The 72,089-nt window shown below is 36.0% G+C and overlaps 1 protein-coding gene across 1 annotated transcript; it reads left to right on the forward strand.

The window, feature by feature from the left end:
* The first annotated feature begins 677 nt into the window (after positions 1–677).
* On the forward strand, positions 678–57,293 carry TBC1D8B (TBC1 domain family member 8B). The gene is made up of 21 exons (XM_059157831.1): positions 678–973; positions 17,071–17,181; positions 19,774–19,892; positions 20,404–20,629; positions 21,512–21,752; positions 24,457–24,664; positions 25,573–25,740; positions 31,855–32,004; positions 32,574–32,724; positions 33,187–33,401; positions 41,400–41,517; positions 42,463–42,748; positions 43,715–43,844; positions 44,560–44,658; positions 47,553–47,621; positions 47,789–48,029; positions 48,780–48,845; positions 50,469–50,552; positions 51,806–51,862; positions 53,228–53,325; positions 54,865–57,293. The coding sequence occupies exons 1-21, from the start codon at positions 844–846 to the stop codon at positions 55,258–55,260; spliced, it is 3,363 nt and encodes a 1,120-aa protein (XP_059013814.1). The 5' UTR covers positions 678–843; the 3' UTR covers positions 55,261–57,293.
* The last annotated feature ends 14,796 nt before the right edge of the window (positions 57,294–72,089 follow it).

The following is a 72,089-nucleotide window of genomic DNA, read 5'->3' on the forward strand; positions in this document are numbered from 1 at the left end:
AACAGGGGTGGCAATGGGGAGAGGGAGGCGCCCATGACGTTAAGAAAATCCTGCGCATTCTGGAGACTTTATGGTCCTCCTGTATGCCCAGAAAGAACTTAATCTAAGATTTTGAATTAGACAAGGAGTTGTATCAGACGCTACTCACTGCGTGACCTTGGGTAAGTCACCTCACCCGTCTGTGCTCTTGTTTATTTATGTACGAAGTGGGAAATAATATCCACTTAGCAAGAATTCTGTGAGAATTACGTGAGATAATGTATATGAAATCGCTTTAGTGCAAAGTAAGAACTCATTAAATGTCAGCGCTGCAACTGCTGCTTCCCGGAATGGGCCGTTAATGACTCCAAAATTCCAGAAATTTCGTTTTCTACAGTTTACCACCCTCGGCTGTAAACGCATGGGAAGAAACAACACATTCATACCTGGGGCTCACTTACTTGAATAAAAACCTCTTTAAACGATAGGCAAAATGCACTTAAGCGGTGGCGGGACGCTCTTTGAAAGCACCCCCAAGCCCGTTCTCATCGCTGTGGATTGTGGGAAATGTAGTCCTCAGCTCTCATTGTTTGAGCACAGAAAAGCGAGTAGAAAACTACAACTCCCAGGAGGCAAAGAAGCGGGACTATTTCCCAGTCGGGCGGTAGAGCTGTAGGAGGGAATTGGCAATCTCTCTGCCTACGTGGGAGAGAAGGGAGGGGTGGGGGAAGTGGAAAACCTGAACCCAAGCCGCTGCTGCCTGAGGAAGATTTGGTGGGAGGAGAAGTAGAGGGAAATACACGGGCAGAGGGTAAGGTGAGGAGGGCATCTGGGTCGCTGCTGCCGGGCGGCACAAAGTTCGCGATGTGGTTGAAGCCTGAGGAAGTGCTCCTGAAAAATGCGCTGAAGCTGTGGCTGATGGAAAGATCCAACGACTACTTTGTGCTGCAGCGGCGTCGGGGCTACGGTGAGGAAGGAGGAGGGGGTCTCACAGGTAAGCTGCGGCCGCCCCCACCCACCCCGGGGCCGTGCTCGCTGGTACTTAAAAGGCGGTGAGGGAAAACTGTTACTCGTCGCCACCCGCCGCCCGATTTTATACCCCGGGCGGAGGGGCTGGGGTTCTCCTCCCGCCACCACCTTTCCGCCGCTCTCCCTGAGTCCTGACAGTGCCTCACCGGGCGAGCCACTGCTCTTTGGGTGGGAGGAGGAGAGGTTGGAGGGGTCCTTTTTGAGGCGGAAGAACAATCAGAGGCGGAGAAGAGGATTTTAAGCAAAGTACCTGCCCGGTCTCTTCCCACGGGGGAGGGGGCTAATGACGAGTGTTAGTCCTCGACAGGTAGCATTGAGGCTGGTGACAGGGGCCAGTTCGCAGTTGTGGACTTAACTTTTTATACAGAATTCCCTATCAATAATCACCGTCCTGGGGAGTGCGGGTGTGTGTGGTGTGCGTGTGTGTGTGGGCGGGGAGGATGGTGAGGAGAAAGGGAGGAGCCCCAGTCACATCCTGAGGGATGGGCTTCAAATGAGAGATTAAGAAGGGGGGTGGTGAGCGGGTCGGAGTGGCGAGGGGCGAGGGATAGGTCTCAGAATTGCTGACCTCTCCAAATTTAGCATCTTTTACTTTGTCACCCCGTTTTCAGTCCTTGGGATCTTATTTCAGAGTAACCTCCGTAATTCGTTTCCCTCTCGGGGGTTTGGAGCTGCCCTTTCTTTCAAAGCCACGACCGTAAGCAAACCGGTGAAACAAATGGAAGTTTAACTCTGGCCGCCTAAAATCCACCCTGCCTTCAGTGATTTGATTTGCAAATCCAGAACTGTCCCTTGGTCAAGTGTTGAAAGCCTCAGAGAATTTTATTTTGAGACCTTCCGTCTGGGGCGGAGGTATTCAAACTTTTGGACATGGGCGAACGCAGAGCTCTTTTTGGTGACAATTTGTAGTTTGGTATTGTGGCCTTGAAGTGGTGGGCCAGACTTCGTTTAGGCAGCGTGATGTTGCGGGAAGAGGGAAGAATACAGAAATCTGCATTTTAGTCCGTCCTCATGTCTTGTTGAATGGCATTCGACAAATTCTTTAATTTATTCAACCATAAACGCCTGCTGTGTGCCACATGGAATGCTACTGTACAAAGACAATTAGGATTCACTTCCCCGCCTTTGAATTCATTGCTCATTATCTGGATAAGGGGGGAGAGGGTCGGGTTAGAGGCAAGTAACCAGTAAACCAGGCAAATTATAATTATAACCAGTAACTAGTAAACAGGCAAATTATAATTAGAACCAAATAACTGAAAGGTTGTGTAAAGATTTATGGAGGAGATGGCATAGCTTTTCCTCTTCTGTGAAATGATGTCTACTTCAACAGAATTGAAAGGATGAAATGAAAGGTAATAGGTGCCAAATCAATATATATTGTTAAGATATTGATAACTGTGTGCTGTTCTTTCCTTTTCAAGGTGAGGTGGAGAGAATTCTGGGGTTCTACAGGATTTTTTTTTTTTTATTTTGCAAGATCTCTTCAACTCATCCAACTTCTAAAAAGACCCCCTTGAAAATATGGCAACAAAAATTGCCTTGTTAAACTTCAGGCTTTGTCATTTTCTGATTTTTTTTTTTTTAATTACAAGTGTTATTTTGCAGAGGATCCTTTCCATTTAATAGATGGATATATTTTCCAGATTAACAGTTGAAAATCAATCTTGATAAATACCAAGTGACGCAATTTACCCTCTTCAGTCCATGGAGAACAGATCAGAGTATATTTAAAATAGATCTTAATAGCCCTGTGTTACAGCACAATATTTTGGTTCCCCATTTTATTTGACCAGAATTTTTATGGTGCTCTTGTTCACATTACCAGAGAAGTATATTTCACTTCATACAACTGTGTTCCTGAAAAATAATAGGTAAATCAGATTCATGAGAATCAGATCAGTGTAATGTAGTATGAAATAGTTTTTCACTTGTTGCAAATTTCCTTTAAATAATCATTCCTTGTTTTCTGTTTTTAGTTTTTCATTTGACATATTTTCTTAAAACATGGGCCAGTTGCACCAGTTTCTCTATTCCACCCACTCCCATGTACTCTTCAAATGCATATCTGTAGGATAAGAGATTTGTCTGCAGAAATAAACCAAGATTTCTATCACACGTGTATGTTGAGAATAGCCATAACCCCTAATGTGGTCAGTGTGTCTGTCTGCTTGATTGTTTTACCTGTGGTATTTTCAAAATGCTTGAAATTTCCACATAAGTGCTGCCACTATATTCCATGTAAAGTAAGCAAAATGGGTCAGAAAGGAGCAGAGGTGTTTTTAAGGTTTGTTTGGTTCTTTTTGTTCCAGAGGAAAAGTGTATGCTGATTTTCATAACTGCTCAATTACTGTATTCTTACTTAAAATTGTGAAGCCAAGAGCTTTGCTATGCTTTACTGCAAATCCACATTTGGATTAGCTCTCACAGGAGTTTGACTGGGTGCCAGCATAAGCTTGCCTTTGTCTGTTTTGTTTGCTGAAATTCAAAGTTATGTCCTGCCCCTTTAAATGATTCCTTTATATGTTCTGTTTAATGGAGATAATAACCATCTAGAAATGTTAATAGTTATACTTTCTTTAAGATTTTATTTCATTGTTATGTGATAATTGGCAATAATCACCAGCAATGTAATGACTTGAGCTATGACTTGGTGAAGTTAGTTGACTCTTTTTTTTCTAATAATGGAATTGGAGCAGCAGAGAACTCTAGGGTGGTTATAACAGGAGACTGATATGTAAGTTAGAACTCCAAGGTCCTTTTCTAAATTTCTGAAACATCTCTAATGAATATCTGGTAGATTACTTATTTGGCTAATTTATCTTACTTAATTGTTCTGGTTCACAACAGGGTAGGATATCTTGTGGAAATTTTTGTTATACATAAAACTTATTTTATAGATAAAGTAATTTTCTTACATCTAGAGAAGTAATTCACCCATCTGGATTTTTGCAGGTATCTTACATTATCCTTTGATCCTCCTGGATGATAAGGGTAATGACTTTGCTGTGGCATCTAAATTTAGCACCTGGCTTTATGTAATTGAAAATAATGTATGCATATTTGGATTGTTAAGCAGAAATCAACAATTTGCTCTGCTTGGTAGATTGGAACTACTACATGAGTGGAATTATGAGGCTGCATTCTAATGTATGGGAATTAGGAAGACCTGACAATCAGGAAGCTTTAATTTAGATTATTTGTTGAGACTATTCTTGAATATTCCATATCTGAAAAGTGTAAGCAGGTTCTTATGTGTTAGATTGATAATCTCCCTCAGTAGATCTTGTTTGGGGATTGTAGAACAAAACTAAAAAGTAAAATTTATTAAAATTGAGAAGTTTTAGACATTCTGTTTTCTTATCTCCTCTTTCATCTTGGCACCATTACTTTGGAATTAAATCAGATGTAAAAACTAGAACAAAGTAACATTTTAAATGAGCTTTCCATTTCAAAATGTTTTATGATATTTATATAAGCTTAACAAATCACCATATAAATGATTCATCATAATTATACACACACATAATAATAAGGTAGCCTTTTAAAGAATTTCTTAATGACCATCTGTCAAAAATATAAGGCTTTCTCTCTTTTTCCCCACTCCCAGCTCAAGGAGCCCATCTCTGAGAATGTTCTCACTTTTTCTTAGCAAACTATGCCTGCATTCCATGTTCACAAAGGAGCTATCTGATAAAATTTTTGGCTTCCCAGGTGCTTTATTATTGGGATGAGAGTACGCAAATGGTGGCCATGATATCACATTTTAGATAAGGAAATATCAACCCCCCCCACACACTGTAAATTAATAAATATTATTTTGACTTATTGAAGAGAAAATCCCATAGGGCAAACCTCAGGAGGACAAATCACACCGTGTGCTTCCTTCCTTTACTCCCTCCCTAGAACATTTTGATGCACATGAAATCAAGTAAAAAATTACAGTTGACCCTTGAACAATGTGGAGGTTAGACATGACAGGCCTCCCCACCCCCACCCTGCCATGTGCAGTCACAAATCCACGTATAAATTTTGACTCCTAAAATTTAACTACTCATACCCTACCATTGACGGGAAGTCTTACCAATAACATAAATAGTAAATTTACCTATATTTTGCATATTGTATATTGTATTCTTCCAATAAAGTAAACTAGAGAAAAGAGAGTGTTATTAAATCATAAGAAAGAATAAATACATTTGTATCATTGCACTGTATGTATGGGTAAAAATCTACGTATAAGTGGGCCTGCACAGTTCAAACCCATGTTATTCAAGGGTCAAGTGTACTTTATTATTTTCTTTTCATGTGTACTTTAAAGATGGCTAAAATTAACAACATAGGAAGGAACAGATGTTGTCGAGGATGTGGAGAAAGGGGAACACTTTTATGCTATTGGTGGAAATGCAAACTGGTGCAGCCATTCTGGAAAACAGTATGGAGGTTCCTCAAAAAGTTAAAAATAGAGCTACCCTACAATCCAGCAATTGCACTACTAGGTATTTACCCAAAAAATACAAAAATACTGATTCAGAGGGGCACATGCACGCTGATGTTTATAGCAGCATTATCAACAATAGCCAAATTATAGAAAGAGCCCAAATGTCCACCATCAACTGATGAGTAGATGAAGAACTTGTGGTGTGTGTGTGTGTGTGTGTAAAATGGAATATTACTCAGCTATAAAAATAATGAGATTTTGCCATTGCAGTGATGTGGATGGAGCTAGAGAGTATTATGCTAAGCAAAATAAAGTCAGCCCAAGTAAGACAAATACTGTATGATTTCACTCATATGTGGAATTTAAGAAACAAAACAGATGAACATAGGGGAAAAAAAAGAGAGAGGCAAACCAAGAAACAGACTCTTAATTATAGAGAACAAACTAAGGGTTGCTGGAGGGGAGGTGGGCAGGGGGGTGGGTTAAATGGCTGATGGCTATTAATGAGGGCACTTGTTGTGATAAGCACTAGATGTTATATGTAAGTAATGAATCACTGAATTCTATACCTGAAACTAATATTGCACTGTATCTTAACTAGCTGAAATTTAAATAAAAACTTGAAACTACAAAAATAAAAAGTAATAAAGATCTCTTTTTAAAAAAATATTTAATTCGAGGGTATGTGCTATGGTGAGTGCTGTGAAGTGTGTAAACCTGGTGATTCACAGACCTGTACCCCTGGGGATAAAAATATGTTTATTAAAAATTTTTTTAATTAAATTAAATTAAAAAAATAATAATAAAAATATTTAATTCCAGTATAATTAACATACAGTGTGATATTAGTTTTAGGTGTACAATAGAGTGATTCAACAATTTTATACATTATTCAGTGCTCATCACAGTAAGTGTACTCTTAATTCCCCTTATCTGTTTCACACATCCCCCACCCACCTCCCCTCTGGCATTCACCAGTTCTGTGTATTTGAGTCTTGTTTTTTGTTCACCTCTATTAATTTATTCATTTGTTTTGTTTCTTAAATTCCACATTTGAGTGAAATTTATATAGTATTTGTCTTTATCTGACTTCACTTAACATCATACCCTCTAGATCCATCTGTGTGGTTTTGAGTGAGAACTTCATTGGTGGTCTTACCATGCGAAAGATGATCATTGTTACCACTTTTTCTTGGTAGTAGTGGAAGGATTATTGATTGCATAACTATAAGCCTCAGGAGTTTTTTTAGTTACCTGTTGATAACACCGTTTGTTCTCTCTTCCTTTCCCCTCCCTTGCTTGTTGCTGAGGTCTTTCTATAAGCATACAAGAAAACACTACTTACCTTCATTTAGAATCTTCAATCTTCAATCCTCAAAAGTTAAATTAAAATAATAAAGATGATGTGCATTATGTAAAGAGGGGCTTTTTTGGCTAAGATATTGGAAATTTATAATGTAAGTAGGAAACTGGTATTTGCTAGCAAGTGGCTTTCATTCTAATGAAAAAAAAAAGACTAAAAATTATGACATTGACCAACTTTCATTTTTCCAAACCCCCTGCAAAGCTGACCTTTCTCATTTAAAGAGATCTTTAAAAGTAACTTTTTACTTGATTTCACATGGATCAAAATGTTCCAGGGAGGGAACAGAGCATGGTGTACTTTGCCCTCCCAGGGGTTACCTATGGGATTCTTTTTGTAATAAGTCAGCTACAAGCCAACATCCATAAATACATCAATACACCACTGAGTTCATTGACTGCACTTGCCTCATTAACCCTACTACCTTTGTTTTCCCTTATTCTTTAATATTTTTATGTCTCTATTGACCTGTAATTGTTTTATAAAGGCTTTGTTTCCTCATCTGTAAAATGGGAACAAAACTTGTCTTCCCTACCTTACAGCACTGTTCTGAGAGTCAAATGAGTTTTAAAACTTGTGAGCAACTATATAAACATCTGATATTCATTTATCCACTAATGGAGTGCCATTTTCTGTAGGGCCAAAGGAGCATCTATATTTATATTATTTTCCCTGTATTTACTTTTACCATGTTGTATACAGAAATTGATTTGGAGTACTAACATTGAATATGTTCAATCTGCAACGATTCCACTATGAAAGTAAAACACTGATAGTTATTCAATAATTTTGGTATAATAGTGATTATGCATTTATTATTTATAACCGGAATGATATACATGTAGTAGAATAAAATATCACAGCAACATTTCATTTTGATCTATGATTGGCCAAAACGTGGAAGTTCTCCAACAGTACTTCTACAGATAAAAGCACCACTTGTCTTACTGAGTGATATTGAAGAATACATATAACTTGAGTCACATTAGTTATAGTTTTCAAAACATACTTGAATAGAAATGATTCAGCTGGTGAAAACCCATGCTTCTCGTGGACAGTTGCAGTTGTGGAAGGACTATGGATGTAAAGTAAGCTGCCCAAAACTAATAATAAATAAATAAAATTAAATAAATAAATAATAAATAAATAAATAAAAACCAATAATAAAATAAATGGCAGTATAATGTTTACCCTGTTGGAGTACAACTATGACATGTATTTTATATTACATTTACCTTAGAAAATCTGCCCAGTTTTCCACCTTTTGCTGCTGCTATATAAGCACAAAAGATAAGAGTAAATTCCATAGGTGGTTGTAGAGGATACATTCATTTAACAAATACTTACCAAGTGCTTTCTAAAAACAAGCACTGTTTTAGGTGCTCGAGATAATAGCAAGTGAGCAAAACAAAATCCTTATTCTCATGGGGCTAACATTCTAGTTGAGGGAGGCAAATAAACAATACATGGCTGGTGGTAATAAGCCATATGAAGAAATATAAAATAAGCTATAGTGATAGGGGAGGAGGTTGGTATTTTAGATGAATTTGGTCTAGGAAGACCTCTTCAAGATGACCTAATAGCAGAGACCAGAGGGACTAGAGCATATGAAGCCAAGTGGATACTTGGAGGCAGAGTGAATATATATAATTCTTTCTAGGAATTTTGCTGTGAAGAGAAACAGAAAAATGGAGTAGTAGCTAGTTACTGTCCTGAGTATTGGGTATACAAATATAGTGAATAAAACAGAAATTCTCCCTTCACAGAATTCATAATTTAGTGGGACAGATAATAACCAAGTAAACCAGCAAATACGTAATTACTAGGGTAGTCAGTAATGATATCTGCCTGATTTTGGTGACTTAAAGTCATGAATGAGGGTTATTTGAAACCCCCAACACAATTTTCCAAGGCCAGTTCTGGTGTGAAGTATGCTTATCAGATGTCCTGTTAAATAATACAAGGATTCCTAAAAGCAGTGATTAATAACAATAGGTGGTATTCTGGTGGCAGTATTCCAACCTGACATCTGAAAAGCATTTTGTCAAAAAGCAGTTTCTGTTTGTTTTTGAATTAAATCAGCCAAATATGGAAACTAATAAAATCTGGGATGTGGTATGATAGAGAGAAATGAGAACACTCTAAGCAGGACAAATTATATGATAGCATAAAAGCAAAAAAAAAAAGAAAGAAAATGGCAGTCATTGGGAACACAGCAAATATTCCAGATTGATTTATTTGTGGATAGAAATATAAGACTCAAGAAATAATGCCCTGAGCAACTAGAAAAGGTTGTTAAAAGGAATGCCCTCATCTACAGAATAGGAAAACCTGAGATAGAGAATTAAAGGTACTTGAGAATTAAACCTTTGTTGTTTTTTTGTCCCCACTGTTCTTTCAACTCCAGTCTAGATGGTCTTGTTTTTTTTTTCCTCCCTTGCTCCAGTGTAAAGAAGTGAAGTTTTAAAACGATCACATTTGTTGATTTTTTTTAATCATTGTATTAATTGTCCTCTCATTTTATACTAACCAAGATTAGGGTCAGCTTTAGATCCTCTAAGTAATGTTTATTTAAAGTGCTGTATCATTTGTATATCTAGTTTTCAAGTAAATGTCTTTAAAAGAATGCAGGGAGAGGGAAAACAAGACAAAGAAGAGTTATTTTTATTAACTGTTTTCCAAAGCTCTTAGTGTAAAGTTGGCAGCTTTGAAAATGCCAACTGTGGCTATTGGATTATTCTAAAATAAGCATTCACAGTCCTGTTTTAAGGGCTTAGTTCTGGTAGCAAAAGCAGTAGAACGAACTATACCCATAACCTCCACTGAGAACACTAATTTCTCTTCTTGGAATGTATTTTCTACTAAGTGTGTTGGCAGTTTACTAATTAGTTTGTTCATTAACATTTAATGAAGTTGAGATTATAAAAAATTCAGTAAAGGTATAGTTGTTTGACTTTGAAAACATGGCAATTTATGACAAGATATAGAATCCACTATAAAGTTCTAGCAGTCATTTCTATGGCCAAGATTTATAATCACACGTTTTACGTAGAATTGAAATAAAATCTTGGTAGTAATTTAGAAGTTCATTTAAATGACTCTTCTGCAACTAGAGCAGTGTTGCCTTACACAGTGCCCTCAATCTAGTTTGCAAGCAGAAAGAGACACTTGTCAAACTGAAGTGTCTGAAATTAGTACATAGATAATGAGAACCATCTTCAAGCTGTGGCTGTTTTAACAGTCTCTCCAACACTCATCTCTTGGGATCCTACCTGTTTGTCATTATCATTGACGTAATACAAAAAAGAAATGTTTGGGGCACCTGGGTGGCTCATTTGGTCCAGTGGCTGGCTCTTGATTTGAGCTCAGGTCATGATCTTGGGGTCCTGGGATTTAGCCTCCGTGTCCCCCAAAACGCTCAGTGGAGAGTCTGCTTCAGGATTCTCTCTCTGTCCGCCCCTCCCCCCACTTGCTATCTCTTTCTCTTTCTCTCTCTCCCCCAAAATAAACAAAGAAATCTTTTAAAAAATTTTATGCACAACTAATGAATCATTGAACACTATCCCCAAAACTAAGGATAGACTATATGTTGGCTAACTGAACATAATAAAAAAAATAAACAATCTAAACAATTAAAAAATTTTTATCAAGTTTGCAAATGTCTAAAACTTAAAAGGGATAGGGTGCCTGGGTGGCTCAGTCATTAAGCATCTGCCTTTAGCTCAGGTCATGATCCCCTGCTCTGCAGGAAACCTGCTTCTCACTCTCCCACTCCTCCTGCTTGTGTTCTGTCTTTTGCTGTGTCTCTTTCTGTCAAATAAATAAATAAGATCTTTTAAAAGAATTGAAAATGACAATTAACACCATAGATCAGTTATCTCAACACTGACTGCATCTTATATTCTACTGAGAGCCTTTTAAAACAAACTAAGTGACCCCAGGAGGGATAAATGACAGAAGATAGATGAAATGTTCATAATTATTGAAGTTAGGTGATGGGCACAAATAAGTGTCAATATATTATTTCCTCTATTTTTTTTTTACATTTGAAAAATTTAATAATATAGAGCTAAGGGAAAAAAACAGAACACCCAGACCATATCCCAAATAAATTAAATTAGAATGTCTGGGCTTTAGTAGTTTTGAAACTTGAGCTTGAATAGTTTCAAAAATTCCAAATGATTCAAATTTGAAGTTTCAGTTGAGAATCACTGTCATAGAAAATAAAATCAAGATTCAGAAATACCTGGGCAAGTTAGAATGCTCAGTTGACATCAGTGGGATAAAATTCAACATGGGTAAGTGTAAACTGCATTTAGGTGGGTTTTTTTTGTTTGTTTGTTTTTGTTTTTTTGGTTTTTTTTGAAATCAACTGTACAGGACAGAGAATACCTGGGTTGGTACTTGTATTTGTGAAATAGATTGAAGTATATTAGTCAATAACAGGTTTAATATAATGTGATGTAATGGCTTATCACATGTAATGTGATATAATGGCTTAAAAAGGTAGTATGATCTTAGACTACATTAATAGAAACTTGGAGCCCACAATATAAAAAACCTGCCTTTATTCAGACCATATCTGACATTCAGATTTGAATGCCACATTTTATAAGAGACTTTGACAAATAGGTATGTTAAGAGAATGATAGAAGAAAAATCTCACATACCAGACAATCTCATACAACAAACAAATGAAAAAAACTAGGAATATTTTAAGTTAGGAGAAGAGAAGAATAAGCAAGGAAGATAGAATAATTATAAAATAATCATAATATTTGAAGACCCATTGTGTTCAATAGAGAGTATGTTTTGCATGGTCCCAAATGCTACCCAGGAAATAGCATTTTATTTATTCTAAGAAAAACTTTCTTTTTTCTTATTTAAAAAATGTGTAAAAAGTAGCTTTATTTTTTTATCTTAAAGATAAAAAATGTTCATTGTAAAAGTTTGCAACAATGTGTATAGGTATTAAAAAATAATGATCACCCATCATCCCTCTGCCTAGAGATAACCACTATAACTAGGATCACCTACCTTATTTGTGGGGCCCAGTGCAAAATGAAAATTCAGAAATCTTTGTTCAAAAATTGAGAATTTCAAGACATAGACAGCAGAGAATTAAACTAAGCAGGGGCCTTTCTGAGCATGGAGCCCTTTGGACAGGTCACAAGCCCATGAAGCTAGCCTTGACTATAACATTTGGATATATAAATCCTTTCATATTTTAGAAAGGACTTTCCAATTTTTTATTGTGTTTAGTTAGCCAGCATATAGTACACCATAAGTTTTTGATGTAGTGTTTAGGGACTTTCCAATTAATAGAAAATCCCACCAAAGCAATAGTCTACCTAGGGAAAAGTAAACTTTCTGGAGTTCTAAAGGAATAAGCCAGGCTTTTTAATCAGAGATACTATAGAATATGCTAGAGATTGGACTACATGACCTGTTAGGGTATTTTTCAGCTCAGTTGTGCTTTATCTCTATATAGCTAAAAAGAATTGGTTCATGAGCAATAATCATTACCTGCAAATAGCCTATTTTTAAAAAATGGTGGAACCTTGCTTTTTTGTGATCTTCCTATGCCATTCAATAAACAGTATTGTGATGGTGTATATCCTTAAGAGGCTTGGTGTTATTTGTATGGCTGGATGCTACCAAAAACTCCATAGACATTACCAGGCTCTAGAGCATTGGTACCTTACTCAATGTAGACATTCAAAGGATGATTTGAACTTCTTTATAATTTTTAATCTCTTGTTCTGTCATAATAATGACAGTGTCTATTCTCTTCTCAATTTACTATAGCTACAGAAACTCCCATGTATAAGCTGATTGATGACCTTGGATGCCCAGGCTGTCAGATAATAAACCTCTATGTACGTAGAAAAGCAACCCAAAGTTAACTGCTTATTTTCTTGTACTTTTACAACCCAGACATTGGCACATATTAATTCCTGATTGACTTGCAAGGACTTGATGATGATTATAGCTTAATGAGCTAGAAGAGTTCCCCAAATGACTGGAAATATATTCTAGCACTAGGTTCCAAATTATTTGTCGAATAGCATTAAACTAACTGGCTGATTTAATGTACTTACAAAAACTGAACAATTTCCTTTCTACATAGTGTAAGGCACTTATAATCTTGTGAACACATTTCTGCTGCTGGTGGTGGGAGAAAATGACCTTTCTTGTCAGTGATTTTGACTACGTTGTCCCCAGTCTCACAACTTTCTAGCATAGAACTAATTGTTATTATTACATTACTCAGGAATGATTATCCATGGCCTCTCCTTTCTTTTCTGCCTCCTCACACATCCACTCTCCCACCATTATTTTTCCAGCTGAGGCATACTTTTTTTTTAACCATTTTGCTCTTTCTCCTGTTCTAATACTATTTTTCTAGTGTATGTAAGTAAGGCAATAGAATTTAAGCTAGTTTTACTTAAAATGTGGTAAGGCCAGTGGTGCCTGGGTGGCTCAGTTAAGTGTCTGCTTTTAGCATAGGTCATGATCTCAGATCTCAGAGTCTTGAAATCAAGTCTCACCTGGGGCTCCCTGCTCAGCAGGGAATCTGCTTCTCCCGCTCTCTCTGACTCTCCCCCTGCTTGTGCTCTCTCTCTCTCTCTTGCAAAAATAAATAAATGAAATCTTAAAATAAAATGTGGTAAAGGCAAAATAAGTGATTTTCCTTATAAATTTGAAAAAATTTTTTGAAATTTTTAGAATTTAAATTCTTGGGAGGCAATTCCAGCAGCTAAAACAATGCTGTTTAATAAGTGCTTTTTTAAAAAAGATTTTTATTTATATATTTGACAGACAGAGACCACAAGTAAGCAGAGAGGCAGGCAGAGAGAGGAGGGGAAGCAGGCTTCCTGACCAGCAGAGAGCCCGACGCGGGGCTCGATCCCAGGACCCTGGGATCATGACCTGAGCTGAAGGCAGAGGCTTTAACCCACTGAGCCACCCAGGTGCCCCTAATAAGTGCTTTAAAAAAAAAATTAATTAACATAATGTATTATTAGCCCCAGGGGTACAGGTCTGTGAACCGCCAGGTTTACACACTTCACAGCACTCACCATAACACATACTTTCCCCAATGTCCATAACCCCACCACCCTCTCCCTACCCCACTACCCCCAGCAACCCTCAGTTTATTTTGTGAGATTAAGAGTCTCTTATGGTTTGTCTCTCTTCTGATCCCATCTTGTTTCATTTATTCTTTTCCTACCCCCCAAACCCCCACGTTGCATCTCAACTTCCTCATATCAGGGAGATCATATGATAGTTGTCTTTCTCTGATTGACTTATTTTGCTAAACACAATACCCTCTAGTTCCATCCACATCATCACAAATGGCAATATTTCATTTCTTTTGATGGCTGCATAGTATTCCATTGTGTGTGTGTGTGTATATATATATATATATATATATATATATACACATACCACTTCTTTATCCATTCATCTGTAGATGGACATCAGGTTCTTTCCATAGTTTGGCTATTGTGGACATTGCTGCTATAGACATTCAGGTGCACGTGCCCCTTCAGATCACTGCATTTGTATCTTTAGGGTAAATACCCAGTAGTGCAATTGCTGTGTCATAGGGTAGTTCTATTTTCAACTTTTTGAGGAACCTCCATGCTGTTTTCCAGAGTGGCTGCAGCAGCTTGCATTCCCACCAACAGTGTAGGAGGTTTCCCCTTTCTCTGCATCCTTGCCAGCATCTGTCATTTCCTGACTTGCTAATTTTAGCCATTCTGACTGGTGTGAGGTGGTATCTCATCGTGGTTTTGATTTGTATTTCCCTGATGTCGAGTGATGGGGAGCCCTTTTTCATGTGTCTGTTGGCCATCTGGATGTCTTCTTTGCAAAAATGTCTGTTCTTGTCCTCTGCCCATTTCTTGATTGGATTATTTGTTCTTTGGGTGTTAAGTTTGATAATAAGTGCTTTTATTTAAAGTTATAATTCCTTTATTTTGACAATGTTGTCAAGTTTTTATATGTATATTTATATACACAGACATTTATACACTTGATTTTGAGGAGAGTTACCTTTTTTGGTTCTTCTTTCTATTCTTTTATCTTTCTTCTGAATATTTTCCCTTTCTGGTCTTCAAACTGAGAACAGTCTCCTTTTTTTTTTGCATTTCCTGAATAATTTCAATCACATTGCTCTGAAGAGGCTATCTGCAATGTTTAGCTTCTACTTTTCTTTCTTTATCCTTCATCTTTTAGCCAAATCCAATTTCTCACAGTCTCTTTTTCATGCTGAAAGTGATAGAATTATTTTTTTCTTTTTTCTCTAAACCCTCCAGGAATTCCATGATTATTAGATGAAATATAATCACCTCCTCTGTCTCTCCTCCTCATTCCCATTCTCTCTTCCCCAGCACCTACTCTTTAATAATGTTGTCTGGATTTTCTTATTTCTGTTTCTTAAATTCTTCCACTCATACCAGAACATTTTTCATATCAGATCACTTTTTTTCTCTGTAATCTGTACATGTTGCCATTGCCAAAATCTTGATACTTTACTCCACTATCAAAACCCTCTGTCAGGGGTGCCTGGTGGCTCAGTGGGTTAAAGCCTCTGCCTTTGGCTCAGGTCATGATCCCAGGATCCTGGGATTGAGGGAGCCTGCTTCCCTCCCTCTCTCTCTGCCTGCCTCTCTGCCTACCTGTGATCTCTGTCTGTCAAATAAATAAGTAAAATCTTTTAAAAAAAATCCATGAAACTCTCTGTCAGATTGCTAATTGATATTAGGCTGCATTTGTGACCCCTGATTTTATTTTTTACTGATTTCTTACATTTACACTCTTAACCTTTCCTTTCATCTGAGCCAGATTTCTCTTTGTATCTCTATTCTACCACCTAATGTTCTAATTTACCACCTCCCTCAATGCTCATTATAACTTTCTACCACACATCTGCCAACCTACCTATATTCTCATTCAAAGCTTGCTTGTAATCTTAATTCCTTTTAAGTGAGTAAAGATAGGAATAGGAAAGTAGCCAAAAGCCTATTTTGTAATTGGTTTAAATTTTTTCTCAAATCTCTATGCTAAATTAAAGAGAAATGCCTTATAAAACAACACCAACACTCAATCAATCAAGGGAAGGTAGTTTTATATATTTCAGTCATCCCATTGAAATTTTGCTCCTGTTGTGCCTAGCAACATGTTGAAAGGTAGATGGAGTACACACCCAGAAGTAGGAGACATGATTATTGTCCTCCGAGAACTAATAATCTAGATAAGGAGTCTAGATTCATATACGTGAAACATTTAGAAATAGTTTCAATAACTAGCCTAATAATCAAAATGCTAGGTTGTATGGTATAGATTTTAAGTGTTCAAAGTAATCAGGAAAAAGAGAAGGTATTATTGCTTGGGATTGCCACAAAAGATTTTATGTGGGAAGTAGGTCTTGAGGAAAATGTAGAATTTGGGTTATGGACTGAACTAGAAGACTTACATTAGCATGCATAGGTAAAAAGAAAATTGCTTAGCAAAGACTCTTAACAAAGAAATTAAATTAGTTGATTATTAAAGCACCAAACTTTTTTCTAGGGAAGAGTAGGAGATATAATCCGATGATGCATTGGAACTAATTGATCAAAAGCCTTGAATTCTGAATTGAGGAATTGAGAATTGTTAAAAAGAAAATCCCCTTCTTATACATTTTAGTTAGTCAAGGTTTTACCTTGTTTGAATACCCAAGATTTTCTTATATAATTATAGTATTTGTTAACAATGAGTGCTTTACTATATGGTAAACATTTTTCTAATTTTCATATGTAATAATAGCTCATTTCCTCTTTACAACAACCCTTTGTGGTAAGGTCTATTTTAACCCCCTGTATTACAAATGAAGATGAAGAAAAAGTAAGTACAGCTGGTTCGATTTGGCACAGGTGACAGAGCCAGTATTCAAACCCAGGAAATCTCTGGTACAAGAATCTACATTCTTTTCTGCTATATATACAACCTTATAAAGGATATATATAAGTGCTGTAAATATACAGTGATATTCATACAATTGAACCTGACTTTTTTTTTTAATTGAAAGATAATTTTCTCAAGGATTACTCATATTGGTCTGAAGATATTTTTTCTTTAAGAAAATCTTTATAAGGAAAACTCTGGGCTAGAAATTTTTAAAAAGATTAATCCATGAGTTTTTAGATGAAGTGATACTGGCTTTATGTTTTGTAAAATCTTTATTTTAGCGGTCTCTTTATTACAACAGGACTCCTAGTTGGGACTCTTGATTCAGTTTTAGATTCTACTGCTAAAGTTGCTCCATTTCGCATCCTACACCAGACACCAGATTCTCAAGTTTACCTGTCAATTGCATGTGGTGAGTACAATTTTTAAAATGTATAATCCAAACAAATAAGCATACTAAGAAATTGAATATTTACATGTATTTATACTCCCCAGTTTTGATTTAGAAAGGAGTTAAATATGTAACTCTACATTAAGAGAATAGCCAGATATCTAATTGTTCAGGAAAGAAGGATTACAGATTATTACAATTTTTTTTTTAAAAAATCCATTAGTGTGAGGGACCTGAAGCATGTATTCCAGCAAATTTTGGTCAGCACTACTGCTATAGGATTCCTTTCTTCAACTTACATCTGCTTCACCCAACCGCTGAGAAGATGAGAAATCCTCACATTTCATCTGTAATAACTCAGATTAGGAGAATCAAGCCCAAAACTAAAGATTGTCCCCTAAGAAAGTATAAGTCTGAAAAATTGAAACATTTTTAGTTACACATCTACTTTCTCACACAAGGCATTATATCCTTGAAATAAAAGAGATGTTTTACTGGTAATGCTACATTCTCATTTATGCTGATGTACTTCAGATCTACATTTATATACATAGTAGAAAGAAAATGAATTAGGATGTTCTTCCTAATAAAACAACTCAAAATTTTTTTAAAAACCCACAATGACAGTTTATTTCTCTTATGATGCCATTATAATGTTGGTTTAAATTAAAATCCTGGATTTCTGGCCTTTTTCATGTTGAAAGACTGCATTTTTCTCTTTCTTTCATCTCCCCCTCTCTTCTCAAGTAGATAGATACGCTTTAAAAAAAAAAGCATGTAAATTCCTGGATAGTTCATATGTGTGAACATACAGCATACCATGAATTTTTAAAGATGGGGCTTATCTTTTGCATCTCCCTATATATTTATTTAAGCATTGCCAGTGAGTGTTTTCTTTTGGCTTTCTTAAATTGAATGTCATTTAAACTAAATGAAGACCATGGGGCACCTGGGTGGCTCAGTGGGTTAAAGCCTCTGCCTTCTACTCAGGTCATGATTCCAGGGTCCTGGGATCGAGCCCCACATCGGGCTCTCTGCTCAGCGGGGAACCTGTTTCCCTTCCTCTCTCTCTGCTTGCCTCTCTGCCTACTTGTGATCTCCATCTGTCAAATAAAAAATAAACAAACAAAAACCTTTAAACTAAATGAAGATGACATTATGCCTGCTGACATTATGAGACATTTGTAACCTCATCTAAATCTGGTTGGTAGAAATTATTCAGGGAAAAATATCCATTCTACTTTAAAGAAGAAGGACTATTACATAACTTATTCACCCAATATAACATGATGCAGAAATACAATAATTACCAACTTGAAGAAATATAATAATTACCAACTTCCTTATACCTAAAGAACCAAAATAAAGGCTTAAAATTTTCCCATGACTTTTATTTGTGATTCATTAAAGATAGTTATTAGACTTGGTATTGTGACATTAGTAACATGAATACAGTTTCTAACTGGAGTATAAAAAATAGGCAGTTCTGCAGTTTCAGTTAATGTATCACTTCCATGTATCATAAAACATACCAAGGAGCCAAGATGTTCCTTTTGAATGAGATTTTTATAATCCACAGTGCTGGGGAGATTTTAAAGGTATCTTATTAAAGGATATCTTTTTTTTCTCTCTCTTTTTTAAAGATTTTATTAATTTATTTGACAGAGAAAGAGATCGCAAGTAGGCAGAGAGGCAGGCAGAGAGAGAGAGAGATGGGGAAGCAGGCTCCCTGCTGAGCAGAGAGCTGGATGTGGGGCTCGATTCCAGGATCCTGAGATCATGACCTGAGCCGAAGGCAGAGGTTTAACCCACTGAGCCACTTAGGTGCCCCTTATTAAAGGATATCTTAAAGGTAAAAAGATCTTAAAGATCTTTTATAATCTACAATGCTGGGGAGATCTTAAATGCCTTAAGATCTTAAACATGTTATGTTGTTTAAGCCAAAACAACCCAGAGCTAACTGTAATATTTGACCCTTGACAAGCTACCTACCTAACACTGATCTGGCAGTCACGTGGATTTACTTGCTATAGGGTTTCTAACCTCTTTGATGAAACTTCTTTAGGTTAACTAGGGCTTTTAATGAAAAGGGTGACTGAACAAAAGCTTCACCTTCTAAGATAAGTAGAGTTGCCACAGTTGAAATCCATATTTTTTACACAGTGTACATAGTATTGTGATGTGGATGCTGTTTGCAGTCACACAGATTATAGGGACAATACTGACTGTACTTTTTGAAGGCTATGGATTAAATTATTTATTTATGTTCTGGCAAACTGTATATTCTCTTAAAAAGTATTGGTTGCTGTAGGCACCAGTTACTGGCATCTTGTTTTCAGAATTTTATATCTTTTCTCATGAGTTTTGTTTACCTTTTTCCCCTTTCATTAAATATTTAAGTCTTTTGTTTATAATAAAAAATAGTATTTATCCCTACATATACAGATGAAGAGGAGAATAAATGTAATTAATATATTTATTCTTTTATGATCATCATTTCTGAAAACAAGCAAATATAATTTTATTTCTTTTTAAACTGAACTTGTAAATATCAAGAGCAGTTTTGTTGTGGAGTTTCCCTTGAATCTTTTATTCTCTTTCATTATTAATCAGGAGCCAACAGAGAGGAAATAACCAAACATTGGGATTGGTTGGAACAAAATATCATGAAGACCTTATCTGTGTTTGATTCAAATGAAGATATTACTAATTTTGTACAAGGAAAGATAAGAGTAAGTGATGGATATATTTTGTAGGTGGAATACAAAAATCTTTGAACCTCTTATTTTAGGATCAAAGGCCATGTGGGAAAGGTCATTGTTTTACTGACACCTTTCAGGATTGGCAGAAATACACATAGGAATGTCAGAATCAGTGCTAAAGGAAATTACAAAGTCAGTAATTAGTTTTTGGTGCCCTTGTGAGTGCTCTTAGGGATATTTTCATTTCAGTATTTCTTGAATTTGGAGTTTGGATGAATCCTTCACTCAAAAAATATTTCGCAGGTTCAATCCTGAGTTTTGGCACCAAAAAAAAAAAGAAATTAGCACCCATATTTGTAGTAGCTCCTTGTGAGGCATTAGAAAAAAAACAATTACCTAATTAAAGAAAATTTTCTCACCTCTGTCCTAAGAGAAGCGTTTACATACACAGTTGTATTTAGTGAACTTTTTAAATACATAAAATGTGTTTTTATTAGTAAGTAATAATTAATTTTTTAAAAAAATATTTTACCTCCTTTAGGGATTGATTGCTGAAGAGGGAAAACATTCTTTTGCAAAAGAAGATGATCCTGAGAAATTTCGAGAAGCCCTTTTGAAATTTGAAAAATGTTTTGGTTTACCAGAGCAGGAGAAGTTAGTGACCTATTACTCATGCAGTTATTGGAAAGGACGGGTTCCTTGTCAGGGTTGGCTCTATCTTAGCACCAACTTTCTGAGCTTCTATTCTTTTCTGTTGGGATCAGAAAGTAAGTGGTTTCTGTTGCTTATCATGACTTTGAATTTGCTGACTGACCTGTCAACTCTGTAGTATTGTTAGATTGTATATAAAGCAATAGGATTGATATTAAGAGTAATTAAACTGTACATTAAAAAGTTCACTTCATCTAGAGAAAGAATCCTTAACATAGGAGCTACTGAAAGTATATATAGAATGCCTTGCATATTGTGAGAAGTGAATGAATATTAAATAATGATGGTGACCTGGCATATAGTTCCTTTCTTTGTCTTGTTCTAAACTCTCGACTCTCTGCAATTCATGTTTTAATCCTTGTTTTAGAAATACAGTATAAGATAGTAACCATAGTATCTAATGGCCCACCGTTGTAAAGAAGAATCAGACAGTAATGTTAAGAGCATACATATAGCTTTTACAACAGTGATTATGCAAATATGTAAAGTAACAGATTCAAATATAAAATCAGAATAATTGGGGCGCCTGGGTGGCTCAGTGGGTTAAACCGCTGCCTTCAGCTCAGGTCATGATCTCAGGGTCCTGAGATCAAGTCCCGCATCGGGCTCTCTACTCAGCAGGGAGCCTGCTTCCCTCTCTCTCTCTTTCTGCCTGCCTCTCCGTCTACTTGTGATTTCTCTCTGTCAAATAAATAAATAAATAAAATCTTTAAAAAAAAATCAGAATAATTTTTTAAAAAATTGTATCTGTTCCTAGAATCATCAACTATTGTTATGTTCATGTTTATGCTTCAGAATTTTAACTAACCTTGAAGTCTAAAGTATTTTAGTTGTTCATAGCATTTTTCAAGTGGTTAACTATTTTAAAAGACCTGATTGATAAACATTAATCAATATTGAAAAACTTAATCATATCTGCTTATAATTCTTTTTTGCAGTAAAACTCATTATCTCCTGGGATGCAGTCTCAAAACTTGAAAAGACTTCAAATGTTATACTAACAGAGAGTATTCATGTGTGTTCCCAAGGGGAGAATCACTACTTTTCAATGTTTTTGCATATTAATGAAACATACCTTCTTATGGAACAGCTGGCAAACTATGCTATAAAGAGACTTTTTGATAAGGAAACTTTTGCTAATGACCCAATCCTTGATGATCCTCTACAAATCACCAAGAGGTATTCAAAGCTTGATTAACACTTTTTAAGTATTGTTTTACCAAAGAATCATAACATTGATTATCATTAAAAGTTAACTGTTCTATGTTATATGATAATCTTTCTTTGGACTTAATCATTGATGTGTGGGGTATTTATTTAGTTTAAACATATGCATTTCACAAATAGTATTCCCTCCATAAAGTTTAATCTTATGAAGTGGTAGAAGTTAGGATTGAAAATTATTTATCAAAATCCCAATAGGATTTGCCCTGGAGTGCTTTTAGAAATATAGAGATTTTTATATGCATGGTTAGTATACATTTCTCTATGAGTAGTCTGAACAGTTTCAGATCTGATATTGTAAAATGTATTGTTTACTTTTAAACATAATTCATAGACAGCATCATTTTTTTTAAAGATTTTATTTATGTATGGGGAGAAGGGGCAGGGAGAGGGACAAGCAGGCTCCATACTGAGTGCAGAGCCTGACTTGGGGCTTACTCTCCCAACCCTGAGATCATGACCTGAGCTAAAATCGAGAGTTGGCCACTTAACCAACTGAGCCACCCAGGTGCCCCTAGACCGCATAATTTTTTATGAAGAGGCAAGTTAGTGGAGTCAGTGGAGCATGGGCTTTATAATAAGAGTATAACAACACTTGGACAAGTCATTATCTCTCAGGACCTAAGTATCCTCATGAATCATTTCTACCTCACAGAGCACTTATGAGGAATGAACAATGTAATATGTGAGAACACTTTGTAAAATATAAAACACTAGATAAATGTTAATCATTATTAATGCCTGCATGAGAAGTATCTCTGATAGCTTTTTGCCACTATATTTGGTTTGCTGAAACTGACCAGAGCCCTTTCATACTGCTCAACACTCAGAACAGTTGACTGAAATAAGCATGCCGAAGGAGAGGGAGAGAAGAGAGGATCTAGAAATAGCTAGTGAATACAGATTCTTCTGGCAAGGAGCATGAGGCTATAGACTGTATGAGAAACTAAGAGGAACCCAAGTTGCAGTCCTATGGATAGACCAGAACAAGTGACCTAGAGGGTTGTGTGATTACTACATAACCCTAACTGGATATAGTTGTTCTATTTGCCTATTTCTAACCATTTTCTAAAATATGTATATATAAGGACTTCTTTGTGAGTGTGTCTGCTTTTCTGGAAAATAGATCAGCAAGGTGAATTTTTTAAAGGTCCCAGTGTGCATCATTTATAAATAGAACTCTGTGAGGATTAGGAATTCAGTTTATGTTATATTATAGTTGAGCCTTCGTTTTTGTAGTTTGTTCCTTGATTGGCCACCATAAACATAAACTTTTTAGCCATTTTATTTCCCTTAGAATATCCTTTAAAAAGCCATCTATCAATGAGTCATTCATTACCAAATCTGTATTTAAATGACATAGGAAATCCTCCTTTTGTCTATGTGTATTTTTAAGAGAGCCTATTGAAAATCATATATATCTAAATCCTTCTTACTAGTAAGTTAAAAAGAACAATAACTTATTTAGACTTAGCCTACAAATGACTTTTTTCTAAAATTGAGTATCTTTATTACCTTTATTACCTTTTATTACCTTTATTTACAAATATGTATTTCTTCTATAACTTAAATAGTATAGAAACACATTAGCAATGGTTACGTTTGGTAGTATATCCTTCCAGGCTTTTTAATGCATTAATTAAAAAGTATTTGCAAAAAACATTATTGGAACTAAACATCACATATTATTGCACAGTCTCCTTTTCTCCCCACCTTAAAATAATATATCATGGACATCTTTTCATTTATATAAGCAGTCCTCTGCTTTTAAAATAATACTAACCCACCAAATTATAACTTAAGTGAGGTAAAATTAATGTGGTTTTTTGCTAATCAGAATTCTTTTGAAAGACATGACGAAATAACACATATTCAAATAATATATGCTGGAAGGATGAATTTGGTTTTAACTATGTTTGCTTTGAGTTAGAACTTGCATAATTTACTTACTACCCCAGATGGCATTGCTGCTTAACACAAGTGTTTACTGCCTCTAGAAAAATTATACTATTTTAAGTAATTGGTTTTTATTCATATATTTATATATCAGTTAACAAATCATCTTTATTTCTTGACACCTATCCGGTGCCCAATACTGTGCAAGCAATGCTTTTAATTTTGCTGCTAGTGTGGATTTCTTTAAACTTTCATTTAAATGTTTGTTTCACTTAATTTTAATACTATTTTTATATATTTTTCTTCTTGTCTAAATTTTGATCCTGTAAATTTTCGTTTTTAATTTTTCTCTTCCTTTTTTTATTTTTCATTTTTATTTTGTTTAAACTGGGTGACTCTTGATTATCTGATAACCACATATAAAAGTTGTTTGCTAATACTGGTTTTAACTATATTCACATATTATGAATGTACAATAATATAGCAAAAATCTTCCAGCAAATCACTCCTTAACAGATGGTTTAAAGTCCTACATCATCTCTAACTTTTGTGCATTGTATTTAGTAATAAAACAAAATTTGAAAAGGGAACAAAGAAAATGTATTTGTTATGAATCCATGTGTTTCTTCCATTACATAATTTGTTGAAAAACATAGCATGTAGTATGTAATCTTTCTGCTTTAAAGTACATTTCAATTAATCAATATGGGCATATGTGCTCTTTAGAAGTCATTATTTGAACCCTCTTTTTTCTTTTCTGCAGAGGTTTGGAAATTCGAGCCCACAGTGAGCAGTTCAGTGCTTTTTTTAGGATCCCCAAAGAAGAGACTTTGAAAGAAGTACATGAGTGTTTCTTATGGGTACCATTCAGCCATTTTAATACTCATGGAAAAATGTGTATCTCAGAAAACTATATCTGCTTTGCTAGCCAGGATGGCAATCAACATAGTGTAATCATTCCATTACGAGAGGTAATACAAATTTGGTTACATAGCAGTTTTAGTTTGAACATGCTACCTTTCAAAGAATAAAATATCACTTAACTGTAAATTATTGAAAACTCTATATGCACCACCATTTTAGTAATTTTTAAAGAATTTTTTTTCTGAGACAGAGAACACAAACAAGCAGGTTGGGAGGGAGGAAGGAGGGGCAGAGAGAGAGAGAGAATCTCAAGCAGGCTCCACACTCAGTGTGAGCCCAATGCAGGGCTTGATCTCACAACCCTGAGATGATGACCTGAGCCAAAATCAAGAGTCAAATGCTTAACCAACTAAGCCATCCAGGTGCCCCAATATTCATTTTTTAAGTTCAGTATTATTCTTTAGGATAAGAATACTAGGATAAGAGCATTATAGCTTTCATTAAAAGTGAGAATAGAAAAAAATTAAAAATTTACAAATCAGATAAGGGTTCAGGATGACTCGAGATGGAACATGATCGGCCAGACATTTGTGACATAAATACTTAGATTATTGACATATAGTCAAAAAGACTATATGTGTATGTATATGTGTGTGTATATATATATATATATATATAGAGAGAGAGAGAGAGAGAGAGAGATAGTAAAAAAGAATATAATTGATAGCTTTTATGTAGGTTAGAAATGGATTGTCAACATTGTAGCGCTGAATTTTTACATTTATCTTGTCATTTTTTTAAGGCTACATGTTAATTAAGCATTTTTCTTGAGAATTGTAATAACTTTCACTGAGTTTACTTGTGTCATTGGTGCAGCTAGTACCCAAAGTCTATTTCTTAATAAGTCATACTATGGATCAAAGCCTTAGCCACAAAAGATTAAGCTAAAACATATTTTGCCTGAAAGCGTTAGCAACAAGGGAGAATGTGATTCATTTATGTTTTCACCCCCCAGGTCTTAGCTATAGATAAGCCAAATGATTCCAGCAAATCTGTCATCATTAGCATCAAAGGAAAAACAGCTTTTCGCTTCAGTGAAGTTAAAGATTTTGAGCAGCTGGTGACAAAACTCAGACTCAAGTGTGGGGCAGCTTCAAGTCAGTATCACGATATTAGCACAGAGGTAATTATATAGCAATCAAATCATTTTTTTTCCAAAAAAATTCTTTCATGTGCTCCATTCTTTCCAAAGGAACTCAGAGTACTTTTTCTATTCATGCTTAGGTTTATTTTTTTAAAGACTAAAACCAAAGAAATTACATTCTCTAAGTCACTTTTTAAAGCAGAAGTGAGAATTAGGAACTTTATCCTTCTTTAGGAACTATATTTTAAAAATTATTATCATCTGATCTTTCTTAACTATATATCTGCAGTATTTCAGTTATATACATCTTATACTTTCATGTAATATGGCTTTTAATAACTCCAGACTATTTGGGAATTCAGTAAGGCCTTAAAAAGACTCTCCTCTGACTGCTGTAGAGAGACAGCAATTTTAAACCAGTCTAAATATCTTTTATTTAATATCGAGTAGCTTAGCCTTACTTACATAATATAGCTCACAGCAAAATAGTGGCAAAGCTATTTACTAGTAAAATATTGAAGAAGGCAAATCTTGGCAAAGGGTGGTTAAGAGACTGATTTTGATGTTTAGTGAGTCCTCTATGGAAATGTAGATACTTTCAATTCAAATTAATTTTCATTTTCAATGCCTAGGAAACTCATGTTTTAATAGATTGATAAAACTTATCACATTATAACTATTGTGTTTTAATTAGGAATTCAAAGGAAAAAATCAACATTGGCTTTACTGGCTGTGTTATTTTATTTAGATAGGATTACAGTGGCTTTTACCTCTCCAGAGTAGAAACTAAAAATACTAAGCTAAGTCAGTTACAGTGCAGTATTGATAAGACTAGCTTTTTCTTTGATAATGGAAAAACAATAAAAACATGTAATTAAAAAATATATGTCTCAGTTGCAGAACCAGAATCAAGTTAACCATCAAGAATTTTCATGCCCCAACTTTATAATCTTTCATACTCCTCAGGTGTGTGCCCAAGATATTCCTTAGTTTAATATTGAGGACACGGTAAAAAACCTGTAGTCCTGGTAGTTTCTCTCACAGTGCTTCCATATTCTTGGTTATATCACTTTTTTCCTGTCCTGTTCCACTCCAGATTCATTCCCTGTGTTAGATTTTTTTTTAAAGATTTTATTTATTTATTTGTCAGAGAGAGAGTGAGTGAGAGCGAGCACAGGCAGACAGAGTGGAAGGAAGAGTCAGAGGGAGAAGCAGGCTCCCTGCGGAGCAAGGAGCCCGATGTGGGACTCAATCCCAGGACGCTGGGATCATGACCTGAGCCGAAGGCAGCTGCTTAACCAACTGAGCCACCCAGGCGTCCCCCCTGTGTTAGATTTAATGCTCTGCTTTTCTTTCTTTCTCCTTCAATCTATCTGTGTCTCTTATACCCAAAGAACTGGCATTTCCCCCCAAAACTCTCAGGTGTCTCTAGTAGTTAGGTATGATCAATGGTAAAGAAAGGATTTTGTTTCAAAATGAGTTTATCATCTTTTCAGAAGTATGTCAGAGTTCTAAGGTTTTCTGGTTTCTCTTACCCATTTTTAGAGGTTTTAGTAAGAGTATTTACAAAATACCAGTTGGTATACTGGTTTGCTAGGAAATGTTTTTTTAAGTGTATTCTTTAATCCCTGTTTCCTATTTGCCCCATCTACCATATACCTCCTCTCTGGTAACCATCAATTTGTTCTCTGTTGCCAAGAGTCTGTTTTTTGGTTTGTCTCTCTCTTTCCTTTTTTCCTTTGCTTATTTGTTTTTTCCCTAAATTTCACATTATGAGTGAGATCATGTGGTATTTGTCTTTCTCTGGCTGACTTACTTTGCTCCTCATTATGCTTTCTAGCTCTATCCATGTTGTTGCAAATGGCAAGGTTTCATTCATTTTTATGGCTAAATAATATTTCATTATATATATTTTGCATACTTCATTATATAATATTTTATATATTATGTATAATATATATTTAATATTTCATTATATGAAATATTTCATATTATTCACATATACATATATTCATACACAATACATGTATTCATATGTAGTATATATAACATACTTATATAATGATTCATATAATATTTCATATAGTGAAATATTACATATATAATATTTATATACCTTCTTTATCCATGTACCTATTCATGGACACTTGGGCTGCTTCTATAGTTTGGCTATTATAAATAATGCTGCAATATATATAGAGGTGCCTGTATCCATTTGAATTAGCGGTTTTGTATTTTTTGTGTAAATACCCAGTAGTGTGATTACTGGACAGTAGGATAGTTGTATTTTTAACTTTTTGAGGAACTTCTATACTGTTTTCCAGAGTGGCTGCTCTAGTTTGTATTCCCACCAACAGTGCAAGAGGGTGTCTTTTTCCTGAACATCCTTGCCAACACTGTATCTTGTGTTGTTGATTTTAACCATTCTAACACGTGTGAGGTATCTGATATCTCATTATAGTTTTGATTTGCGTTTCCCTGATGATGACTGAAGTTGAGCATCTTATCATGTGTCTGTTGGCCATCTGGATGTCTTTGGAGAAATGTCTGTTCATGTCTTCTGCCTATTTTTAAGTTGCATTGTTTGTTTTGTGGGTATTGAGTTGTTTTAGTTCTATATATATTTTGGATACTAACCCTTTGTCAGATATGTCATTTGCAAAGATCTTCTGCCATTCAGTAGGTTGCCGTTTAGTTTTGTTTATTGTTTCCTTCACTGTGCAGAAAATTTTTATTTTGATGCAGTCCCAATAGTTTATTTTTGCTTTTGTTTCCCTCTCCTCAGGAGACATATCTACAAAAATGTTGCTACAGCTGATGTGAGAGATATTACTGCTATACTCTCTTCAATTATTTTTTATGGATTCAGGTCTCACATTTAGATCTTTAATCCATTTTAAGTTTATTTTTGTGTATGGTGTAAGAAAGTGGTCCAGTTTCATTCTTTTGCATGGGGCTGCCCCGTTTTCCCACCATTTTTTGAAGAGACTTTTTCTCATTGGATATTCATTCCTCTATTGTTGAAGATTAATTGACTCTATAATTGTGGGTTTATGTCTGCGTTTTCCATTAAATTCCATTGATCTGTGTGTCTATACCAGTACCATGCTGTCTTAATTACTACCACTTAGTAATATCACTTGTAATCTAGAATTATGATACTTTCGGTTTTGTTTTTCCAAAATTGCTTTGGCTTTTTGAAGTCTTTTTTGGTTCCATACACATTTTAGGATTGTTTGTTCTAATTCTGTAAAAAATGCTGTTGGAATTTTTATAAGGATTGCATTAAATGTGTAGATTGCTTTGGGTAAAAAAGACATTTTAACAATATTTTTTCTTCCAACCCATAAGCCTGGAATATCTTTCCATTTTTTGGTGTTGTCTTGAATTTCTTTGATCAGCGTTTTATAGTTTTCAGAGTACAGGTCTTTCACCTATTTGGTTAAGTTTATTCCTACTTTATTGTTTTTGTTGCAGTTGTAAATGAAATTGTTTTGTTAATTTCACTTTCTTCTGCTTCATTGTTAGTGTATAGGAATGAAGCAGATTTCTGTACATTGATTTTGTGTTCGGCAACTTAACTGAATTCATTGATCAGTTGTAGTAGTTTTTCGGTAGAGTCTTCAGGGTTTTCTGTAGACAAAATCATTTTAGTCAGCAGAGACAATTTTACTTCTTCCTTTACTATTTGGACATATTTTATTTCTTTATCTTGTCTGATGGCTCTAGCTAGAACCTGTAGTACTATGTTGAATGGGAGTGGTGAGACTAGGCAACTATATCTTGTTCCTGATCTCATAGGAAAAGATTTCAACCTTTTACCTTGGAGTATGTTAGCTGTGGGCTTGCCATATATGTCCTTTATTATATTGAGTTATATTTCTTTTATACCCACTTTGTTGAGAGTTTTTAATCATGAGAGGATATTGAATTTTGTCAAATGTTTTTTCTGCATCTATGGGTATGATCAGATGATTTTTATCCTTTATCCTATTCATGTGGTATATCACATTTATTGATTTGTGTATGTTGAACTATCTTTGCTTCCCAGGAATAAGTTCTCCTTGATTATGGTATATGATCCTTGTAATGTGCTGTTGAATTTGATCTGCTAGTATGTTGAGAATTTTTGCCTCTGTACTCATTGAGATTTTGGCTTATAATTTCTTGTAGTGTTCTTATTTGGCTTTAATATCAAGGGCATGCAGGCCTTGTAAAATTAGTCTGGGAGTGTTCCCATCCCCTTCACTTTTTTGGAAGAATTTGAGAAGGATTGGCATTCATTCTTCTTTAAATGTTTGATAGAATTCACCCATGAAGCCATCTGGTCCAGGGTTTTTCTCTGGTGGGAGGTTTTGGATTACAGATTCAGTGCCCTTACATGTTATTAGTAAGTTCAAATTTTCTTTTTCTTTATGTTTTGTTAATAGTCTATTTTTTATTGCTGAAAAATATTTCATTATCTGGATATACTACCGTGTTTATCCATTCACCTCTTGACACCTTATTTGCCTTCAATTTTTGGCAACTGTGAATAAAGCTGCTATAAACATTCACATGCAGATTTTTATGTAGACATACGTTTTCAACTACTTGGTTATATACCTAGGAGCACAATTCCTGATTCATATGGTAGGGCTATGTTTTGCTTTCTAAGAAACTGCCAAACGATCTTCCAAAGTGGATGTACCATTTACATTTCCACCAGTAATTAATGAGAATTCTTTTTCCATATCCTCAGCCACAAGTACTTGTTATTGTCAGTGTTTGGGATTTTAACCATTATAATAGCCAATAGTATTTCATTGTTTTTTTTTAATTTGCATTTCCTCAATGATATAATATTGAGCATTTTTGTATGATTATTTGTCATCTTTATATCTTCTTTGGTGAGGTCTCTATTCAGATTTTTTGCCCACTTTTTAACTTGGTCTTTTATTTTTTAAAACATAATTTCCTTTCATTCTTTTAATATATTTACAATAGCTACTTTACATTTTTAGTTTACAAAATCCAGGAGCTGGGCCCTCTCAAAGCCATTTTCTGTTGGTTGCTTTTTTTTTTTTTTAATAGTTCTTATTTTTATTTTTAAACCTGGCTTTTATGGATTACCCCCATGAGTCAGTATAAATTGGTGGTCAGCCAGTGATGGATCAGAAGAGCTCCTTATAGATGCATAGATGCCTTGAACCATTAAGTTTCTACTTTTTACCAGGGGAATTTTTACGTGAAGTTATATCTCAAACTTCATGCAGTTTATAAATCCAGCCTAGGTTTCATTGCTTACTTACCTTCAAAATCAGCCAGAATTGAGTGACTGGGGCCTTCCAATGTCCCGTTTCTTTCCTGGGCAGTTTCACACCCCTGTACATGCATACATACATCTAGACCCTCAAGAATACTTTACAATCTTTCAAAGTTCCCTGCGTTTACCTAGTTATCCAGATCTTCCTTTTAGATTTTTAGCCAGACTCTTGTTTGCTCCAAACTGAAATCATAGCCTTCGGAGGCTGTGATGTTATCAGCTGATTACCCTGGCTTTCTCAAAGGCCCTGGGGAATGAGGATTTTTTCCTAGACCTGAGCTCTGAATCAAATCAAATGATAACGCCACTCTGGAATGGAGATTTTCTAGGGAGCTGTTTGTTTGGGCCAAAATACTGTTTGTTCTTGGGGAGGGAGAATTTAATGAAGCTCCGAAAGATCCATTAGCTGTGTTAACGCAGGCTTTCATGGCTACCACACCTCTGAGCTTGGGAGGGAGGGATGATGACACTAGCCTCAAGACAAAACTTCACGGAATCTGGTGTTGCTACTGCGCTTCATTAGTTTCAGTTGTTATCGATGTTTTTTCAGTTCGTTCTGTGCCTTTGGTAAATTTCCAGTGTTCTGAACTGGTACTTTTAAAATCTTTTGCCAGTATTTTGTTGTTTTTGTAAGGGAGTGGGTTCACTGAAGTCCTGAGTATGCATATGAGTCCAGATGTTGATTTGTTGACATCTCTGGTTTTGATAGAAAAACAATGTGAGACATTGCTTTAATCTTTATTATGTAGATTGTGGTTTATAAATGACACATAAAGCATTAGTACATTTTCTTCTTGCAGAAATTTTTAAGCATACATTTGGGACAATTTACATTTTATCTTTTTCAGGTTTCTATTAGCTCTGATTCTACAGATCCATCTGATAATACTGAGGTACAATCTTTGACATGTCAGAGAGAATGCAGTAAAACTGTGAACACCGAAGCCTTAATGACAGTATTTCACCCTCAGAATTTGGAGACTCTTAATTCCAAAATGGTAGGAAAACAAAATACTTGAATCTATGGACTGAAACAGTTGATCAAAAATAAAAATCTTAGAGCAGATTAGAAGGTATCACAACTGAAAACTTCTTTTGGTGCTTGAAAACGTTTTCTAGCAGGTACTATTGTGTGACTTCTTTCATTCCATTACACAAAAGGGCTATTACAGAAAAAAAAAACCAAATAAAAAAACAAAAGGGCTGTTATCAAGAATTAATGAAAATTGAACATTGGGTTTTATTTGCATAGGTTGTCAATAATCCTAAAATCAAGGTGATTGGGGGATAATGATGATTCAGAGCTTTATTGCTGAAGTATTGATGCTTTTCCCATTTTTATGTGAGTTTGGATAAGAATTAAAATAGCAAATTAAAGCTGTTATGCTCATATGGATTCAGAACAGTTGTGACGAGTGGTCCAGTGTTTGACCCCTCTGTGAATACTGATTTTGATTTTCTGTGTTCTTGATTTCCATAAGTATTATTTCACAGTGAAGAGAGTTTTCAGATTGTTTGAAAGAAGTTAATTTCTCACCATGTTTCTTTGGTTGATTTTTTGTTACAGTTGAAAGAAAAGATGAAGGAACAGTCATGGAACATTCTATTTACAGAATGTGGGCGTGGTGTTAGCATGTTTCGGACCAAAAAGACTCGAGACCTGGTTGTAAGAGGGATTCCAGAGACCTTAAGAGGAGAGCTCTGGATGCTTTTTTCAGGTATTACATATATTCACTTTATTAATAGACATTAGCTATGCCCCTTCTAGAAGTTATACACTAAGTAAAAATAATTATAAGGATGGCTAGAATAAAGTCTCATTCATCATGAATTCAGATTAGTCAAAAAGAATAAGGTAGTTCTGTGTATTTACCTGTGTATCCACAAATCTATTATTTGAGCAAATTAGTTTATTAAGCAAGATACAGCTAATTGGGGGTATCTCTATCTCTACCTTCAAAGGAAACTTAAATGGGAAAAAACAGTTCGTGAAAATTCTATTGGATAAAATTGGTATCCCAGTGTTATAGATTCTAGTGATGCCTTTTCTTTTGTTTGTACTAGGACATCACTTGAGTACAAAGCTAAATTTAAAGTAATCCGATTCTTTATGTATATATGCAAAGAGTAGGTTTATTACATTCTTCTTCTTTTGTATGTTAATGCAATCATCTATACAGGTGCTGTTAATGACATGGCTGCTAATCCTGGCTATTATGCTGAAGTGGTTGAGCAGTCCTTAGGGACCTGCAACTTGGCTACTGAAGAAATTGAACGTGATTTGCGTCGCTCCCTGCCTGAACACCCAGCCTTTCAGAGTGACACTGGCATATCTGCTCTGAGGCGGGTGCTTACTGCTTATGCATACAGGAATCCTAAAATTGGATACTGCCAGGTATGACTTCATTATGAACCCATCTGTGTGTATGTTCCAATCGTAAAATCACATTAAATAGAGCTCCATTAATTTGAAAATTGTGATAAGAAGGACAGAAGCCTGAGATCGATGGGAGGTATTATTAATCTAAGTAGGATGGTAGTGGGAATACTTAAGAGAATTGATATTACTTCATTTTTCTTTTACATTTAACAAATATTTATTGAATTTCTGCTCAGTAAAAGATACTGCGCCAGGGTGCCTGGGTGGCTCAGTGGGTTAAAGCCTCTGCCATGGGCTCAGATCATGATCCCAGGGTCCTGGGATCGAGCCCCGCATTGGGCTCTCTGCTCAGTGGGGAGCCCGCTTCCCCCCCTCTCTGCCTGCCTCTCTGCCTACTTGTGATCTGTCAAATAAATAAGTAAATAATCTTTTAAAAGAAAGGATACTGTACTAAGTGCTTAAGACTATAAAGATGAATCATATAAGGAGCCTGCCCTTGAAACTTACAGATGAGTAAGTATTAAAACATACTCTTTGGCAAATAAACAAGTGGGAAAAATTAAAGAAACGTGAAGTTCTATTAAGATTTATAATAGGGATAAATTATTTTCATCTGGAGGAATCAGAAAAGGCCCCAGGGAAGAGGTCGCTTTTTTAGGTCTTGCTAATTGGTGAATTTTGGATGTATGGAGCTGGAATGAAAGAATGTTCTAGGTAAAGGGATCATTATAAAAAAAACACAGGGAGGTAAACATGGATTATATATAGAACCATGTTTTGTTTAGTAGAAATGTAGGGTGAATGAAGCAAAGTAGAGAAAAAAATCAATAAGGTAGATTGGGATAGGTCAGGAGTTTGAATTTTTTTGTAGGTAGTGGGGGAAATCATTGAAAAAAATCCTTTAGGAGCACACTGTATTAATTAGGGATGCTAGATTGCTAACAAAAATAATTTCAAAGAGATAATAGCTTAAACACAATAGAAGTTTCCTCAAAGGAATAAATAGAGAAGAGCAAGTATTTAAGTCAGTAGGCAGCTCTCCTTTATGAAATTATTCAGGGACTTTTGCTGACAGCAGGCCCTGTCATCTTCAAAACATGGCTTCCAAGGTGCTCTTTCATTGCCATTACCCTCACAGGAGTCAGGAGAGAGCATGGAGAAACAATTGTGGTAGATTTTATTGGCTTGTAAGGCCTAGAATGTGCATACATCACTTCATCCACATTGTGTTGGAGGATCTTGGACTTATGGCCACACCTATTTATAAAAAAGTCTGCAAAATAGAGTGTAACAGCGTATATGTGTCCAGATTCTATGGAAAAATGGGAGATTGGATTGTGATGGATAGCTAGTACTCTCAGCCACACATTCCTTTATAATCAGCTGAGCACTCATAATGATTATGTATCAATCCTATCTATTCATTAATCTTATCAATAGAGAATTTTTTTAAAAAGCAATTTAAGTGAATGAGTCACCTAAATCACAAGTATTTAGGGTATTTAAGGATCTCTGAGAGGTAAGAAGCATAGTGCTTCTTTCCTCAAAGAATGAACACTCACAGAGTCTATGACGTCTATATGTAGTAGTGTAGAGCCACCTTCAGAGTAGGTGGCACTTGCTTTTGACTTCTTAAAGATTAGAGGGCGCCTGGGTCGCTCAGTCAGCTAAGCATCTGACTCTTGGTTTCTGCTCCAGTCATGACCTCAGGGTCGTGGGATCAGGCCCATGTCAGGCTCCATGCTCAGCAGAGTCTGCTTGAAGTGCTCTCTCTCCCTCTCCCTCTGCCCCGCTCACACACATGCACTCTCTCTCTCTCAGTCACTCCGTCAATAAATAAATAAAACTCTCTAAAAGATGAGAATAAGGTTAGAAACATGGAGGGCAAGAGGAAAGTTATTCTGAGTTAAGGTAACAATATAAGCAATACCATTCAGGTGAGAATAAGCCTGTCATGGAGATCAGGCTGGCTAGGTTGATTCTGGAATCAAAGAAGTAAATAAGTTTGTGTGGGACAAGATCATGGAGATTCATTCAAGCCTGGGAAAAGTCTGAATCTGATAAGCAGGTTTTGTTTCTTTTGATCAAGAAGCCATGTAAGCCATACTGACTCATTAGGACTAACTGGCTAGCTTACTTTATTTATCTTTCACTCTGTCCTTCCTCCCTCCTTTCCTTCCATCTATTTAATCTATTTTCTTCTTTTTCTTTCTTCCCTTCCTCTCTTTTCTCTTTCCCTTCCTTTAATCTCTCCCTCTCTCTCTCTCTCTATATATATATATATAGAGAGAGAGAGAGAGATTATCTATAGAGAGAGAGATAGATATAACTCACATACCACAAACTTGACCCTTTAGTGTTTTTATTATATTCAAAATGTCATGCAACCACTATTACTACCTAATTCCAAAACACTTTCATCACCCCCAGAAGAAGCCCTATATCCATTAAGTTGCTCCCCATTCACCCCATCCCCAATTCTAGGCAATCACTAATCTACTTTTCTACCTCTGTGAATTTGCTTGTTAAGGACATTTTATGTAAATGGAATGATAAAATGTATGATCTTTTGTGTCTACTTTCTTTCACTTAGGGTCATCCATTTTATATCATGCATTATTACTTCATTCCTTGTATGGCTGAATGACATTCCATTGTATGGATATACCATATTTGTTTATTCAATGGTTGATGGGCATTTGGGGTTATTTCAATATTTTGGCTATTATGAATAATGCTGCCATGGATATTCATGTACAGCTTCTTGTGTAGACATTTTTTTTTTATTATTTTGGGTATATACCTAGAAGTGGAATTGCTGAATTATATGGTCACTCTATGTTTAACATGTTGGGACACTGCCAAACTATTTCCCAGAGACGGCACCATTTTAACTTCCCACCAGCAATGTACTGAGGGTTCCAATTTCTCCACATCCTTAATAACACTTTTTATTGTCTCTCTTTTTGATTATAGCCATTCTAGTGAATGTGAAGTGGTAGTTCATTGTGGTCTTGATTTGCATTTCCCTAATATGCTTATTGACTATTTATATATCTTCTTTGAAGAAAAAGCTATTCAAATCCCTTGCCCGTTTGTAAAGTTGTGTTCTTTATCTTGGTACTGTTGAGTTTTAATGGTTCTTTATATATTCTGGTTACCAATCCCTTATCATATATAATATTTGCAAATTTTTCTCCTACCTTGTATGTTGTCCTTTCACTTTCTTGATGGTGTCCTTTAAAGCACAACAGTTTTAACTTGATTTAATTTAATCTGTTAAAGTTTTTTTTAAAGCTTTAATAATGTCCAGTCTATCTGTGTTTCTTTGTTGTATGTGCCTTTGATGTCTTATCTAAGAAGCCACTGCCTAATCCAAGCTTAAAAAGATTTACTATGTTTTCTTCTATGAGTTTTATAGTTTTGATGATTAAATTTAGGTCTCTGAACTATTTGGTGTTAATTTTTGTATATGGTGTATGGAGGGAGTTCAGCTTCATTACTTTACTTGTGGATAACCAGTTGTTCCAGTGCTATTTGCTGAAAAAACTATTCTTTCATTCATTGAATCACCCTAGCACCCTTGTTGGAAATCAGTTGACCATAAATATTAGGGTTTATTTCTGGACTTGGAATTCTGTCTCATTGATTTATATTTCTGTTCTTATGCTAGTATCACACTTTTTTTCTTTACTACAGCTAGGTGGTAACTTTTGAAGTAAGGAAATGTCAGTCCTGTATCTTTATTCTTTTCCAAGATTGTTTTGGCTCTTTTGGGTTCCTTGCATTTCCACATGCATTTTAGTATTAGCTTGTTAATTTCTGGGAAGAAAAGAAAAAGCCAGCTGTGGTTTTGATAATCCTTTATATTGACTCTGTAGGTGAACTTGGGGAATACCACATATTAACAATTAAGTCTTCTAATCAACAAGCACAGGATATCTTTCTTTCCCATTTATTTAGTTCTTTTTAAATTTCATTCAAAGTTGTTTTATAGTTTCTACTGCGTAAGCCTTGTATTTCCTTTGTTAATTTTATTTCTAAATATTTTATTCTTTTTGATATAGTAAATAGAATTGTTTTCTTGATTTAATTTTTGAATTGTTCACTGCCAGCATATAGAAATAAGATTGATATTTATATATACTAATCTCGTATACTTCAATCTTGCTGAGCTTATTAAGTTTTAGTAGATTTTTTGTGGATTCCTTAGAATTTCTACATATAAAATCATACTCTGAATGGTGATATTTTTATTCTTCCATTCCAATCAGGATATCTTTTTTTTTCCTTTTTCTTGACTAATTGACATGGCTATAACCTTTGGTACAGTGTTGAAGAGAGGTAGTGAGAATGCATATTCCTGTCTTACGATTTATCTTAGGGGAAAGCAATTAGTGTTTCATCATTAAGTATGATGTTAGCTGTGGGTTTTTTGTAGGTTCTCTATTAGGTTGAGGAAGTTTCCATATACTCCTACTCTTTTCAATGTTTTTATCATGAAAGGGTGTTGGATTTTTGTCAAACGATTTTTGTCCATTGGGATAATCATGTGATTTTTTTTTCCCTTTATTCTATTAATATCCTATAGTACATTGATTGATTTTCACATGTTGAACCACTTTGTATTTCCAAGATAAATCTCACTGGGTCTTGGTGTATAATTATTTTTATGTGTTATTAGATTCAGTTTGCTAGTATTTTGTTTAGAATTTTTTGTTCATAAATTTGAACATAGAATTTATTTTCATAAAATATATTGATACATAGTTTTCTTGAGATAACTTTGGTTTTGGCATCAGGGCCTCAAAGAATGAGCTGGGTAGTATTTCTTTCTCTCCTGTTTTTTTTAAGAGTTTATAATGAATTAATGTTAATTCTTCTTTAAATGTTGGGTAGAATTTGCTAATGAAGCTATCTGTTCCTAGAGGGTTCTTTGCAGGAAATTGTTTCATTACTAATTCAGTCTCTGCTTGTTATAAGTCTATTCAGATTTTTTTATTTCTTCTTAATTTGGTCTCTGTAGTTTGTGTTTTTCTAGGAATTTATCCATTTTATCTAGGTTATCTAATTTGTTAGCACATTCCCTTATAGTCCTTTTTATTTCTGTTAAGATTGGTAATAATGTTCACTATTTTCTGATTTTAATAATTTAAGACCTTTCTCTCTCTGCTTTTTATTTTTTGGTTAGTACCCCTATGGATATCTCATTCCCCAGCTTTTCATTTTAACCCTTTCTTAGTCTGTCGTTTGACCCAGCTGTTAACCACTGCCTCAGCAAGCCACAGATGTGTTCAACAACTGTCTCCAGTTGTTTTCAACAAACACTCTGGGGGAATGGCTCTTTGCTTACCATGAACCCTGTGTTAGGTCAAGTAAATGCAGCCTTGTGAGTGGGGTCTTTCAGTGGAAGGAAACCATCAGAGAGGTCAAATAATGACAATTATGTGGAAATGGAGCTCCTAAAGAGCTCTAGCCCCTGTCTGTTCTGTAAGGTGGCTGGCTGCTAGGTGTTTTTAACCACGATTGCTGAAATGTTGGTTTTTAAGACCACTATGAAGCTGAGGAGGGAGGCTGGGTATAGGACAATTTAAAATGCCAAAGAGCTCACTTTTTAATGAGATTCAGCCATTTTATTAAATAAATGCTTTCTGAATTGTTCTAAGATTTCAGTTAATTTCCAGAGTTCTGAAAAATTGATTCTGACAATATTAGCCAGTGTCCTTGTTGCCTGTATAGAGGAGAACATTTTCAGAGGGACTTACTCTGCCATTTTCACTGACACCCCACCCATTATGACTTCTTGAATAGGAAACTTGATGGAGTAAAAAGTAAACTTGAGGGGCGCCTCTGTGGCTCAGTCAGTTCAGCATCTGACTGACTCTTGGTTTTGGCTCAGGTTATGATCTCAGGTCCTGAGATCAGCCCCAGATCAGGCTCCATGCTCAGCAAAGAGTCTGCTTGAGATTATCTCTGTCACTCCCTCCACCCAGCCACCCCCTCCACTCCCCACCACACACCCTGCCCCCACCTGTTGTGCTTGGGCACACTCTCTTCCTCTCTCTCTCTCAAATAAATAAATAAATCTTTTTTAAAAACTAAACCTGAGGTCAAATACTGTGCCAGATCTAGCAAATAATCGACATCCTTAGTACACAAATCTATAAGAAAAATGTTAAAATATAAAAATGAGCAATGAACATGAAAAGATTAGTTATAGAACCAAAAGTACAGATGGATTAATAAGGCCTAAAAAAGAAAGTTCAGCCTCAAAGAAATTAAAGTTAAAACCATGAAATACTATTTTCAATATCAAATCAACAAGGACAATTATAATTATTACAATTCTCAGTATTTAGTATTGGCAAAGAAGTAGTGAAATAAACATTCAAACACTATTGGTCAGAAATATAAATTGGTAGTCTTTCTGTAATACAATTTGGCAATAATATCATGTCTTTAAAAGTAGTATATTCTTGGGGCTCCTGGGTGGCTTAGTCATTTAGGCATCTGCCTTCAGCTCAGGTCATGATCCTCAGGGTCCTGGGATTGAGCCCCTGCTTGGGCTCAATGCTCAGTGGGAAGCCTACTTCTCCCTCTCCCTTTGCCCCTCTCCCCCATTTGTGCATTCTCTATCTGTCTCTCAAATAATAAATAAAAGCTTTAAAGATAAAAAATAAAAATAGCATTCTTTGATTGAATACTTTCATTGCTGTATATCTTTCCTGAGAAAAGAGTAAAACAGTTGGATGAAGATTTATATACAAAGATGTTCATTGCTGTGTTATACATAATGGTGAAAAATTGGATCCAAACCAAATGTCCAACAGTAGTAGAATGGTTAAATAACTTAGAGTATATTCAATTTACTGGATTATTTTATAGTCATTAAATACAGTGTTTGAAAATAATTATTTAATGTCATCAAAAATGTATAATGTGATGCTTAGTGAAAAAAATCAACAGATTTTTTCCAGATTTTAGAAGGCAGAAAAAGGAAGGAAAAGACACACACACACACACACACACACACACACATCAACTTGTTAACAGTGGTGATCTCTGGGTAAGTAAGATACAGGAGATTTAATTTTCTTCACACATCTCCATTTTTTCCAGATTCTATATATTAAAGTTTTATTCCTTTATAATAAAAGGATTTGCTGTGGCCAAATGTTATATAAAAGTAATGATCTGATATTTGTATGCAAGATAGATTAGAAGGAGAAAAGGTGGAATAGAGAAGATAAAGCAGATCTAAAAGACATTTTATAAGAAGAAATTCTAGGCTATAAAGACAAATTGGATGTGGCAGATAAAGGATTTCTAGCATGATGAAAATTAGGAGAGCAAAGAAGAGAATCCTATTTAATAGAAAAAAGAAGTTTAGTGTGAACACAGTTGAGGATAATTGATGTCATTTTGAACATAATTGAGGATGATAGAAGGATGTTCTGTAGGTAGTTGAAAATACTGATGAATAAGGAGGGCATGTATTATTACATGGAGCACTGGGTATTGTGCATAAACAATGAATAATGGAACACTGCATCAAAAACTAATGATGTATTTTATGGTGACTAACAGCACAATAAAAAAAATACAGATGAAATTTCTTTCTCCAATTTTTTTTTTAAGCTTTCCACTTTCTCCAATTTTTAATGTGTTTTTGAGCATTATTTTTTTCCCAGATTTGTGATAATTAAGATATTTTACTCATTGAAATTAGTCTAAAATTATAGAGGTTTTACTTATTTTGTTCTACATTTGTATTACTGCTTTATTTTCTTTGAATTTGCTCTTAAGTAAACTGATCAGCCAATATTAGCCTGAATTCACCTTGTTTTGCTTTGGACTGGCTCAGAGTTCTTATATGTTTCCATTGTGATTATTTTTTCATAGTTTTTATTGCTGAAAACTAGAGTTTGAAGAAGAAATGTAATTATCATCCAAACAATATTTATTTATTTATTGTTTATTTGTTTGTTTATCATTTTTTTCTGTGAATTTTAGGCAATGAACATCTTAACTTCAGTGCTGCTTCTCTATGCAAAAGAGGAAGAAGCTTTTTGGCTTCTGGTTGCTGTGTGTGAACGAATGTTGCCTGATTATTTTAACCGTCGAATCATTGGTAAAACACACACATACATCCCATAGATAAGCACATATTTCTTTTCTTATATGTCTGTTATCTATCCAATTACATATCAGATGGGAGAACTGATCAATTAGGTTTTGAAATATACAAAATGCAAGCAGTATCAAAATGTCTCTTCACTGACATGCTGAAGAGAAGTGCTTTTTGTACTGAGTATATGATTGGAAAGATTGTTTAATACATTGATTTTCTAAGAAAATACTTGGTCCGTTTCTTAATAAAATAGAAATTTTAGGTTTACCTTCTCTGTTTTGCTGAAACAGTGGTGATCTAAAGTATCCAGAGCTACTGGAACATTGTTAATTGTTTCTTGATGAAAGGTAGATTTTTAACCAGCTTAAAGTCTCCATGTTTATACGAACTGTATTCATACTTGCCAGATTTGAAAGAAGGATCAAGTTCTTGGTTAGTTAATTATATGACATTTTCTTTAGTCATCGGATATTTGTAGATTTTGAAACTACCACAATACCATATGTAGTCTCTGCTTTGTGCCCTTGTAAGCCTTCAGTATCATGGCTGGGTTATTGATTATATTGTCTTTCATTACAGTTTGTGTATTTATCTTACTGGATAAATCTACTAGATATTAGATCTACCAGATATTAAGCCATTTGAAGATGAGGCTATTTCATTAATTGGTATATCTCTTATGGTACCTATTACAGGTTTCTGCACATAATAAAGATTCAATAAATTACTCTTCAAACAAATTTGAACTGAGGTTCTCAAGTGCTTCTTGATGCATGACACTTTGCTAGCAGCTAAAGAGATGTGTGAAATACAGAAAAGGCACTGAAGAATTTCATAATTTAAGGAATAGAAATGAGATATATTGGCATACTAACAAGTGGGAAGGTCTCAGAAACAAATCCTTTTGAAAGTGTTCATTTTTAAACTTCCTTTTATGTTTGCCAGGTGCCTTGGTGGATCAGGCAGTCTTTGAAGAACTTATCAGGGATCACCTTCCCCAGCTGACAGAACACATGACTGATATGACATTCTTTTCCTCAGTTTCTCTCTCATGGTTCCTCACACTTTTTATTAGTGTGCTGCCTATTGAAAGTGCTGTGAATGTGGTGGACTGCTTCTTCTATGATGGAATAAAGGCTATTTTACAGCTGGGATTGGCAATACTTGACTATAATTTGGACAAACTGCTCACATGTAAAGATGATGCTGAAGCCGTGACAGCTTTAAACAGGTACTGTCAGAATCATAGTGTTTCAGTCTGGAGAGCCGCTTGGAGATGATGTTGTTCAGCTCCCTTATTTTACAGATGTGGAAACTGAGCCCTAGAAACTTCAAACAATTTGCCCAATGCCACAGAGCTAGTTGCATGAAAAATCTAGGACTAAAGTCCCCTTCTCTATTTCCAAATAGAATACAATAAGAGTAAATCCCTTTTGAAGTAAACCACTTGGTAACATACACATTTATACTACTATTGTTGGTTCAGTATGCTGGGACTTTTCATAGTCCCAAGTTGAGCCATGAAGTGTTATTGTGTAAAAGTGACTTGAAGGGGGAAGAGTAGTTAATAATGTTAAATATCCAGTGGAAGAAATTGTTCTGGCTTTCAAGCAATTTCATTCAGGTAGGCTGAGTTTTATTTATCCAGTGCTTTTTCTGTGAATGTTATTTTATATTGGAGCACTTGTGTAGTGTGTGTGTGTGTGTGTGTGTGTGTGTGTGTGTGTGTGTGTACCATATATGTGTGTGCTAAATGAATGAATATTTGAAGAGGGTAACTGCTGGAATGATGCATCAAATACCATTTTGTACAGAATAAAAGCTAAACACTGAGAGCATTCAGAACATTCAGAATACTCTGTGTTAAGGCCTCAGTGTACCTTTCTTATTTCTCCTCTCCTGCCTCTACATAGCCTATATTCCACCCTTACTGGGCTATGTGGTGTTTGCTGAGAACTCTCTGAGCCTGTTTGCTTTCCTTGTACTCTCCTCCCTGCCTCTGAAATAATTTCACCATCCCATTCCCTGCTCCCTTGTCCTCCTAATTCCTAACCACCTTCAAATTCCACTTCTTCATAAGATCATCCTCTGTCCTCTCAGTTGACACTAACCTCTAACTAACTAGGGAGAAATTAGCTGTTACTTCCTCTTGCATTTTACTTCCACTCATTCTTGTATTACTGTTATTTTTGGATAGGTTCTTTGACAATGTCACTAATAAGGATAGCCCATTGCCTTCAAGTGTTCAGCAGGGTTCAAATGTGAGTGATGAAAAAAGCAGTCATATGAAAGTGGATATTACAGATTTGATTAGAGAGTCAAATGAGGTAAGTTTTTTTTTAATACCACAAATATAATTGCATAGTATAATTTAAATGATTGGTACTATAGTTCTATCTCTAGTGGCATGTTAAAAGTAAGATGATAATACAAGTAAAGACATAATTTAAAATCCAATTTCACTTTATGAGTCTGAATTTTGTTTTGTTTATTTTTTAGATTCTACTTATAATTGAAATCATGTCATATTTGTCTTTCTCTGTCTGACTTATTTCACTTAGCGTAATACCCTCAGGTCCATCCATGTTATTGCAAATGCCAAGACTTCCTTCTTTATATGACTGAGTAATAGTCCATTGTATAAAAGTGATTTCTGTGAACTGTTCCTAAGTTATATAGCCTCCTGTGCTTCAGTTTGCTATTCTTTAAATGAAACGAAATTCATTTGCTTTCACAGGTAATGACCACTTTTAAATATCTATCACCATATAAAAAGGTGAAAATTATTCTCTTCTTAGAGACTAAGAATTTTTTCCTATGTTCTTGTACTTAGTCTAGACAGATAGTAGGTGGAATTCTCTCCAGTAAATATATGAAAAACTGAAATGTGGGAGGTGAAAATTGGCATAACCACTGAACAAGTTATGAAAATAGCTAGAAATAGAACCAAGGCCTCTGAGAATTGAGTCTGATGAAATTCAATTGTAGGAGAAGTGGATATTTATTATGAATGAGTATCTACTGAAATCATATTTTTTTCAGAAATATGGTAATATTCGCTATGAAGATATACACAGCATGCGCTGTCGAAATAGGTTATATGTCATACAGACCCTAGAGGAAACAACAAAGCAAAATGTGGTGAGTATCTCTACCCAAGGAGGGAGAAGCAGTTGGAGTAACAGTTTTTTTTCCAACTTCCTTTAAAAAATTGACATTGCATGCAAAAAAAATGAATATAACTAAATTTTTGAGCTAGATTCTTGCCACAGCTTAGCTTACTCTAAATTTTTTTGAGAGGAAGTAAATTATTCTCTTCTAGTTGAATTATGTTGATTTCTCCAAAATGTTTTGTTATTTGACCTTTACTGTTGAATATTATGATACAGGCATTTAAGCATAACATATTTGTGATGTGCTGCATCAGTAAGAACAGCGGACCTACATAGCAGTCAGTGCTGCTAATATATATTATTATCCTCAGAAATCTAAGATACAGTGAAAAAGATATAAAACTGTGTTTTAAATACTCTACTTTCAATATTAGGGTGACTGCATAAGAAGCTGTTAGCATTGGTTGCCTCTGGTGAATGGGATTAATAAATTGCTGGTTGGAAGGGAGAGAGTTTTACTTGGCTGTGTATGCATCCTTCTGTTTGAGCTTTTATCATAAGCATGTACTGTTTTTGTAAAACTACTTGCTTAAAGACCACGTCCTCAGAGATGCCAGTCTGGGAAAAAAAACATTTTTGAAGATTCTAGGTTTAGCTTTCAATTAAATAATTCAGTGATGTTACTGTGATGTAGTTGGCATAAGCCCCCTTGTTTTGGTTTTCATGTGTGTGTGTGGGGGGGTGATATAGTTTTTTAAATGAGATCATATCAGTTACTTTGTTCTGCAGCTTACTTTTTTCACTCAGAAATATATGATGGTCATTGCATATCAGTACATATAGACCTCCCTTACTTCTCTTAACATACTGAAAATATACCATAGTATGGACATACTATACAGTTGACCCTTGAACAACATAGAGGTTAGGGGCCCCAGTTCCCTGTGCACTCAAAAATCCACCTATTACTTTTGACTTCCCAAAAAATTAAGTACAATTGACCCTTGGGCAACATAGGTTTGGACTATGTGGGTTCATTTATACGTGGATCTTTTTTGATAAATATAGTACTGTGGATGTATTTTCTTTTATAATTTTCTTAATATTTTCTCTAGCTTATTGTAAGAACACAGTATATAATATATATAAATACATACAAATAACATACAAAATATGTGTTGATCCACTGTTTAGGTTATCGGTAAGGCTTCTGGTCAATAATAGGCTATTAGTAGTTAAGTTTTGGGGGAGTCAAAAGTTATATGTTGATTTTTGACTGTGGGGGGGGGTATTCAGTGCTCCTAAACCCCAAGGGTCAACCATACTAGTAGCCTATTGTTGACCAGGAGCCTTACTGATTCACTCAGGTTCAAACATTTTTAAAAAATGAATATTGAATGTTAACTTTGATCAAAAGAACTTTCCATATCTTGCGATTATATATTTTTCCTGCTTTGTTAATGTAGTGGATTATATTAAGGAATTCCTAATGTTAGGCTTCTGTTGGATTCTTGAAATGAATCCTATTTGGTCATGTCATATTGTTATTTTAACATTCTGTTTTGATGATTTTGCTACATAGCTATGTTCTTTACATCTGTGTTAAAGTGACACTGGCTTACAGTTTTCTTTCTGTGTGTGTGCTAACTTTAGTTTTCATATCACTGTTGCACTCATGTCATAAAATGAATTTTTTTTTCATAAAATGAATTTTGAAATAAATTATATTTTACTATGCTTGAGAATAGTTTAGATCACATAGGAATTATACATTACCTGAAAGTCTGAGTAATTGAGCCTATAAAACCATCTGGATCTGCTGCCTTTTGGTAGAAGGCAAATTTTTTATTACCTTTTCAGTTCTATCCAGAATTTGTTCTTCCTGGGTTACTTCGGTATTTTAATTTTTTTCCTAGAAAATTATCCATTTCATCTAGACTTTCAGATAGCTTGGTGTAAAGTTTCTAGAATTCATTCAATAGATATTTAATGCTACCTCCTCTGTGCTAGACACTTTAAAAGTGACCTCTATACCTATGTTTACATTATCATTTTACTTCTCAATGATGTTTATTTTTGCTTTATTTTATCACACTTGCCAGGTATTAGCCAATTTTACTTTTTTTAAATTAACCACCTCTTTGTTTTATTGAGTGTTTTATTATTTCATTTATTTTTAATTTCCAGTTTCGGGGCGCCTGGGTGGCTCAGTGGGTTAAGCCGCTGCCTTCGGCTCAGGTCATGATCTCAGAGTCCTGGGATCGAGTCCCGCATCGGGCTCTCTGCTCAGCAGGGAGCCTGCTTCCCTCTCTCTCTCTCTGGCTGCCTCTCCGTCTACTTGTGTGATTTCTCTCTGTCAAATTAATAAATAAAATCTTTAAAAAAAAAAAAAAATTTCCAGTTTTACTAATTCTTTTATCTTTACTCTTTTAAATTTACCGAATACCAAACTCATTGTACCATTGATGCTTATTCATCATGTAGTAGGATAAAGCTGCATATTGTCTAAGTTTATTACTTCTTGGATTATGTTACTTGGCACGGAGAGGGGAATGCACATCTCTCCCAATGTCTTTGAAGTGTTTAATGACAGCCCCACTTGATGACTTCTCAGAGGCAAGAGAGGAATATGTGGAAGGAGACTTAGAATACTGTTGCTTATATTTATAGACATTAAATGGATGTCCTTTGGCAATGATCTCTGGGTATGAAGTGATGAAGGCGAAAGTACATGTCAGAGTAGAATTGAATTGTAGTCTATGTACAACCTCTTTAAAGGGCAAAATTGGTGTATTTATCTTTGTTATTCTTTTAAAAAGAAGAAAATGATTTTATTCTAGCAGAGGGGGATTTCTCAGTGGATTCAAGAAGAATTTCAATACTGAAGTGTTAAAATCTAAACTGCTTTTAATCTTTTTAAAGCTGCGTGTTGTATCACAAGATGTGAAATTGAGCCTTCATGAATTGGATGAACTTTATGTCATCTTTAAGGTACTGTTGTTCTTCTTCAAGTGAAAAATAATACTTTTAGGCAAAATTTTACCACAACCACTCTTAAATATTTTATCTTTAATTCTTTTAGTACGCATGCTTAAAAGAAAATAATTTTATAAAATTATTTCTTATGACTTACTGACTTTCCTCTTTATTTTTCATAGAAAGAGCTGTTTTTTTCTTATTATTGGTGCTTGAGTTGTCCAGTACTGAAGTACCATGACCCCAGTCTGCCATATTTGGAACAGTATCAGATTGACTGCCAGCAGTTCAGAGTGTTATATCACTTGTTGAGTCCCTGGGCTCATTCTGCAAACAAAGATTCACTAGCCTTATGGACATTCAGATTATTGGATGAAAACTCTGACTGCCTTATAAACTTCAAAGAATTCTCCTCTGCAATTGGTAGGATGATGTCCAGTAATTTTTTTTAAGCCAAAAATAAAGCTACTCCTAGAAGTACTTAGTAGTGCCTGTTATTGCTAATTTAGTCAGATTTTATCAGCCTGAGTTACATTATCTCCAACTTGAGCAATAAGTGGACCTTTTTCTGGGTTTATAACTGAAACTAAGTATATTGGTCTCATTTTGACTCAGCCCTCTCAGAAGAACAAGCTGTTACATATGGATGTTTTAAAGGTTAACATGAAGAAAGAGAATATCTGTATCTTCCCCCACTCAGGCACATCGATACTTCAAAAAGAGCTTCTTCACCCATCAGTAAAAATCAACCACATAACCTAGAAAATTGGTAGAGAAGTAATCCAACAACCATGTTGTACCTGTAGATAGTTCACCAGTTACATTGTTCCTTTGCTTTTCCAGAGACCCCAGCATACTTTCTTATCAGGAATTGTCCCTTTAAGAGTTGTTCTCTCCTCAGATGAGGCATAAGGCCTCATTTAAAAGAAAAAAGAAAATTTAGTTTGGGGGGAAGGGAAATCAGCATTTTTCCTTCTGATAAAGGGTATTTTGCTTATATACTTGAAGGAGAGAATCTGGCTGTCTAGGTGGTGGTTTAACTGTTAGGTTAAGTAACAGAAGGTTTTTGAATCCTAATTACTGGCTAATATCTGTACCTTAATTTGTATCACTGGAATTGATTGAATGATCTTTGAAAATAATGATAATTTGTCATTGAATTTTATTGAACAGATATAATGTACAATGGAAGTTTCACTGAGAAACTTAAGCTGCTTTTTAAGCTGCATATTCCTCCAGGTAAGAGCTTAACAGTCTTTAGTGATGTATAGGAGTTGATTCCATTTTAACAAGTATAATTGCAGATATTAAATTTTAATAAATAACATAATTTTCAATATGATATCAGGTCATTACTTCACTGTGGCCCTTGGATCATATGTCCAGTACTTTTGCTTAGTTACAGTGAAATCTGTGGAAGATATTCTCTGTAACAGATGGGTTCACAAGTTTCACAAGTTTTCTTCCAGCAAACAAAGATAGTAGTTTAATGGTAGGTCATGTATAAGAACTACCTACCATTTGAATATTGGTATAATATTGAAATGTGATATTGTTGTTATTGTTGTCAGTTGGGGAGTAGAATTTAACTCTAGACAAACTGCCAAACTTGTGGAATACTGCAGATTATCCAGAAAAAAATGAGACTAGACAGCAGAAATATTAAACATTTGGAAGAGGAAGCAAAATAAAAGCTACCATTTATTGAGCACTTGCTCTGTTGAGGCATTTACTTTAAGGTATTCTTTTACTTAATTCTCACAATATCCCTGAGAAGTGGTAATGTCCTTCCAATTTTGATGATAAGGAAACTAAGGCTAAGAAAGATTAAATTATTGGGCCAAGATCACATAGTTAATAAATTGCATAGCTGGGATTCAAACCGAGGTCTGACTTAAAAGCTCAGGTTTCTTTCTATTCTACCATATTGCCCTAATGTTACCATATAATGCCAGTTTTCTTCAGTGTTTTCCACCAACCTTTCCATATTTTGGGAAAACAGTCTTGGGTTTTAAGCTAAAGGAACATTGCAAAAGTACCATTTAGTTTAGATAGGGTTAATTCACACAAGCAAACAGCACCTAATAATTTGTCTAAAGCCACACCTGGGATTTCTTTCAGAGTCTTCCCAGGATAGCCAGGAACCATTCTTTACCGACCAAAAATCTAAAAAGCCATCTTTGACTCTTCACACACTCAGATCACAAACAGAGCATTAAAAACCAAAGCTAAACCACCTAATAATTTAATTATGAAGGACTTTACATTGTCAAATCAAATTACTGTTAGAATGTTTAATGTTGCTATGGAATGAATATGCTTTCAGTAGAAGATCAGAAATGGAAAGAAAACTCAACTTCATTTTGCCTTATTATCAAAGATGTTCTTAAATGACCGAGGTTACATTTTCAGAGATTTTGAAATGCCAGGTTTTCTTAGTTTTCTCAGAAAACTCTTTTTTTTTTTTTAAGATTTATTTATTTATTTGACAGAGAGAGATTACAAGTAGGCAGAGAGGCAGGCAGAGAGAGAGAGGAGGAAGCGGGCTCCCTGCTGAGCAGAGAGCCCGATGCGGGACTCAATCCCAAGACCCTGAGATCATGACCTGAGCCGAAGGCAGCGGCTTAACCCACTGAGCCACCCAGGCGCCCTCTCAGAAAACTCTTAAAAAGCAAGTAAGAGAACTCATGGAGCTCAGAGTGATCAAGTTCTTCTTGTTATTTGCTATAGAGTAGTACCACTTCTACATTTCTTCACAAATGTCTTTCTTATAGTGACCTTTTGTTTAACTTTCTGCCCCCAGATTTCCTTGACCAGGAAATTGTTATTGTTAGTAAATTGATTTGGGTTATCTGTTTTCAGCTTATACTGAAGTGAACTCTAAGGACCCTTCACAAGGAGATGAACTTTCCAAGGAAGAATTACTTTATTTCAGTCAGCTCCATGGTAAATATCAGTTAAAAATGTCTTTTTTGATGAGTAGTCACTCATAGAGATCTTCTTGGCTAAAAAATTTTTTACCCCAGCTACCATTAATAAAATTTGAGATAATTTTACTTTATATTTCTTTTATGCTACCATAACACTTAGCACAGAGCTAAATGCATGGTAAGTACCCCATAAATATTTGACTAATTAACTGAAATGTGTTTTGGGTTTTGATTTATGGAATTTTTTTGTCTACTGGAGGATTAAAAAGAAAACTCATTTTGTTTCTTCTTTATGTTGCAGAAATTTCTAAAATGTATCTGACCATTTTCATGCCTTGTTAAAATACAGTGGAAACAATAGAATCTTTGATGATTGAAGGTCATAGCTATTATTCAAACAGTGAATACTTATTATAAATCACTGTAGGTGTAGGAGACAGGGATGAGTCTGTCTCCAAGACATAATTTGGAAGTGTTATGAGCTCATTTTTGTGTCCTTCGCCTTTTTTTTAAATAAACATGAATGTCTTATAGAGGGATAAGTGCTGATTAATATATGTTTATAATTACTGTATGTTGGTGTTTGAATATTAAGTTTGAAGAGTCCTTATAAATCAACTCATCAAATCCCTTAATTTATATGGGTAAGGGCATGGAGACCCAGAATAGAGAAGTGACTTGTGCAAGAGTTCACAATGCGTTATTGCCACAATCAGGATTAGTAGCTCAATCTTCTGACCTTCTGCATGCTTTTTTCCCCTAATAATAAAAGTAACACAGTTTAGTTTGAAGAAGGTCATAAGGAAGAAAATACCACCCAGAAATAAATAATAATTGGTGTACTTCTAGGATTTTTTTCATAAATATTTTTCTATAAACATCTCTACTGTAGGGGTGCCTGGGTGGCTTAGTGGGTTAAAGCCTCTGCCTTCAGCTCAGGTCATGATCTCAGGGTCCTAGGATGGAGCCCCGCTTCGGGCTCTCTGCTCAGCGGAAAGCCTGCTTCCTCCTCTCTCTCTGCCTGCCTGCCTCTCTGCCTACTTATTATTTCTGCCTGTCAAATAAATAAATAAAATCTTTTTTAAAAATCTCTACTATAAACGTTCTTGGAATTTTTTCTTCTGATGAGAGGAGTTCATGTCAGCTAAAATTGGCTTCCTGAATTGAAGAAAATAACATGTCCCTAAGTCTTTATATAAAATATTATTTTACTTTCAAAAGGTATTTACTTGTTAAATATTTTACAGAATGCCTTTTTTTTTCCTGTAGTTTCCAAGCCTACAAATGTGAAGGAAGCAGAATCACTGAAAAACAGCCCAGAAAAAGGTACTATGATTAAGAATATCATTTAGTTTAAGTCACTCTTTTTGTGAATGGGGTTAGCTACAAAGGCAAGTAGTGGATTCTGTTTAAAGGTTATTGATTTGTCCTGAGAGCCTTTTCACTTTTCTGTGTGTTTAACAATTTAATCTTTCTTGTCTTGATAATTAAGTCTCAGAACTTACAGTCAATGACCCATATTCATTTAATTTTACTATTTTGAAAATATTTATTTTCAATTATGAGATTAGTAGATAATAAAAGAAATTTAACAGAAGTCTTCATACCCCCACTGAACTCCACCCTGAAGTAAATGTGAAAACATTTTGTTCTGTATCCTTTCCAGACCCATTTCTGTATATACACACATACAGGCATCTCTTTTATTAAAAAAAAAAAAGAAAGAAAGAAAGAAAGGAAAATTCCATAAATACTGTTCTACAATTGGCTTTTTCAGTTTTGTGATATATCATGGGAGTTTTCCTATCAGTACATTTGGATCTGTCTTATTCTTTTTAATGGGTATAGAGTATTCCATTCTTTGGTTGTACTGTAACTCAGTAACTAGCCCAGTACTGATGGACATTTAGGTCACTTCCAGTTATTTGTATTACAAACTCTGTTGGAACAAACATTTTATACTTATGTTGTAGAATACTTTTATACACATTTCTTTAGAATAGGATAAATTCATAGAGGTATGAGAATGCTGTGTCAAAGAATATGTACATTTAATATTTTGATCAAGGCTGTCAAATTGTTCTCTAAAAATCCATCATCCTTTTTATGTTTTTGAGTAATATTTAGTCAAAAAATAACAAATTGCTAAAGAGCTATTTAAATACAACAACATCTTCCCTAGGTTGTTCAGTATATCTACCTAGTTTTCCAATGAGTTTTAAGTAATTATTAATAGTCACATAAATTATCTTCATTAAACTCTTCAGAGGAATGAATGGATAGTAGTGTTTCGAATTTTTTTAAGAAGAGCCACTATAGACCACTTCAGAATCTGCATATAAGAACATCATATAGAAGCTATTTTAAACTTAATAGTATGCATGAGAACATCTAGGTGAAATTTACATTGTCAAGTCAGGGTGTACTATTTAAAATGCATCCTTCTCCCTCTCTCTTTACATCTTCCCCAGTCCCCAGACTTACCAAAGTAAAAGTTTTAGTTTAATGGAAATGGAAAACAGATTCTGAAAGCCAGTGGGTGAGATAAAAGGTAAATTCAGATAATTTTCTGGGTTATTAATAGAATCTCACATCTTAATGAAATAATTTCCAATAGTAGTTATTCCTTCCGAGATTTGAAGAAATAGAGTGGACTGTTCATTATGAAATGGTTTTATTCCACTCATACAGGCAAAGGAAAAGTTGATATTCAAGCATATCTAAGTCAATGGCAAGATGAGCTTTCCAAAAAAGAAGAAAACATTAAGGATTTACCAAGAATGAATCAGGTATAGTGTTTTTTCAAATAAAAAATTCTAGGTTCTTGTTTGTTTTTATGAATATGGGTGTATTCAGCTCTAAAATAGCTAACATGCTATTAGAAAAATAGTTAATCTACATATCATCTCTGTAAGTTTCATATGTGCACAGAAGAATAGCAAATTTTTAAATGATTTTCTGCTTTAATGCCTTTAATGCAATGTTTCCTATTTCCAGCTTTATTAGAAGTGTTCATTTTTCAGTAAACATTTTTTTGGTGCCTACTAGATGATACACCTAATGTTAGGTGGTACTAGGAGTAAGAAGTTACTAAAATAGGTCACATGCTGGTTTCTGATCATCTTGTATTTAACCTGCTGGAACAATACTAATGAATACTACTTGTCAAAATTCCAAATCTGTCTCTTAAACTGTTCAGTTTATGCTCTTATGTTTTTTAAATTAAAATCTGTTGGTGTAGATACTGAGGATTTCCAGAACTTTACCAAAATGAGAACAATCAAACTGCGGTATTCCTCATGGACTGGGCAGTATGGTAGCTGAATAAGTACTTTTTAAAATGAATCAATATGATGTTCTAAAATTTTTATAAATAAGCAGTGCTACAGACTAAGAAAGAGAAATAAAACTTAAGAGTTTGGTACTATTTATTTTAAGTACATCCTTAATCAAAATAAATAGTACCAAACTCTTAATCCTTATATTTGCTTTTTATTTACAGATAAACTTTTCTGTTAGGGTGATTGACTTATTGTGTTAGAATCAGCTTTTTTTTTAATTGACAAATATCTTTTAGGAATGTCTATGGATTATCTAGGGGCAGTTAGCAAACACACCAATTTATTTCTCCATTTGGGTCCCACCTCAGCCTTCAAAGAGAAACATGTCTAAATGGGCCCTGTGGAGCTACCTTGTACTACTAGATAGTTTCCAAAACATTCTTGCATAAATTTAAGTCCTTCTAGCTGATCTGCCCACTGTAGCCCTTTGGAGAGATTAAGGGGAACTCCTTATTAAGCCTTTCATTAAGATTGGTTAATGAATATATAATTCATATGTAAGGAAATAGGTGAATTTGCCTAATTAAAAGGACCACTGGGGTTCTTGGGTGGCTCAGACAGTGGTTTAGTATTTGGCTCCTGGTTTCAGCTCAGGTCGTGATCTCAGGGTCCTGAGATCAAGATCTGGCTTAGGAAAGAATCTTCCTCTCCCTCTGCCGCCTGCAAAATAAATCTTTTCTAAAGAAGTACCATCTAACATTGAAGGAATGCTGACAGGTAAGCTGCCCAAAAATTATTGTATATATATGTATATAATGTACTCCTATTAGGCAACATCTGAGAAGATTTAAAAGGCATTTTCCTCCATGGCTTATACCCATCTCTCTAGAGCCAAGATTTATTTGGGGAATTAGTCTTTAGTTTTTTGCAACTTCTATGGTGCGGGTTAATGGTATAAATTCTAAATAGGAGACTGTTTACTTCTAAGTTCTCTTCTTTTTGCTCAATCTAATATCAAATGTGGTATTTCTAACTTATATCTTTCAGTCACAATTCATTCAGTTTTCAAAGACTCTATATAACTTATTTCATGGGGACCCTGAAGAAGAGTCGCTGTATCAAGCCATTGCTGTTGTAACCAGCCTTTTGCTCAGGATGGAAGAAGTTGGAAGGAAACTACATAGCCCTACAGCATCAGCCAAAGAATTCTCTGGTACAGTCTGTGCTTCTGGAGTACCCAGTGAGGGGAAAACAGAGAGCCACTTGAAGAAAGATCCCTCCTCTTTGAGGGAAGAACCTCAGTGGTCATTTGCATTTGAACAGATTCTTGCGTCTTTGTTGAATGAACCAGCATTGGTGAGGTTTTTTGAGAAACCCATAGATGTAAAAGTGAAACTAGAAAATGCAAAAACCTCTCAGTTAAGCAGTAGAACCAAGATGTAAATCTCTTAACAGGAATTGCCTATTATAGACAAGTTTACTGAGATTCCTATAGCTGTCAGTTTGATTTTTGGGAATAGGGATCAGGGATTTATCTTGTTACCGGTGTGTTTGAAGGTTAAAAAAAAAGATGTGGAAGCACAGTGATTCATTGCTTTGTGGTAATCTCTAATTTTGATATTCTTCATTATAAATGAACTTTTTATAGTTCGTAGTATATGAAATATCAGGGGAATATGCTAAATGTTACCACCAGAGGGCACTACCATATCACTTTTAGTAAGAAAATACCTAATTTGTACTGCTATTTACATATGAATTACTGACGATTTTGAAAATGTAATGCTGACATGTCATTGATAAACCTTACATTCCAAATTGCCTCGGTCCTATTAGAATGCTTTAGAAATCCAGGCCTTTAGATCTGTAGCCTTAATTATCTAAGTGATTACCATACGGAAACCTCATTTTTAAGTTATCTAACTGAAATAATACTAACTTTTTAAAGTTAATATCATTCAGTTTTATAATAATGAATGGTTTTTTAATAACTTCTACATTCTTCCTACCTGAGAGCGGTTCAGAAGCTGCTGACACACTTCTAACTCTGTGATAAAAACAAGTCAAGAACTCAAAATTCTGGACTAATATAAGGAGAAAAAATGTTGGATTTAATTTTAAGCTGGATAAAGCCAGTCTCTTCAGAAGGGTTAAACAATTCAGTTAACTATATAGGTCTCTCATTAGACTGAGCAATTACTTGAAATTCTTCTGAGCACTGCTTTTTGTGGCATTTGTTTCAGAGTAGCCTGTGAGTGCTTTAGTTCTAGCTTTAGATTTTGAATTTTCACCAGTCATGTTTTAAGCTGCATTAAATAGACTGAATTACGGTGTTAGTCTGGCAAGTTCATAAAGTATACTTGTCTGTAATAATAGTTAAGGTAGTTGCTGGTGTCTATCTTAAAAGTTTTGACCATCTGTCTGATTTAGATGTGTGATTTCTATATTTCATGCTGCTTATATTTCAGTCATTACAATGAAAGCCCATTTAGAGATAATGGGCTTTTGTTAGCACTTTAAAGAAAAAAAACAAAAACAAGCAAACTACACCTATTCAATCTTCTGTGCTATTTTTGACAAGAGCAATTTATTCATCAATTCATTTAGGAGATTCTGGGGAGAGATCATCCTTTGGAGCTTCTTTTTTCATGAAAGGCTTTGGTTTTAAACCCTTTGACTTTTCAGATTTGAAACAATAAAAGGGCAAAAATTCTTTAGAGTATTCCAAGACATCTCCCTTTCTGGAAAGGAATTGGTATAGTCAGCCTCTGACAAGAGTCCACTGTGAACAAGGCCTAAAACAAAGGGATTCCTCATCACAGAATATGTTACTTTCAATTAAATCTCATAAATTGGACTTGGCCAAATACTTACTAGTGTTGTCTTTAAAATGATTTGGTCAATTTTTTCTTTTCAAGGAAATTATCACTTAAAGATACAGTTGGTCAGTACGCATCTATGCCTTTTCTTGGAAATAATTTGCTGAAATGTGTCCAAATTTTAGAGTTTACTTAATAGTTTATATGTAAACTATCATACATCTGCTATTTTACAATGATTGTTTAATTATAGTAGCTCTAGAAAGACACAAGGTTTTATGCTTATATACAAAGGCACTATTACACATACTTTGTTGAATATTTTGTCAATTATATTTACAAAAAAGATACTTTCTTAAAAGCATATGTTATTAATATTTGATATGATTTTAAAGTCTGAATATTAAAGCTCAGCCTATATTAATTAAAATTAAATACTTAGATTTTTGAATTGCAAAGTGGTTACAAATGCAAGTTAAAAAGGCAAACATTTATTTTCAGAGTCTGCAGGAGAAATAAGATGAACACATAGTTTTATAGTTGCTACCTTGTTAAGCAAATAAGTTGTTTTTAATATGAAAAATCTTATGTTGTTGTGTTAAACTGAACCACTGTGTTATACCTTATATATTAAATTAAATGTGTTATAAGGTTGGCTTTACTTGTCTTTATAAAATTAAATATTACAGGGGCGCCTGGGTGGCTCAGTGGGTTAAGCCGCTGCCTTCGGCTCAGGTCATGATCCCAGGGTCATGGAATCGAGCCCTGCATCGGGCTCTCTGTTCAGCAGGGAGCCTGCTTCCTCCCCTCTCTCTGCCTGCCTCTCTGCCTGCTTGTCATCTCTCTCTGTCAAATAAATAAATAAATAATCTTTTAAAAAAATTTAAATATTACAGGGGTGCCTAGGTGGCTCAGTGGGTTAAACCTCTGCCTTCGGCTCAGATCATGATCTCAGGGTCCCAGGATGGAGCCCCGCATCAGGCTCTCTGCTCAGCAGGGAGCCAGCTTCCCCCTCTGCTTCTGCCTGTCTCTCTGCCTACTTGTGATCTCTTGCTCTCTCTCTCTCTGTCAAATAATAAATAATCTTTTAAAAAATAAATAAAAATAAATAAATAAATATTACAAATCTCCTACAGTAAAAAGGAAAAATTGTTTACTAAAAGATATTACTCTTGGGTGCCTGGGTGGCTCAGTGGGTTAAAGCCTCTGCCTTTGGCTCAGGTCATGATCCCAGGGTCCTGGGATCGAGCCCCACATTGGGCTCTCTGCTCAGCAGGGAGCCTGCTTCCCTCTCTCTCTCTCTGCCTACTTGTGATCTCTGTCAAATAAATAAATAAAATCTTTTTTTAAAAAAAAGATACTACTTTTACTTATTACTACATATTTTTTTAATTAATTAATTTATTTTCAGCATAACAGTATTCATTGTTTTTGTACCACACCCAGTGCTCCATGCAATCCGTGCCCTCTATAATACCCACCACCTGGTACCCCAACCTCCCACCCCCCCACCACTTCAAACCCCTCAGATTGTTTTTCAGAGTCCATAGTCTCTCAGGATTCACCTCCCCTTCCAATTTCCCCCAACTCCCTTCTCCTCTCTAACTCCCCATGTCCTCCATGCTATTTGTTATGCTCCACAAATAAGTGAAACCATATGATAATTGACTCTCTCTGCTTGACTTATTTCACTCAGCATAATCTCTTCCAGTCCCGTCCATGTTGCTACAAAAATTGGGTATTCATCCTTTCTGATGGAGGCATAATACTCCATAGTGTATATGGACCACATTTTCCTTATCCATTCATCCGTTGAAGGGCATCTTGGTTCTTTCCATAGTTTGGTGACTGTGGCCATTGCTGCTATAAACATTGGGGTACAGATGGCCCTTCTTTTCATGACATCTGTATCTTTGGGGTAAATACCCAGGAGTGCAATTGCAGAGTCATAGGGAAGTTCTATTTTTAATTTCTTGAGGAATCTCCACATTGTTCTCCAAAGAGGCTGCACCAACTTGCATTCCCACCAACAGTGGAAGAGGGTTCCCCTTTCTCCACATCCCCTCCAACACGTGTTTCCTGTCTTGTTAATTTTGGCCATTCTAACTGGTGTAAGGTGATATCTCAATGTGGTTTTAATTTGAATCTCCCTGAGGGCTAGTGATGATGAACATTTTTTCATGTGTCTGAGAGCCATTTGTATGTCTTCACTGGAGAAGTATCTGTTCATATCTTCTGCCCATTTTTTGATATGATTGCCTGTTTTGTGTGTGTTGAGTTTGAGGAATTCATTATAGATCCTGGATATCAACCTTTTGTCTGTACTGTCATTTGCAAATATCTTCCCCCATTCCGTGGGTTGCCTCTTTGTTTTATTGACTGTTTCCTTTGCTGTGCAGAAGCTTTTGATTTTGATGAAGTCCCAAAAGTTTATTTTCTCTTTTGTTTCCTTTGCCTTTGGAAACATATCTTGGAAGAAGTTGCTGTGGCTGATATCGAAGAGATTACTGCCTATGTTCTCCTCTAGGATTCTGATGATTCCTGTCTCGCGTTGAGGTCTTTTATCCATTTTGAGTTTATCTTTGTGTATGGTGTAAAAGAATCGTCGAGTTTCATTCTTCTACATATAGCTGCCCAGTTTTCCCAGCACCATTTATTGAAGAGACTGTCTTTTTTCTACTGTATATTTTTTTCCTGTTTTGTCGAAGATTAATTGACCATAGAGTTGAGGGTCCATATCTGGGCTCTCTACTCTGTTCCACTGGTCTCTGTGTCCGTTTTTATGCCAGTACCATGCTGTCTTGGTGATCACAGCTTTGTAATAAAGCTTGAAATCAGGTAACGTGATGCCCCCAGTTTTATTTTTGTTTTTCAACATTTCTTTAGCGATTTGGGGTCTCTTCTGATTCCATACAAATTTTAGGATTATTTGCTCCAGCTCTTTGAAGAATACTGGTGGAATTTTGATCGGAATGGCATTAAAGGTATAGATTGCTCTAGGCAGTATAGACATTTTAACAATGTTTATTCTTCCGATCCAAGAGCATGGAATGGTCTTCCATCTTTTTGTGTCTTCTTCAATTTCTTTCATGAGTGTTCTGTAGTTCCTCAAGTACAGATCCTTTACCTCTTTGGTTAGGTTTATTCCCAGGTATCTTATGGTTCTTGGTGCTATAGTAAATGGAATCGATTCTCTAATTTCCCTTTCTGTATTTTCATTGTTAGTGTATAAGAAAGCCACTGATTTCTGCACATTGACTTTGTATCCTGCCACGTTGCTGAATTGCTGTATGAGTTCCAGTAGTTTGGGGGTGGTGTCTTTTGGGTTTTTCATATAAACAATCATGTCATCTGCGAGTAGAGAGAGTTTGACTTCTTCATTGCCAATTTAGATACCTTTTATTTCTCTTTGTTGTCTGATTGCTGTTGCTAGGACTTCTAATACTATGTTGAACAAGAGTGGTGAAAGTGGGCATCCTTGTCTTGTTCCTGATCTCAACGGGAAGGCTGCAAGCTTTTTTCCATTGAGGATGATATTTGCTGTGGGTCTTTCATAGATAGATTTGATGAAGTTCAGGAATGTTCCCTCTATTTTTATTCACACTTAACTCAGTTATCACTTGAGGACTTCTCTATTAAAGTTAGGTTGCAGAACACAGAATTTACTCTAGTTAAGGCAGAAAAGATTTATTACCAGACATTAAGTGGCTTACAGAATTATCAAGAGGACTGACTCTAAATTGAACTTTCAAGAACAGCTTCCAAAACCACACCACAGAACCAGGCCACCAAGGGAGTTGCTAATTCTTCTGCCATTAGGAAACTGCTACTTCCTGCTACCATGATATGAAGCCAACACCACAGCTGCTACTCACTGATCCATGCTCCACCTGCTATGATTTATAGCAGCAAAAGAGATGCCCAGCATCCCACCTCTTACCACCCACAAGCTAGTGACTAAATTGCAATAGAACAAGCAAACATCTTCACAACCATGTTTACCAGCAGAAATGGCAAAGCATAGCCTTCGCCTCCCTTCTGCCATTCAAGTCTCATGAGTGTGCATCTGATTGACCTATAATATTTCCAGAATCCTAGTTGCAAGGGAATCTGGAAAATATCCTTGCAGCTTTTTTAGCCTCTGCAGTGCAGGAAGGGACACCAAGAGGCCAGAATGGACACGGAGCACTGCATTTGTTTTCTATTGCTGTGTAACAAGTTATGAAGACACATTTATCTTACCATTTCAGTGGGTTAGAACTCTGGGCTCAACTTATCTGGGTGCTGTGATTAGGCTCTCACGGGACTGCAACCAAGGAATCAGCCAGGCTGGTTCTCACATAGAGGTTCAACTGGGGAAGAATCAACTTCTATGCTTACTTAGGCTTTTGGGAAAATTTTATTTCCTTATGGTTCCTTAAGGCTGTCCTTGGCTCCTAGAGGCTTCGCTCAGTTCCTAACAGCTGCTCTCAACTTCTTCAGGCTGCGCACAGTTCCTTGCCATGTGGGCTTCCCCCAAATGGCCACTTACTTCATCAATCTAGTAAGGAGTGTCTCTAGAACAAGACAGTATCTTATATAATGTAACATCTCCCAGTGGCAGCATCTCATCCCCTTTGTCATACTCTGTTGGTTAAAGGCAAGTGGTTAAAGACCCACTCTCATGGGGAGATTACACAGTGGCATGTACATCAGAAGCAGGGTCCATAGGGGGTGTACCCTAGAGTCTGTCCACTGTAACTGTAACTGTCCACTGTAAGCACCTCTCTATGTTATCCACCTCTTTTACCATGCCATTCTTCCCATATTTATACATAACAGCTAATAACATCAGTGACAAGCTGCTACCTGTCGTAACATAAATCCTCATACAAACAAAAATACGTTAATCCTCTCTCCTGAGGGAAGATCCACTTTTCTGTTGGTCACTTTGGATCCATAGATGAGTGATACTTACTTGTCCTAATTCAATCTCAGTCCCATCCCGATATACTGTAACATGTGAACTTGAAAAAAAAATTACCGAAAAACTCACCTTATATAAAACCATAGAGACTAAGTAGGGGAATAAACTGATCACTGTGTAGAATTATGTACCTTAAAGAGAAAGGAAGAACAGCTATGGGTAGCTACTATAGTCCTCACTTGTGCAACTACTCATGAGGCTGTCGTTGTGTTTTATTTTTTTACTTATCACACAATAAATTAACTTCCTTTTGCTGTACACTTCTATAATTTTTAACACAGGTATATATTCCTGTAACCATCATCACGATTACAATAGAGAACAGTTCCATCACCCCCCAAAACTCCCTTATGCTGTGCTATCCGTTTGTAGTCACACTCTCCTCCCACCCAACGACCGCTCGTGTTTTCTGCCCACCATATAAAAAACCAGATGTCTTCTTTCCCAGAATCCTCACCTCCTGTGGCCATGTGATCAAGGATTGGCTAATTAGATGCCTGTGCTTGGAATTTCTTAATATATAGCAGAGCAGGATGGGAAGTGGGGAATACATTCTGTGGCAGTGGTGACATCTTTGCATTAACACTCTGGTCTTTTGATATTTCTTAAAGTGCCTTTGAATGCCCAGACTTTATTTCCCCTTTTGGTGGGACCATCTTCATGGATCCCTGAGCTCAACAGTTCAATAAAGTCTTTTTCCACTTTTACCAACCAGAATCCTTTCTTTGGCTATTTATTTATTTATTTATTAAGATCTTATTTATTTCTTTGACAGAGAGATCACAAGCAGGCAGAGAGGCAGACAGAGAGAAGGGGAAGCAGGCTTCCCCTTCCCCTGCATACAGAGAAGAAGGGAGCAGAGAGCCTGATGCAGGGCTTGATCCCAGGACCCCGAGATCATGACCTGACCCGAAGGCAGAGGCCCAACCTGCTGAGCTACCCAAGCGCCCTTTTTTTGGCTATTTAAAGAAAGACTGATACCTGTGACGCTGGGAGCCCTATACCACTAGATTCCCCCAAAGCAATGCAAGCAAATTATCCCGGTAGCTACACTCCTTGGCTTAAAATCACCAGTGGAATGGTGTTTTATCCTTTATCTCACATTCTACTGCAACTTCCATTTCTGTTATCAGAACCACATCTTTCTCCTATCCCAGAAGCATCAAGCAATAGATTTCCTAGCTTCTAATTCTTGTCTTCCTCAGCAGGTAATGTCTCCTTTATGGCTTCTTTTAAGATCTTGGTCTTTCCGATGTTCCACAGTTTCTTATGATTTTTTAAAGATTTTGTTTATTTGACAGACAGAAATCACAAGTAGGCAGAGAGGCAGGCAGAGAGAGAGAGGAGGAAGCAGGCTCTCCACTGAGCAGAGAGCCCGAAGCAGGGCTCCACCCCAGGACCCTGGGATCATGACCTGAGCTGAAGGCAGAGGCTTTAACCCACTGAGCCATCCAGGCACCCCAGTTTTTTGTAATTTTATTTTAGATTATTTATTTATTTATTTATTTGACAGAGAGAGATCACAAGTAGGCAGAGGCAGGAAGAGAGAGGGGGGGAAACAGGTTCCTCGCTGAGCAAAGAGCCCGATGTGAGGCTCGATCCCAGGACCCTGAGATCATGATCCGAGCTGAAGGCAGAGGCTTAACCCACTGAGCCACCCAGGCGCAACCCCCGCCCCCCAGTTTCTTATGATTTATGTAGCTTTTTAAAAAAATGCTATTTAGGATTAACAATTAAATTTTGATAATCAACTATCATTCTCTAAGACCCATATACCTTCTGCATAAGCCAAACAGGCAAGCTAAATGAGGATGAAATAGAAACCCCTCTCCTGCCTTCCGTACAACCACACACATCCTTCATAACTTAGTGGGCACTCATCTCTGTGATTTCCCCAGGGATACAGTACTGACAGATACAGCAAACCTTACATGGCCCCTCCCATAAATAGTTTTTATACTACACTGTCAGGGAGCAAATGTGGCAGATCTGTCAGTTGCTTAGTATGGCTATTTTTTTTTTAATATTTATTTGTCAGAAAGAGAGAGAGCATGAGCAGGAGGCAGAGACAGAGGGAGAAGCAAGCTCCCTGCTGAGCAGGGAGCCCAATGTAAGACTCTATCCCAGAACCCTGGGATCATGACCCAAGCCGAAGGCAGACACCGAACTGATTGAGCCATCCAGGTGTCCCTGAATATGGCTATTTTAAATATACTTCTATAAACTAAGAAATAACCATATGAATATTTGCAGATCCACTGGACCTGCTATAGATGGATTCAGGATAAAATTCTGTCTCCTGACTCCATAGGCCTTGACTCTCATCAGTGGATGACAGTTGCATTCTAAGTGCACCTGGATAAGTGTGAATTCAGCATCAGTGTCCAGTGTCTAAAAAGTATGAGTATTTCTAGTTGCTCAGTCATGATTACCCTGGTAAATGGTCATAGGCTCCTCTGGCCAGAAAGAAAAAGGAAAGCCAGAAAGACAATGTACTACCTGCTTATGCTGTGGACTGTGGACTCCTTCTTCAAGTGTACCTGGCTTTCCTTTTAAGGGCCTCTGGGTCTGTGAATTGACTTAAGCCTTCAGGCTGGGGGAGAGGCCATGAATTTCCATCACAATGACTTAAATTAGATCTTTGTTCACCAGACACATATTTTGGCTATATGGATCAAGTAAAAAATTAGTAGGCTGCTCATTTATTTCCCCCTAAACAAAGTGAAGAACAATTAGCCACTACCAAACTTCTCTGCAAGTCAAAACATTCAGATTACGTCTCTGGCCATGCTTCTATCATGTTAACCATGCTCACCCTGTCTCTTGTCATTAAGTGCTGCCTCTTTGTCTTTGTCCATCTAGGATCCCTTCATTCTCATTGAAATTAGCAAGTTCCTTTCAGTGGCAACATCTCTCATCTTTATCCCCAGCCTACTGAAGACTACCATGGTAGCGTGTTTCAGGAATAATAAGGCTCCTCTTATCAATATATTTTTCAATGCCTTGGGGAAGAGAATATCCCCCGGGTCCTCCTGGGGGAAAATGGTTAGGATGTAGGTTAGTGGGTCATATACCATAAATGTTCTCCATTGTTTCTATTTCCTTGTCTTTGGATATACCAAGGAATATCTGGCATGTCAACTTCATTGAATATGGGCTAATTTTCAGTCTTGTCTTCAGTCAGCTGAGCAAAAAAGAGCCATTTCCAACTGGGCAAACCAGTACTGAATCCAGAATCCCTGGTAAGTATTCAGATGTTGATATATTCAGCCCAAACTAAAATTACATTCCTTCTTCCATAGTGTAGTGTTCTCAAAATACGTTCTTACACATATTCTGCAGATTTCTGCCATTATAAATTAACAAAATTCTGTAATTACCTCCTCCCAGTTCAGACTTGCCTTTGTACCCTTGGAGCATTCTGTGACTAAGTTACAGGTCTGGAAGCAACGAGAAGAGGTAGGGGTGATACCTGAGGAAAACTGACATTCCCTTACAGGTAGCTTCAAGCAAGCGAACATTCCCTTCAAGCAACATTCCCTGGCTGGTTCAAGCAAAGCAGAACCAGCCGCATCAAATAGCATGCTTCACTGGGAAGTAAAGCTCATTGGTGAAACACTTAGAGTCATCTGAATTCGCTCAAATGTCCCCATTTCTATTCTAGGGGTGTCTCTCTAATCAAATAAATGCCCTTACTTTCGTAAAAGTGACCTGACAAGGCTGTGAGCTTGGCATATATGGTAATTTAACAACCCATAGGATCAGATTCTAATTTTCAGCTATGCCAGTTCCATGTCAACAGTAGGTAAGAGTATAGAAACTCCGAGTCCTCTGTTTAAATCTTGGGATTGCCATTTTCTTTCTTAAACCTCTAGAGCACAGTTAGAAGTTATTCCACTACACAGTCTTTGGGTATCATTAGAACCAAAATAATCTGTAGTAGCAGTTACCTGGTCCATCAAGCCTTGCCTTCAGTAGACACTTCATTGTAGATGCCCATATGTGGTAATTTGATTGGTTTGCTATTATGTGCCCTGGACTATCAACATCCCATCTCCTAATCTTGACAGTATCATCACTGCTTTCAAACCAATCATGCTATCTAATCAATCTGACCTTCCTTCTTTCTTGAAATGCTGTTGCCTTTAAGCCCTCCTGCTACTACATTCTTTATTGATCAGGGTTCAATTTCAGAGAACAGAAGCTGCTCTAGTTGGTCTAAAGAGGAAGCAATTTTTTACAGGGTGTAAAATGGCTTAGAGAATCATTCAAGAGAGCTGTAGAAACAGACGCCGAGCCTACCAAATGACTCTCAAAGCCACATCACAAAGCCAAGCCATCAAAGAGTGATGCTGTCTCTCTGTACAGTCAGGTAATCTCCAGCTCCAGAATCCTGTTACTGTTGCCACAATCCAGAGGCCGTTACTATTACTGTCAGTTCCAGAAACATGCCATGTACAGTACAACCTTCACCAGCAAAAGGGGTGCCCTATGCTGCCTCTGGACTCCCATGTATTTAATATCGAGACATGGCACCTTTGCTAACTTTCCTGAAGAATAACTGAACAGGGGCACCTGGGTGGCTCAGTGGGTTAAGCCTCTGCCTTTGGCTCAGGTCCTGGGATCCAGCCCCACATCAGGCTCTCTGCTCAGTGGGGAGCCTGCTTCCCTCTCTCTCTCTCTCTGCCTACTTGTGATCTCTCTCTCTGTGTCAAATAAATAAATAAAATCTTAAAAACAGACTGAACAACTCAACCTCTGTGCTTCTCATCACAGGCAGCAGAAATTAAGCAAAAGCCACATTACACCTTCTAAATCGCATACCTATGCATCTGACTAGCTGAACCTAAATATTCAGAGCTTCAGTTGCAAGAAGTCTGGGAAGTGTGTTTGTACATGTGCTTTCTATCATCTGCATTATAGGATGACACTCTAGGATGAGGGAAGAATGGAGCTGAACACCAAGTCGCCATACCTACTCTAACCTTCATCAAAGACTTAGTATTATTTGGCTGGAACCCCAATTCCAGGATCATAGGAAGCTTAGAGTTCTTTTGGTGATTTTGCTTCTATTTTCTTACGTCTCTCTGAATCATTCTCTGCTTCTAAATGCACACAGGCTTCCTGAGGCCTCTAATCAGAACCTGGCCCAAAACTCCACCCCTCCACCATCTTCTAAAATAAATCGAATCACACTTAAGCATATGATGATTTAGGCATTCCCCCGACCAAGATTTGTGAGGTTATATGGGAGAAAGGCCATAACAAGCAGCACATAGCCATCTGCCATCTCATTGGGCTGCTATCTTTTTCCTCACTTCGCTTCAAGCCGATCCCTCAAGTTCATAACCTTCCACAAGTCCACACTCTCCACATATGACCCTCCTTGCCTTTTGAAGCACTTCGAGAAGCATAGGAAGCCCACCAGTCCTGTGTACATTTTCTTCAGGCTCCTTTGAAATTCCAATAAATAAAGTAGTTTTTTCATTTCATTATTTGTTATGTAGTTCATTAACTGTTATTGTTCTGATTTGTTAATCTTGTATCTTATGAAGAATAGCTTATGTCCTCATGTTTTGAAAAGGAGAAAGAGTCAAGGACCCGGCACTTTGTATAAGACATGAGAAATATTTAGTTCACCCACACCTCAGGGACTTGGCTTTTTTGTGTCATTATTTCAGTAATTTATTAAGAGTTCCTCCCTATTCCCTGATGACTCATTAATGGTATCCTAAGCATCTCCCTTTAACGAGTGAGACTTGCTCACTTCCTTGCTTACCACTCCTGGAGGAATCTCCTCACAGGATTAAAATTGAAAATTGGGATTGGGAAGAAGAGAGCCACAGCTGTGGCTCTCTTCTTCCCAGTTAGTAATTTTCAGATGCCCAGGCTAATTGTTCCTCTCCTAAGCCAAGACCTGAATCAACAATATGAAAGTGGATAAATTCCAAATACTGGCTTTTGTCTGATTATCAATTTGTAAAGAAACAAAGACACAATATGGGTCAATGTTTTTATTTTTCTTCAAATTTATTAGATTTTTAATCAATAAGAACAAAAGAAATATTCTTGAAAAGACAAAGCTATATTGATGAGGAATGGATCAGTGGCTGCCAGGGGTTATTGGTGGGGGAGGGTGCAGTTATAAAAGAAATTCGGGGGGACTGATGGAACTATTCTGTATTCTAATAGTGAGTACATGAATCCACACATGTGTTAAAACTCAGACGTGTATACCAAATGAAAAAGTCAATTTCACGTATGGTAATTTAAAATAAAAAATTCCAGAAGAAAAAAAAACAGTTTTTTGTATTGCACAGGCTGTATCTAAAAATGTACATAAGGGACGCCTGGGTGGCTCAGTTGGTTAAGCAACTGCCTTCAAATCAGGTCATGAACCTGAAATCTTGGGATTGAGCCCCACATCGGGCTCCTTGCTCAGTGGGGAGTCTGCGTTTCCCTCTGCTCCTCCCCCCTCATACTCTTTCTAACGTGCCCTTTCATTCTCTCTGTTTCAAATAAATAAAACCTTTTAAAAAAATTAGAAGGTACATAAGATGCACATCTCAGTAATTTCCTCTGAGGAAGGCAACTGGATAGATGGAAAACAGGTTGGAGAAATATCCTTATTCCTCGTTTACCTTGTGTTTCAAATTTTTAAAATAAATTATTTTATTAAAGTATAACATCAGTATCCATTTAGATGAATTATCACCAAGTGAACACACCCAGGCAACCACCACTCAGGGCACAATATGGAATATTGCCAGTACTTCAGGATCCTCTCCCTCCTGCCACCTCCTATTCATTATCTTTCTCTCTTCCCCAGAGAAAATCACAATCTTGATGTCTAAGACCACAGATTAGTTTCACTTCTAGAAATTTATATAAATGGAATGATACAGTATGTATTTCTTTTTGTTTGGCTTCTTCCACTCAACATTATGGGACTCATTCCTATAGTATATTGGCAGTTCATTTTCCTTTTATTGTGGTGTAATATTTCATTGTATGGATATATTATAAATTTTTATCCATTTTACCATTAGTGGACATTTGGGCTGTTTCCAGCTTTGGAATATTATGAATAATGTGGTTTCAGACATTTTTGTATTTGTCTTTTGGTGCCTCTATTTATGTATCTCTTTGGGGTATATCTTTTACATAGCTAGGAGTGGAATTACTGGGTCAATAGGGTACATACATTCTCAGCTTTTGGGTTTTTTAAAAAAAGATTTTATGTATTCATTTGAGAAAGAGAGAGAGAAAATGAATTGGGGTGGGGGGGCAGAGGGAGAAGCAGACTCCCCCCTGAGCAAGGAGCTAGACCTGGGACTCTATTCCAGGACCCTGGGATCATGACCTAAGCCAAAGGCAGATACTTAACCAACTGAGCCATGCAGGCATCCCACATGTTCAGCTTTGACAGATGCCAAATGGTGTTTCCAGTGGCTGTACCAATTAACACTACAACTGATCACAAATAAGAGTTCTAGTGGATGAGTATCCTCTATCAACTTGGAATGGTCTTTCTTTTTTCATCTTAGCCATTCTGCTGAGTGTGTAATGTCATGTTGTGGTTTAATAAAATAAGTTCCATTGAAGTATAATGTACATACAAATTAATGCACTCACTAAAGTGCTTATTTTGATGAGTTTGAGAAATTTATATGCCCACACCACACTCAAGGTAGAGAACATTTTCACCACCCTAAAAAGTCCCATTGTTCCTCAACCAGGACAACCTTCCCTATCCTCAATGCTCAAGCCACCCTTGATCTGCTTTCTGTCATATAGTACATTTATCTTTACTAGAGTTTCATAGAAAAGGAGTCACACAGTAAGTTCTCTTTTATGTCTGCCATTTCTTCTCAGGATAATGTTTGTAAGATTCATTTATGTTGTTGCCTATATCAGAAGTTAATTCTTGGGATGCCTAGGTGGCTCAGTGGGTTAAAGCCTCTGCCTTCGGCTCAGGTCATGATCTCAGGGTCCTGGGATTGAGGCCTGCATTGGGCTCTCTGCTCAGCAGGGGGCCTGCTTCCCCACCCCCACCCCCCGCCTGCCTCTCTGCCTCCTTGTGATCTCTGTCTGTCAAATAAATAAATAAAATCTTTAAAAAAAAGAAGTTAATTCTTTTCAGTATTCCATTAGTATGAATATTCCACAATTTATATATTTATTCACTCATTCATTGTCATTTTAGTTATATCCAGCTTTTGGCTATTATGAATAATGTTGCTAAGAACATTTGGGTACAAGTCTTTTTCAAAACATGTTTTCCTTTCTCTAGGTTGAATACCCAGAAATGGGAATGATAGGAGATATATATATATATATATATATATATATATATATATATATAATTTTTTTTTAATCTCAAAGGGAACTTCCAAACTATTTTCCAGATTAGCTAGATCATTTTGCATTCCCACCATCAATATATGAGAGCTCCAATTGCTTCACATTCTTGCCAGCACTTGGCATTCTTAAATTTTGTCTTTTTAATTTTGGCCATTCTCAAGTGTGTGTAGTAGTATTTCATATTGTGGTTTCAATTTGCATTTCACTGATGACTGATGAAGTTCAGTCTCATTGAGTGTATTTATGGGCCATTCTTGTATCCTTTTGTGAACAGTCCGTTAGACTTTCACTGATTTAAAACATTTTTAAAATCAGCTTTATTGAGGAGCAAATCACATACAATAAAATTTACTGATTTTTAAGCAGTCTGCGGAGTTTTGAAGAAACGTTACACTCATTATAATCATGAATCCAATCAAGATATAGAACATTTCCAACAGCCCAGAAACTTCTCCCAGGGCCCTTTGAATAATCCCCTCCCTCCACCCCTGGCTCTTGGCAATACTGATCTTTTCCTTCTTTCCTTCTTTTCCTTTTTCTTCCTTCCTTCCTTCCTCCCTTTCTTTTTTTTTCTCTTTCTTTCTTTCTTTTTCTTCCTCTTTCACACTGATCTGCTTTTTATCACTATAGTTTTAGTTTTGCTTTTTCTAGAATTTCATATAAATGGAATCATACAGGATGTAGCCATTCTTATATTATAACATTTTATTCTTTGTATTCATATACTTTTAAATCAGCATTATTGAGATATAATTTACATCCTCTGAAATTCTCCCGTTTCAAATGCACAGTCTGATGAGTTTTAGTAATCTTACAGAGCTGTACATGCATCATCACAATCTAGTTTTAGAACGTTTTCATCACCCAGGAAAGAGAGTTCTTAATCTTCATTCCCACTGCCAGCCCAGGTAACAAATAATCTACTGTCTATCTGGCTACTTTCACTTATAATGCTTTTGAGATTCATTCTTGTGTTAGCCAACTATCAGCAGTCAATTCCTTTTCATTGTTGAGTAATATTCCACTGCATGGATATATGACAAAATGTATATCTATTCAACAGTTAATGTACATTTGAATCATTTCTACTTCTTGGCTATTATCAGCAATGTTGCTATGAACATTCATGGTACAAGTTTTGTACAATCATATGCTTTCATTTCTCTTAAGTAGGTACCAAGAAGTGGAATTGTTGGGTCATATACACTAACACTATGTGAGACATTTTGAGAAACTGCCAAATTATTTCTCCAATTGCTGACCCATTTGACATTTCCACCATCGGTGTGTGAGGTGTCCAATTTCTCCACATGCTTGCCATTGTGGCCACTCTAGTGGATGTGAAGTGGTATCCCATTGCAGTTTTAATCTATGTTTTCCTAATGTCTAATGATGTTCAGCATCTTTCTATGTTCTTAATAGCTGTTATGGGCTGAATCATGTCTCCCCAAAACTCATGAAGTGGAGCCTTGTCCAGCTGAGACACAGCAGTCATCAAGGTGTTGGGCCGCAGAGAACTGTGACCTGAAGAGGTAGATGAGCTTGAATCCACCCAGAACCCTACCACACCAGACAGCATCCTTGGAAGCTTGCTGAGGACTTCTCTGAGGCCTAGCCGAGTTGGGCCTGGAGAGCCCAAGTCTGGCTAGTCCAGCTCAGAGTGGCTACCACTGCTGCCGTCAAATCATGGGTTGGTGGGGGGGGGGGGGTCACTGCTGCTTCTGGGTCTGAGCCCAGCCAAGAGGAGCCATGGAGAGGGCTCTGGGTCTCTGCAGGAAATGGGGTTGCAGCCTGCACCTCACCTCCCCTTCTCACTGCCCATTCTTTTTTTCAAACTGTATCTCTGAAATCCCCTGTGTAATTCACACTTGCAGAATATGTGAACTTGAACTAGCCACATTTCAGGTACTCAATCATCAAGTGTGGTCAGTGACTACTGCATGGGACAACACAGTTCTATAGCTTTACCAATATATTTTGTCACTTCTGTCATTTACAAAAAGAAGTATGATAGAATTGTCCTATGACTATGAATGTACCAACTTTAATTTCTATCCAGTTTTGCTTTAAAAATGTTGAGTCTAGGGTATTGTGTACATCAAAATTTTAAAATTTTACTTTTT

Source organism: Mustela lutreola, chromosome X, assembly GCF_030435805.1.
Source record: "Mustela lutreola isolate mMusLut2 chromosome X, mMusLut2.pri, whole genome shotgun sequence".
NCBI lineage: Eukaryota > Metazoa > Chordata > Mammalia > Carnivora > Mustelidae > Mustela > Mustela lutreola.

Coding starts and splice junctions, on each gene's coding strand:
- TBC1D8B (XM_059157831.1), top strand. CDS start 844: ATGTGGTTGAAGCCTGAGGAAGTGCTCCTGAAAAATGCGCTGAAGCTG. Junction 19,893..20,403: donor TTGTACAAGGAAAGATAAGA/GTAAGTGATGGA, acceptor TACCTCCTTTAG/GGATTGATTGCTGAAGAGGG. Junction 41,518..42,462: donor TTTTAACCGTCGAATCATTG/GTAAAACACACA, acceptor TATGTTTGCCAG/GTGCCTTGGTGGATCAGGCA.